This window comes from Bombina bombina, chromosome 7 (assembly GCF_027579735.1).
Source record: "Bombina bombina isolate aBomBom1 chromosome 7, aBomBom1.pri, whole genome shotgun sequence".
In the NCBI taxonomy this organism is placed as follows: domain Eukaryota; kingdom Metazoa; phylum Chordata; class Amphibia; order Anura; family Bombinatoridae; genus Bombina; species Bombina bombina.
The window spans coordinates 337522398-337594486 of NC_069505.1; the positions used below are offsets into that span (position 1 = coordinate 337522398).

The 72089-nt window shown below is 38.1% G+C and overlaps 1 protein-coding gene across 2 annotated transcripts; it reads left to right on the forward strand.

Annotated features, from left to right (window-relative positions):
* Nucleotides 1–7719: 7719 nt before the first annotated feature.
* C7H3orf49 (chromosome 7 C3orf49 homolog) lies at nucleotides 7720–46366 on the forward strand. Of its 2 annotated transcripts, none has more exons than XM_053720996.1 (5): nucleotides 7720–7989; nucleotides 10010–10320; nucleotides 32407–32507; nucleotides 36615–36725; nucleotides 46144–46366. In XM_053720996.1, exons 1-5 carry the CDS (start codon nucleotides 7934–7936, stop codon nucleotides 46336–46338), a joined length of 774 nt encoding a protein of 257 aa, XP_053576971.1. In that variant the 5' UTR covers nucleotides 7720–7933; the 3' UTR covers nucleotides 46339–46366. The 2 variants fall into 2 exon arrangements, with proteins under 2 accessions (XP_053576971.1, XP_053576970.1); XM_053720995.1 differs by having other exon boundaries at nucleotides 7723–7989; nucleotides 32377–32507.
* Nucleotides 46367–72089: the final 25723 nt, after the last annotated feature.

Below are 72089 nucleotides of genomic sequence, written 5' to 3' on the forward strand. Positions count from 1 at the left end.
AATGTGCTTATCACATATCTGTACTTCTGATGCTTGTTTGCTATGTACCTAAATAAAAATTATATAAAAAGGTAAAATCAATTTAAATAGATGAATATTACATATTGTATATACCACTGATGGGTTCTTTTTTTATTATTACAACAATAATATCACTTTAACCCCTTAATGACTGAGGACGTGCAGGGTACGTCCTCAGAAAAAAGGCAGTTAATGCCTGAGAACGTACCCTGCACGTCCTCAGTGTGGAAAGCAGCTGGAAGCGATCCTGCTCGCTTCCAGATGCTTTCCGGTTATTGCAGTGATGCCTCGATATGGAGGCATCCTGCAATAACCTTTTCAAGCCATCCGGTGCAGAGAGAGCCACTCTGTGGCCCTCTCTGCACCGGAGATCGGTGGCTTGCTGCGTTGGTGGGTGGGAGCCGGACCGGGAGGCGGGTGGCGGCCATCGATGGCCCTGGTTATGCGAAGGGGGGTGGGATCGTGGGCGGGGGTGGCTGGGGGCGCGCACTGGCGCTCGCGCGTGCACGGGAGGGTAAGGGCGGGCGCGTGCACGGGGAGGGAGCGGGTGGGAACCGCTACACTACAGAAAATGCTGAAAATATAAAATGTGAAACATGTCAAATAAAAAATACGATCAGCAAGGTGGTGGGGGTTTGTCTGTGGGGGGGGGGGGGGGGGGAGGGGGGTTGGGGAAGCTACACTACAGAAAAAAAAAGTTAGAGGGGAGGGTTAGAGAGCGGTTTTGGGGGGGATCAGGGAGGTTGGGGGCTAAGGGGGGGATCCTACACAGTAGCATATGTAAGTATGCTAAAAAATTATTATTATTTTTTTTAAAAACCCTTTTATTTTAGTACTGGCAGACTTTCTGCCAGTACTTAAGATGGCGGGGACAATTGTGGGGTGGGGGAGGGAAGGGAGCTGTTTGGGAGGGATCAGGGGGTGGGATGTGTCAGATGGGAGGCTGATCTCTACACTAAAGCTAAAATTAACCCTGCAAGCTCCCTACAAACTCCCTAATTAACCCCTTCACTGCTAGCCATAATACACGTGTGAGGCGCAGCAGGATTTAGCGGCCTTCTAATTACCAGAAAGCAACACCAAAGTCATATATGTCTGCTATTTCTGAACAAAGGGGATCCCAGACAAGCATTTACAACCATTTGTGCCATAACTGCACAAGCTGTTTGTAAATGATTTCAGTGAGAAACCTATAATTGTGAAAAATTTTACGTTTTTTTTAATTTGATCGCATTTGGCGGTGAAATGGTGGCATGAAATATACCAAAATGTGCCTAGATCAATACTTGGGGTTGTCTACTACACTACACTAAAGCTAAAATTAACCCTACAAGCTCCCTAAAAGCTCCCTAATTAACCCCTTAACTGCTGGGCATAATACACTTGTGGTGCGCAGTGGCATTTAGCGGCCTTCTAATTACCAAAAAGCAACGCCAAAGCCATATATGTCTGCTATTTCTGAACAAAGGGGATCCCAGAGAAGAATTTACAACCATTTATGCCATAATTGCACAAGTTGTTTGTAAATAATTTCAGTGAGAAACCGAAAGTTTGTGAAAAAATTTGTGAAAAAGTGAACGATTTTTTGTATTTGATCGCATTTGGCGGTGAAATGGTGGTATGAAATATACCAAAATTGGCCTAGATCAATACTTTGGGATGTCTACTAAAAAAAAATATATACATGTCAAGGGATATTCAGGGATTCCTGAAAGATATTAGTGTTCTAATGTAACTAGCGCTAATTTTGGAAGACAAATGGTTTGGAAATAGCAAAGTGCTACTTGTATTTATGGCCCTATAACTTGCAAAAAAAGCAAAGAACATGTAAACATTGGGTATTTCTAAACTCAGGACAAAATTTAGAAACTATTTAGCATGGGTGTTTTTTGGTGGTTTTAGATGTGTAACAGATTTTGGGGGTCAAAGTTAGAAAAAGTGTGTTTTTTTCCATTTTTCCTCATATTTTATCATTTTTTTTATAGTAAATTATATGATATGATGAAAATAATGGTATCTTTAGAAAGTCCATTTAATGGCGAGAAAAACGGTATATAATGTGTGTGGGTACAGTAAATGAGTAAGAAGAAAATTACAGCTAAACACAAACGCCGCAAAAATGTAAAAATAGCCTTGGTCCCAAACGGACAGACAATGGAAAAGTGCTGTGGTCATTAAGGGGTTAAAAACAATTTAGCTGAGTGCTTATTGACTAAGATTTGATATGGTTGATGGTTCATTTATAACGTCTATTATTTATTTATTTGTAAGTTTATTTATCTTTCTATTAAGAGATGTTTGTGATTTTAAATGTATTGCACAATGTTTCGGTTCACAGACCTGGCGACCTACCAAGACATTCTACAGAGAAAAATATTATGTGCTCTGTGTTTACTGTATTATTTTTAAATAGTTACAAAGCACTTGAGGTTGGAAGGAAGGCCACAAGCCCATCGTCTTCAAACACTTTAGGTTTCCTGGCATCTGTGTTTTGTGTGTATGTTGATTCAGAAGAAGGCAAACAAAACATTGTAACATCAAGATATTTGTCCGTTAATATCTTTGTTAAAAAAAAATAAACTACTTCCTCATTCCAAAAATATATGTATATCGGACCTAGCAATATAGAAAAGTTAAATTAAAGTGACATTAAACACACGGGGGTTGTTCATTATATATTATTTGATCATTAGTGGCATGTTGAAGGCTGCAGATTTAGCCACCAATCAGAACAAAAAATGGGCTGGCACCTAAGCTTGCATTCTTAAAGGGACATGAAACCCAAAAATTCTCTTTTGTGATTCAGACAGAACATACTGTTTTAAAACATGTTCTGCTTTACTTCTATTATCAAATTTGCTTTGTTCCTTGTTATTCTTTGTTGGAGAGATATCTAGGTACACTACATGACAGGAAATAGTGCTGCAATCTAGTGCTCTTGCAAATGGATAACACTATTGCAAAACTGCTGCCATATAGTGCACACTACTTAGTTTACCTCCCTGCTCTTCAACAAAGGACACCAAGAGAATGAAGGACATTTAATCAAAGAAGTCAATTAGAACGTTTTTTTTAAATTGCATGCTGTGTATGAATCCTAAAAATGGGTTTCATGCCCTTTTAACATGTGTCAGTCCTGTTTTACTGATCACGATCCAAATTCTAGATACTTAAAGGGACATGATACCCTATTGTTGAATCAGTTGAAAGTGATGCAGCAAATCTAAAAAAAATATGACTAGAAAAACATAGTCACCTGATAAATTAATTTATTTCTTGGTGGCGAGAGTCCACAAGTTGTTACGTATGAAATATACATTCCTACCAGGAGGAGACAAAGTTTCCCAAACCTTAAAGTCTATAAATATCCCATCCACCTCACTCATATCTCAGTTTATTGTATAGCCAAGAAGTGAAATGTTTAAAAGGAGTAAAAAAGCCAAAAAAGAGGTACAGGAAAAAAGATGTGCAATTTAAACAAATATTAATCCGTAAAAGGGTGGGGCCTCGTGGACTCTCGCCACCATGAAAGAAATAACTTTATTGGGTAAGTTCTTACATAAATTATGTTTTCTTTCATATAGGTGGCGAGAGTCCACGAGTTGTTATGTATGGGATATAATACTCAAGATGTGGAAGTCCACGAGTAAAAATATAAAGGGATAAAATAAAAACAGGGTTTTTTTCACTGAGATAAGACCGTTGCTCCTTAACCTCTCTGCCACCTATCCGATTGGGATGATTGACAGCTCCTCTAGCAGCCGATTGGTCGCAGTGAGCAGGGGGCTGGATTGCACAAGCATTTCACAGTGTATGCTGTCGGCATTTAGCGATGTCAAGCGGACATGATCAGCTCAGTGTGCCGAACGCTTGAAACAAATAAAGGAGCTTTCAGCATGAAGTATTTTATACTTCATGAATGAAAGCCCCCTTTATTTGTTCCAATGGTCAATCCTAGCCTTTCACAAATGCTAGGATTGACTTTTACTTTAATGTTGACGCATTAGAGTGTCTACAGCTATAACTAATCTACTCCATTTTGAAGAAAAGCTAGGTTACAGGATGTGCTTTTTGCTTCTCTAGGGAGCAAAGTTTTTACACAAAAGCAAGTTATTTTACAGCAGGAAGCAAAATAAATAAAGTATATTGCAAAGGGTTTTTTTTACAACAAATAATTGAACAATTTATATTAACAATCTCACAGTATAACATGCCCCTTTAAAGGACCAATAATTACAGTTCATTTGCATAATAAAAAAATGCATGATAAAAAGACAATTCAATAGCACTTAGGCTTTGATTGCCTGTCGGAAGCTTAAAAAGGGGCGTGTCCGAGTGATGCTGGCGAGTGGCGATGTTGCTCCCATTAGAAGTCAATGGGAGTGTGACGTCACCGCCTACATCACCGATATTGGCTCTCGCCTGCATTTTTACTGACGAGGGGGTCCCTGTTTAAAGTGTGCCTACAGTGAACTCACTGAAACTAAAATTAGTTTCAGTATAAGCACACTTCAAATATTGCTGATAGCTGACGAAAAAAACATGGCCGCTACCCTCCTCGCGACCTGCACTTTGCTGCTTTGAACATATCGATCTTATGTTAATGTGTCCAAAGCAAAGTGCAGGCTACTCCCACTAGTACACCTCACTAACTCCCCTGGGCGCCTATACTCTAACCTACACTCCCCCTGCTCTGCCTCGCTACCTCCCACCGACCACCTACACCTATGTCACAGCTAACCTACACTCCTGCTGCACCGCTCACCTAACCCCAGCTAACCGGCTACACCTACATCACGCCTAACCTACACACCCCTGGAACTCCCAGCTAATTCCCTAATACCGCCTACACTGAGGTAATGGGTCACCTTTTTTAATGGTATTAATTTAAACTTAACTGGAGCTTTTTGTAAGTATATTAGATTTGTATATGTTGAACTCGATGGACTTGTTACTTACTGTGTTATGTATCATAAAGCTTTTTTTTGTAAATTAATCTTTTTATATATTATGAAAAAGATAAAACCATCATGTTTGAACAAATATTTCACTGTAAAAAATAAAATATAAAATGAAATGTATCAGTACTCATATATGTTTTGATTACTTCTCATAAGAGATTATTGTATTACTTTGCATAGGACATGTTTTTATTTATTAAACACCCATTTTTGGAATAAACTTGATTTACAATACAGGTACAAATTCCTTTATTCAAAGGATTGGATTGTGGAAAGGTTTTCAGAATATGTGTATATATTTCCATCTGTAAAATGGGACAGCTTGAAGAGGAGATGAGACCAAGTGTAATATATAGTGATGTCGCGAACATAAAATTTTCTGTTCGCGAATGGCGAACGCGAACTTCCGCAAAAGTTCGCGAACGGGCGAACCGCCATAGACTTCAATAGGCAGGCGAATTTTAAAACCCACAGGGACTCTTTCTGGCCACAATAGTGATGGAAAAGTTGTTTCAAGGGGACTAACACCTGAACTGTGGCATGCCGGAGGGGGATCCATGGCAAAACTCCCATAAAGGGCATAAACCACCTACCATTTATAAATTGTTTGGAATAACGTGCTTTAAAACATCAGGTATGATGTTGTATCGATCAGGTAGTGTAAGGGTTATGCCCGCTTCACAGTGACAGACCAAACTCCCCGTTTAACGCACCGCAAACAGTCCATTTGCACAACCGCAAACTCCCCATTTGCACAAGGTTGGATACCAAGCTAGCCATGTCCTGTTCCTTGTCCTCACTGATGTCATTGAAGGTCTCTTCCTCCACCCAGCCACGTACAACACCAAGGGTCCCCGAAAGGTGACAACAAGCCCCCTGGGACGCCTGCTGTGTTTGGTCTTCCACCTACTCAAAGCCACCTTCCTCCTCTGACTCCTCTTCTTCAGACTCCTCTCTCTGCGTTGCCTCTCTCTGCATTATTATAAGGTGTGTTAAGTAGTACTATTCCTATCAGTTTAATCCCTGTTACGTCCCCTATCAGGGGACGTGTATATGGCATCGATTTTAGGAACCGGGAGATGGAAAAAGATGTTTGGTCGGTCCTCCTACTTCAAATTTGGGGCACTGCGCGTGCAATCTAATGTGCCACCAGATAGGAGTGGTGTGTTAAGTAGTACTATTTTTTTAAATGTACACTACTGTTACACCAGATATGAGTGGTGGCACTGGGCAAGTGGGCACAGTATACGCTGTGAGCCTGACACACACGCTGGCAGGCAGGCAGGCAACTGCAATTAGATTACACAGGAAAAAAAAAAAAGCAGACTGATGTTCTAGCCCTAAAAAGGGCTTTTTGGGGTGCTGTCCTTACAGCAGAGATCAGATGAGTCCTTCAGGACTGTAGTGGACACTGAATACACTAGCCTAGCTATCGATTTCCCTATTAAATCAGCAGCAGCTACACTGTCCCTCCTCTCCCTAAGAATGCAGCTTCCGAATGAATCTAAAATGGATGCTGTCCAGGAGGTGGGAGGGTCTGGGAGGGAGGGTCTGCTGCTGATTGGCTGGAATGTGTCTGCTGACTGAGGTACAGGGTCAAAGTTTACTCAATGATGACAAATAGGGGGCGGATCGAACATCGCATATGTTCGTCCGCCGCGGCGAACGCAAACAAGCTATGTTCACCGGGAACTATTCGCTGGCGAACTATTCGGGGCATCACTAGTAATAAACAATATCTTATGTCATTTAGAAAATATTTACATGTCATAATATAGCTTATACATGCAAACTAAAGGAAGTTGTATATGATGTTTAATACTTTTGTGTACATAGTGCAATCAGAAAGATAGTATAGTACTGTAATCATTAAAGGGACATTAAACACTTTGAGATGGGAATATAAAATGATAAACTGTGTATATAAAACAAACTGCAATATACTTTATTCATTTTGTCCCCTTTTCCTGTAATTCCATTCTGAAATTGTGAGCTTTTCAGTTACTGTTAGAAGTGGAAGTGCAGAACTCTGTTATATCCCTTACAGCCATTGGCTGCACACTCTAGTGACCTATTTATAACTACCCCTAATTGGCCACAGCAGAGAAAGTAACCTAAGTTACAAACATGGCAGCTCCCATTGTTTTACAGACACTAAAATGTTACACTTATTTTGTCACTATTTAAACAGCTAATGAAACTTTATAAATACATCTACTTGTTATTCTCAGACTAATCTTTTCTTTCAGTGTATCATATCTTGCATTTATTTAGTGTTTAAGGTCCCTTTAAGATAAATCACATGTGAAAGGTTTCAGTACATGGAGGTACATCATTTGTGTTATACTTTTTACTGTACATGTATCAGGTTTTACAAAAGCATTGACCATGGTTACAGGTAAATAAAATACATTTTAAGCTCCATATTGTTTAATATCAGAAGGGTGGCCAATTTTATATGAAGGAAGAGCACTTTGATGTATAAATCCTTAATAACACATCTTCATTTAGTAAGAAAGCCATGAGGGTAAAAAGCTTGGGTGACCAATGTTTGATTTACTGGGTTTATATATTCAGTATAGTTAGATGTACTCAATGGAATTTCTCATAGTGCTGATGAATTTATCACTTGAAATAAACAGCATACCTCACTAGAGAACATTTTAACCCATTCATGGACTGTGGGTAATAAATCTCGGCAGCGTTTCACCATCTTCCCAAGAGCCTTTCAGTAGCAATATGGGTTAAAAATCACTCTACAGTTATCCCATCTAGACATTGGAAATTTCCTTCCGGCTTCCATAGTTCACATTATACTAACTTAGCATATCTTGTCAGTTGCTTTGCTTCTTACCAGGTATTAGTACTAATATCACGAAAACTGTACAAAATCAAATCTTTCTATCTGGACCTTTAAATATAAAGCCTACAATACAAAAAATACATATGGAATGTCAGAACAGCAGAAGTTTCAAACTGGACGGCCGAAAGGAAAAGGAATTGTCAGGTAAGACAATTACATTACAATTACAGTAGTATAGACTTAAATAAAATATATTTGTTTAATCAATAATCCTATCATATGTTACATATATTCAGTAAAAAAAATAAACATATTTTTTTACAAAACAGAATATTTATTTGGAATTTCGATATTTCTTATACATTTTTAAAATGTAAATTAAAACTCCAAAACTCTGTTGGACAATGTGATTATCTGCAACTAGCAGATTATATAATTATATAATTAAAATAAATTAAATAAATTGACTGACTAAATAATAATCATATATGTTAAATCTTTTTTGTAAAAAAATGTTTTTTTTTACTGAATATAATATTTATTTGGAATTTCTATATTTCTTATACATTTTTAAAATGTATCTGAAAACTCAAAAAACGCCATTGGACAATGTAATTACCTGAAATTAGCATATTATATAATTATATTATTAAAAATAAATTAAATAATTGACTAATTTAATCATTATCATATCTCACTTATATTCAGTAAAACAGAATTATTTTTTTTACAAAACAATATCTGGAATTTCTATATTTCTTATCAATTTAAAAAAAAAATCCATTAGACAATATAATTACCTGCAACTAGCATATTATATAATTATATTATTAAAATAAATTAAATAATTGTCTATTGAAATAATTATTTTATTTATTTAGAAAGAGTTAAATTCATTTTTTTATAGTAAAATAGATTGAAACAAATGTATAATGAAACATATTGGTGAATGTTAAAAAAGAAAAAAAAAACATTTTCTGGTAGGCACATAAAGGAGCATATGTTAAATACCTAAACATTTGTTTTACTAATGACAAAATGTAATGTGACATCTTGATTAAAATCATTGTTATCACTGTGCTCTGGACATATTCCTATTGGTTGTAAAAGCACACACGTTCTGGAACAGTAATGCACTACTGGGATCTAGGTGGCTACACACATATGCCTCTTGTTATTGGTTTATCAGATTTGTTCAGCTAGTTCCCAGTAGTCCAATGCCGCTTTGTAGCTGACTGTAAATAAATGTTTTACCCTTTTGCATGAGTAATAAAAAAATAAAATGCTCTAAAACATTGGAGCATTTTCTTTTTGCATTTGAGTGTCTCGGTTTTGCACTTGCAACTGAAATGCCTGCATCAATATCCAACAATTTAGTGGAAATTCTAAAGGTGTATATGTGATAATTCTCTTAAGGTAGTGGGGCAATAAAGTATCCACTATAATTGATTTATTTATTCTTTAATTTTTTTTGTATCTTAAAGGGACTTTCAAGTCAAAATGAAACTTACATGATTCAGATAGAACATACAATTTAAAACAACTTTCCAATTTACTTCCCTTAAAGGGACACTCAGGTTAAATTAAATTTTTATGATTCAGATACAGCATCTAATTTTAAACAACTTTCCATTTTACTTCCATTAAAAAAAATGTGCACAGTCTGTTATATTTACATTTTTTGAGTCACCAGATCCTACTGAGCATGTGCAAGAATTCACAGACTATACGTATATGCATTTGTGATTGGCTGATTGCTATCACATGGTACAAGGGGAGTGGAAATATACATAACTTTGAAATTTGTTATAAAAAAAATCTACTCATTTGAAGTTCAGACTAAGTGCTATTGCATTGTCTTGTTATCTTGCATTTGTTGATTATGCAAATCTAATGTGTCTAATGAGCACAGTTTTTTCATATTTACACTTTTTTCAGTTACAAGCTCCTACTGAGCATGTGCAAGAATTTACAGAATATACATATATGCATTTGTGATTGGCTGATTACTGTCACATAATACAGGAGGAGTAGAAATAGACAGAACTTTGAAAATTGTCAGTATAAACTTTAAATGAGTAGTAGATTTGTTTTCTAAGTGCTATTGCATTGTCTTTTTGTGTTATGCATGTGTTGATTATGCAAATCTGCTGTATGTATTGGTCCTTTAAATAATATTAGCTCTATAATAATCCTTAGACCAATAACTGAATTCTCTTTAAAGGTGGCATGGAGCAGTGTCTACAAATTTGGCAAACCAGCATGTCCTCATTCCCAAAGAAGAGTCAAGCAGCGAAAGTGACTCTGAATCTTTTATTGTCTCCGAGAAAAAGAGGAAAGGATTCACACACAAAGTACGAGCTGCATTCGGAAAAGTGCTTCCTCCAAGACAACGTGAAGACAATGGAATCAAACTACTAGGGAATTTGAGGAATGATTTTCCTGAAAGACAGACCCGGATACCTAAAATAATTCAACATTTATCACTTCCAAGAGAAATTTTAAAGAAGCCAGAAAGCAGGCGTTCCCAAGCTGGTAAGTCTTAGTGTCCCTTGATTGACACTGACAGCTGTATTAGAACCATGGCAGCTTTCATAGATGTTATTTATTTTTGTTTTAATTACTAATATCTCACAAAATCTAGATCAGTTCTTCTTAACCCATTGACTGCCGTAAAGGGTTACTACACTTTGCTATGCAACACATTCAGCACTTTGTGGCAGCTATGATACAACAGCGTCTAAACATTAAAGGGACACTGAACCCAATTTTTTCCTTTCGTGATTCAGAGAGCATAACATTTTAAACAACTTTCTAATTTACTCCTATTATCAATTTTTCTTTGTTCTCTTGCTTTCTTTATTTGAAAAAGAAGGCATCTAAGCTATTTTTGTGGTTCAGAACCATGGAAAGCACTTGTTTATTGGTAGGTGAATTTACCCACCAATCAGCAAGAACAACACAGTGTGTTCACCAAAAATGGGCCGGCATGTAAACTTACATTCTTGCATTTCAAATAAAGATACCAAGAGAGTGGAAAGAATTTGATAATAGGAGTAAATTAGAAAGTTGCTTAAAATTGCATGCTCTATCTGAATCATGATAGAAAAAAAATTGGGTTCAGTGTCCCTTTAAGGATTTAATTTTTTTGCATGGAAATAATGTAAAGTGAAAGCTGTTTGTATAGAGCTGTATCAGTTGTAAAGTTTTTATTAAAGGGACGTAAAAGTGATATTAAACACTAAATAAATGCTAGTTAGAATTGTGCATTCAAATTAAAGCTTAGTCTGAGAATAACATGTAGATATTTTTTTTTTAAAGTTTCATTAGTTGTTTAAATATTGACAAAATAAATGTTAAGATTAAAACAATGGGAGCTGCCATGTTGTAACTTAGGTTACCTTCTCTGCTGTGGCCAATTAGAGACAGTAATAAATAAGTCACTAGAGTGTGCAGCCTATGGTTGTGTGGATTATATCAGTGTTCTGCACTTCCATTTCTAACAGGAACGGAAAAGCTCTCAATTTCAGAATGGAATTACAGGAAAAGGGGACAAAATAAATAAAGTATATTGCAGAGTTTTATATATATATATATATATATATATATATATATATATATATATATATATATATATATATATATATATAAATAAATAAATTTATAATTTTATATTACCATCTCAAAATGTTTAATGTCCCTTTAAACTGCTGGGCACAACTACCCTAGAATGGATACTACTCGCTACATTATTGCATTTCATCCTGTCCCGGCAGCTCTTTACAAATCTGTTCTGTTTTAACCCCTTAAGGACCAATGACAGAATTATTCCGTCATGGTTGTCCGTGCCATAAGGACCCATGACTGAATAATTCCGTCATGCGCTAAAATTAGCCCCAGATCGCTGTGGTACCGGCGATTGCGGAATTAATGCTCTTGTTAGCTGCCTCAGCATCTGAGGCAGACTAGCAACAGCAAATCACGATATCCCAGCCCACGTAATCGCTGTGACAGCCAATCACAGCGGTCGCAATGTTGCTGGGACATCAGATCCGCCTCCCTCCCCCTCTGTTCGGTTTGTGGAGCGAGACGGATCTTTGTTACTTTGAATGCTGTAAAAAAAAAATCCAGCGTATTAATAAAAGTTAATATATCCCCTTCACCAAGTCCTTCAATTTATTTTAAATTTATTTTCTTAAGCTGCACTAAGTATGTACACATTATTATCACCAAAACTGTGAAAAAAAAGTTGTGTTTTTTTATTTATTCTTTTTATTTTTTGTTTATAATAAATTAGAACTTATATACAGTATGTATATGTCATATCAAATTAAAGCCCCTTTTTTCCTTTAAAAAACGGTATATAATATGTGTGGGTGCAATAAATGAGAAAGATGGACATTTCAGTTGAACACACATAGCAAAAATGCAAAAATTGCTTTGGTCCTTAACTGAAAGACAAGCATCTGAAGCTTCGTCCTTAAAGGGACACTGAACCCAAATTTAGAAAAACAGAGTATGCAATTTTAAGCAACTTTCTAATTTACTCCTATTATCAATTTTTCTTCGTTCTCTTGCTATCTTTATTTGAAAAAGAAGGCATCTAAGCTTTTTTCTTGGTTCAGGCCTCTGTACAGCACTTTTTTATTGGTGGAGGAATTTATCCACCAATCAGCAAGTACAACCCAGGTTGTTCACCAAAAATAGGCTGGCATCTAAACTTACATTCTTGCATTTCAAATAAAGATACCAAGAGAATAAAGAAAATTTGATAATAGGAGTAAATTAGATAGTTGCTTAAAATTGCATGCTCTATCTGAATCACAAAAGAAAAATGTTTGGGTTCAGTGTCCCTTTAAGGGGTTAATAGCTTAAAGGAGCCAGATACTGAAGCTCTGCCTCTTTGTACTGGGGGCTGCCATCTTGGAGCTCAGGTATTCTCACAGATCAGTAATATGGCCTATTTTGTTGTACAATTAGCTTCAGGTTGGGGTGCAGGAGCTTTAAATTTTTGCTGTGGCTGCATTGCACTATATTATTGTTGAGTGCTTTTTAAAATAAATTTGTGTAACTGTAAAACTGTATAAAAAATTTAAATCTCACATGATGTATCGTTTACACTGACCTGAGTACAGCTGAAAAAAAAAAAGTGGACAACATTACTGAGCTGTCAGTGTGCATAGCCTCTGTCACAGGTTGTAAGAATATCTGAGCTCCAAGATGGCAGTCCCCAGTACAGAGAGGCGGGGCTTCAGTATCTGGCACCTTTAGACTAATAAAACAGGAGAACTGATTTGCAAACAGCTGCAGGAACAGGATAGAATGCAGTAACATAGTGAGTAATTACTAATTTTTTGTAGTTGTGTACAGCAGTTTAGTGTCCCTATAATGCTCCTTGGCTGATTTGTAGTTCATGCAAATTCTCATTGGCTAATAGGTTCTTACAGCTAATGCTCATTGGCTAATATATACTGTCTGTTGATGCTCATTGGTACTTCCTGCTAGTATTTATCAAACATTCCAAGGAAGTGAGCATTCGTGAGGCATGCACAACTGATACCAGATAAATAGTGTTTGCATTGTTTTAATCAATACAAATGTTATCTTTACATGCTGATTTTTTAGTGCAATAGCAGCAATATCCCTTCAACATTATTAACAGTTACTCAATTATTTCCCCCAGAATGCTTAATTCAATTTTGTATATGATTTATACTAAAATAAAATATTCTGAAGTTCTTCCTTTGTCCATTCCATGTACCAAAGGGATTGTGATAGTATATTCTGTGGTAGAAAATAGGTTAAATTAATTTAAATGATGTATGTAATGTCAAGAGAAATACTGAATCCCAAAACAAAAGAGAATTGGAACTGAAGAAAGGGACAGAACACAAAATAATACAATTTTAGTTGAAATAATTTTTATTGTCATGGATCACATCAAATACAACATAATAAAACAGTGTGCTGGGTTACAATGTCCTAGTATTCTTAAAACAATTAAAGTTTTCAGCACCCTGTTTATATCATTTTCATCAATTTTTCTCCCCCCTTCCCTAACTCCCTCTCCACCCCCTCCCCTCTTATCCCATTTCCCTTAACCTAAACTTCATAACTGTATACAAAGAAAAACCTTTAACTTTAAACTTTTCCCGTCGAGCAGTGACAATGTTGTAGATTTCTTTAGAACGCTATATCTATATTTAAGAAAGTTCCTATTCTCTCCAATTTAATTGCCCTAAAAAAGCCTTATTGGTTACTTAGTGTTGATCTGTATGTACCTACATATTTCTGTTTATTTAAAATCCAGTGTATCCACATGTTTTGGAATCTCTCAGATGTCCCTTGTATCCATGCAGCTGATTTTAGCATATTATAAACATCTTCAATTTTGATCATTACCTCACCCCATTCTGGAGCCCCCACTTTCCATTTTCTAGCTATACATATTCTGGTTGCTGTACATATAATATTAACCCATCTATTAGTAATTGAGTTCATTGACTCCTGGGGGATATGTAGTAAGGCCTGTGAGGCTGATAATGTAAAGGAGTCGTCTAGAATCACCTTAAATAGTTGAGAAAGCTTGTCCCATGTAGGTTGTATCTTTGGACACTCCCACCACATGTGAAAATAGGTCCCTATCCCATTACATCCCCGATAACATAATCTACTACCCTGTGTGGTGTAATGTGAGGATTTCAGTGGTGTAAGGTACCATCTATATGAGGTTTTTATTGAGTTTTCGATAAGGTCTGCCCCAATTAAACTTCTCCTCATTGAGGAGAAAATCTGGCTCCAATCTTCTCTATCATAGGTTATAGCTAAATCTTGTTCCCATTTGTCATAAATTACCAATTTTGCTGAACTATTTGCTTCTTGAATGGCTAAGTATAAGCGTGTAATCATTTTTTTATTTCTACCGGGTGTCATTATCATTTGTTCCAGAGCAGTTTTTGGGCAGGCTGGGATGCTGCCTAGTCTATATGTATTTATAGCATGGGAAATTTGGAGATATAAAAACCAGTGCAATGTATTTGGGTGTATTTTATCTCTTAATTGTGTAAATGTCAACAACTTCCCATTGTCTAGGAAATCAGCTACCCTATAGAGGCCTTTATTTCCCCACTTATCTATTTGTTTTTTAAATTCTTTTGGGAGTAGTGTACTTAGAGGTATTATAATAGTGTGTGGTGAGAGTAATTTCAATGTATGTGTTAGTGACCTCCACATAAGCTTAGAATCTTCTGTAGTTTTTAGTTTAATTATCCTCTGGTCTTTTGGATCTGAGGGTTTCCATAATATATCTCCCGGAGTGCTTAGTCTTCCAATATCTGCTTCAATACCTGGCCATGTCATCCCCTGGCAATCTTTACATAAAAGAGCATTTTGTGCCAGTCTGGCAGCATGATAATAATCTCTAAGATTAGGGACTCCTACACCTCCCAATAGCTTGTGTTGTTTTAAAATATGAGCAGCTATTCTAGCTGTTTTATGTCCTCTTATAAATTTAATAATTTCAGATTGTAGTTCTTCAAGCTCTTTTATTGGGATTTTAATAGGTAAAGCTCTAAATAGATATAACAGTCTTGGTAGGACATTCATTTTAATGGCCGATAATCTGCCATACCAAGAAAAGTTCCCTTTCTTCCATTTCAATATATCTCTTCTTATAGTTTTGTAAATTGGGATGTAGTTTGCTTTATACAATGTTTCTATGGTGTTTGTGATTTGTATGCCTAGATATTTTAGGGAATGATTAACCCATTTAAAATCAAAGTTCGCTTCTATCAACTTTTGTGTGTGTGTTGGTAATGATAGAGGGAGTGCTTCGCATTTATCCGAATTTATTTTGAAACCCGAAACATTGGAAAAATCTTCTAATAATTGGTACAAATTAGGGAGGGAAAGCATTGGTTTTGTAATTGTAAGCAAGATATCGTCTGCAAATAAAGTTAGTGTTTGTTCCCCTTTATTTAATTTAACCCCATGGATATCCTTAGAGTTGCGAATACAAGACGCCAAAGGTTCTATGCACAACGCAAATAAAAGTGGAGATAACGGACATCCTTGACGAGTTCCATTCAATATATTGATAGGTCGAGACTGATATCCCGCTGCCCTAATTGTTGCTACTGGATTTGTGTATATATTTTTGATTGCCCCCCTAAATTTACTACCGAATCCCATATATTCGAGAACTGCCATCATATATTGCCAATCTACTCTGTCAAATGCCTTCTCTGCATCCAGAGAAAGGAGCAGAGAAGGCGTTTCTGTTCCCTTCAGATATTCTATCAGCGTCACTATGCGTCTTACATTATCAGGGGCCTCCCTATCTTTAATAAACCCTACCTGATCAGGATGGATCAATGAAGGTAAGTATTGTTTAAGCCTGTTTGCTAGGATTTTGGTGAGAATCTTGAGATCTTGGTTAATTAAGGAAATTGGCCTATAATTTTGTACTATTTTGGGGTTTTTCCCTGGCTTAGGGATTACTACTATCTTGGCCTGTAAAAGTTCAGAGGGAACCGGCGTGCCCGACATGACATCTTTACAAAATTTATGTAGGTGGGAAGTCAAATTGGTTCTAAATAGCTTGTAGTAGTCTCCTGAAAATCCATCGGGACCTGCTGCCTTTCCTATTTTAAGATCTTTAATAGCTGCAGACACCTCAGTAGCAGAGATCTCTGCATCCAGTGCCTCTGCGTCCGCTTTGTCTAATTTTGGCAGATTCGCTAACATTAGTAGTTTATTTCTTAGGGTCTCTATCTGGGGGGATTGACCCACCTTCTTCCCATCATACAGAGATTCATAATATTTGGCAAAACATTCTGTAATTTCTTGCGGATGAGATGTCATAGTACCATCTGGTTTTTGAATTTGTGCTATTGTGAAAGATTTTGTTCTTTCTCTTAGCTTATGGGCCAGATATCTATCTGGCTTGTTTGCATATAGGAAATAGTATGTTTTTAATTTATTAATGGACCTCACTGAATTATCAGATAAAATTTTAGCCAGTTCTTTTCTTTTCTTTGTCAATGTGTCTAGTGATAGTTGGGATAGTGTATTTTGATGTGCCTTTTCCAAGAGTTCAATCTCTTGTTGCAAGGTAGCTACCGCAAACCTACTCTGTTTTATATATAAAGCTTTTTCCTTTATAAGTAACCCTCTAATATATGGCTTATGTGCAGCCCATATGATTACTGGGTTGATTGCAGGGTCTACGTTTAATTTCCAGTACTCTTCCAGACTCTTTAATATTTTAGTTTGTATACCTGGTTGCTTTAGTATTGTAGGGTCGTATGTCCAGGATCTTTGTCTTTCTACATTAATAAGACCTTTTAGTTGTATCTGTATTATGGAATGGTCTGACCATACTGAGGCGTGAATGGATGAAGAGATTAGGTTTGGTAATAGAATTTGGCTAATAAATATATAGTCGAGTTTGGTATATGTTTTATGTGCAGGTGAGTAGTATGTGTGGTCATTTGTTTGTCCATATAATGTCGTCCAAGTGTCATATATATTATGATTCTCTAAAGATCCCCTAATGGATTTGGTAATAGAGTTAAGTCTTAATTGTTTATTTGTAAGTTTAGATGTATTAGTATCCCTTAAAATCTTTAAGTTTACATTAAAATCCCCAGCCAATATTATCAAGGTTTGAGACCATTGGGTCAGTAAATGCGAAAGATTATCAAAAAATTTGTGTTGTTGCTCATTAGGTGCATATATGTTGCAGAGTGTGACTTGTTTGTCTTGCACAGTCCCCCTCACTATAAGATATCTGCCTTCCTTATCCCTTATCACCTCTTCTTTTATAAATTGAATGGAATTATGAATAAGTATTGATACTCCTCTTTTCTTTTTATCGGTTGTGGAGTGAAAGTGTTGCGTGTATTGTTTGTCCCAATATTTAGGGATTTGATGGTGTGTAAAATGTGTCTCCTGTAGGAAAATGATTTTAGCCTTCATATTGTTATATTGGGTAAGTGCAGTTTTCCTTTTAATATTGGTATTCAAACCTCTTACATTATGGGAGATTATCTTCCATCTAGAATCCATAATTGAGCATTTTCCCTCTCCCCTCCTCATACCTGAACATCAATGCCTCCCTTTTCTGACTAACAACTGCTCTCTTAGTGTCCATCCTGTTATGGAGAAACTTTCCTGACCACTGCTCGACAGTACTTGAAACAAAAAAACAACAAAAACATAAAAAACATAGCTCAACATTAAACAACAACAAACTATTAAACAATCTGTAATCCTTCAAGTTATTCTTGTTTGTCTGCAACATCAAATCTATCTAAGTGGGTGTGCAGCTAAATATTACATAGTGTATCTTATATAATAATGAATTGAAAAAGTGGATCTTTTATTCCTAGAGGGAACATAAAATAATAACTAATGTCATGTATAGTGTAATTTAGTCATATCTTATCAATCTCCAGTTCTTTATAATTTACTTAATGTTCTTTTTACTGACATAAATAAATATACTTTATGCTCGTGTCATTATTTACTACTAGGAGATTGATATTCAAGTCTTTTACCACAATATGAGCCGTGACAATAACTCCTCCACACGGAGTAAGGCAAAGAAAGATTATACTTGTTAAAGAACATCAGTCAGTTCTCTCAGTCTCTTTAATCCTTCAGGGCCTTTGTTTCCTTTTAGAGACCTTTGTCCAACGTTCACTTTTAGCTGTTCCTCTTAATGGCAGTGTGGGTCTTATGGTATTGTCTTGAGAGTTATCTGGAATCTCTGGACAATCCAGCTTAAGCAGTTGGCAGAGACCTGGTATGTCTTGTTTCTCTTTGATAGTGATTGTTCTGCCCTCATGGTGTATGTGAAGTGCGAAAGGGAATCCCCATCTGTATAATATCTGATTTTTTCGCAGTAGTTGTGTCAGCGGACGGAGAGCAGAACGCTTCTGCAGTGTTTTGATACAAAGGTCCTGGTAAAATTGTATGACTGAGCCCTGAAATTTAAAGGTTGGATTTTTTCTAGCTGCAGTCATGATTTCTTCTTTTTCTTGGAAGCGTAAAAGTTTAATTATGACGTCCCTTGGTGGTTCTGTGTCCTTTGGTTTTGCTCTTAGAGCTCTATGTGCCCTTTCCATTTGGAATTTTCCATCCTCAGCAGAGCTTGTGATAGCCTGGAATAGTTGTAGAAGATAATTGCTTAATTCTGTTGTAACTATAGTTTCAGGGATACCCTTTAGACGTATATTACACCTCCTGCTCCTATTTTCCAGGTCTTCCAGCTTGTCATTAATGTCTGCCAATTCCTGTTGTTGATCAGCCATTTGTTGAGTTATGGTTGTAATGTCTTCTTCCAGTGATTCTTCTTTTTCTTCCAAGGATTCTAACCTGGATCCCAGTTCCGAAATATCCTGTTTGATTTCAGTGAGACTGTTTGTAACAGTGTTCTGGAGGGTGTCCAGCTTTTCCCACATTTTGTCAAATATTGTGGATATGTCTTGTTTGGAGACAAGGTTCCTTATGTCACTTCTGGTAATGGGTATATTATTACCCGCTGGCGAAGTTGGTTCTAGAACTTCTTCCATTTCTTCCTCAGTTACAACAATTTCTTTATCATGAGCCTTTTCTCCTTTCTGAGGTTTAAAAAATATATTGGCTGCTGCAGGTTTATTTGTAGCATTTAGTTTACTTTGTCTTCTGACTGACATGATATAGCTCATATAATAAAATGGAGGAACACTTGAAATGATCTAGCTGTTGAACAAAGTATAGCAAGACCTCTGCTTATGTCCTGAAGTGGGAGAAAGTCTGCTGCAGCACTAGTGTTTTAACAGCACTTTGGAGTCACATGCAAAGCCGGAGTGGTTTACAGGAGAAAAATAAATTGCAGGGAGTGATTTATATAGGGTGAATGTTCTGTGTCAAAGTTATTTTCCTTCCATCCAAAGTTTCTGAGTAGTTTTGGTGATATGCTGTGTACTATAGATAGGTACAATCTGTGCTATATCACCATACAATGCTATTTCTTTTTATGTGTTATTTTGTGATCCAGCTTTCACATTTTAATGCTTTATTTACTTATCCTTCCTCTGCAGCCTGATTCATTAACATCATGTAGGGTTAAAAGTCTTTATTAAATAGTAGGCATGTTGCTGCTCAAGTCTCTCTGGCTGTTTATAATCACTTTATTAACATGCTGCCTCCCACGTGGCTGATTCCCTGCTATGGCGTCTTAAAATTGTCTTTCTTCCTCAATCACCCTGTAGATTTATTGCTTGCCATATTCCCCTCTGAACTCCTTACCCTGTGATGTGGCAGCTTCCTTGCAGTTTTATCCTCTGTTTTCTCTCCAGCTTATCTGATTCTTAAGAGACCGGCATTTTGGTTCTTGTTCTCCTCAGCTTGCAAGACGTCAAAGACTGCATGTCAGCTTTTACACTGAGCAAACTGAGTGGTCATAAAACACAGAGGATTGATGTATAAACACTCCGGTGGTGTTTTAGTGACCCTCTGGGAGCTTATGATAACCTTTTCTCCACTTTTCTTATTCACTGCACCTGGAGCTCACATATCACACGTCCTCCATTATGCCTGCCTTGGCTCCACCCCAAAATAATACAATTTTAAAGGGACACTGAACCCAATTTTTTCTTTTGTGATTCATATAGAGCATGCAATTTTAAGCAACTTTTTAATTGACTCCTATTATTAATAGTTTTCTTGCTATCTTTATTTGAAGAAGGCGTCTAAGCTAAGGAGCCAGCCAATATTTGGTTCAGCACCATGGACAGCACTTGTTTATTGGTGCTGTCCAATCAGCAAGGACAACCCATGTTGTTCACCAAAAATCAGCCAGCATCTAAACTTAGATTCTTGCTTTTCAAATAAAAATACCAAGAGAATGAAGAACATTTGATAATAGGAGTAAATTAGAAAGTTGCTTGCTCTATCTGAATCACAAAAGAAAAAATTTGGGTTCAGTGTCCCTTTAATGAACATTAAATTCAAAAGTGAATTCCTCATAAAAGGTTTAATGACACATAGTGAAAACAACTTTAATTACTTATATTGCTTTATTTTCCTGTAATTTGAATCTGAAAATGATAGTTTTGAACACCCCTCTAGAGCAACTGAGGTGCATTTTGTGGTATTCAGAACCCTAAACTGTGCTACATGCTGCACAGTGATTGGTGGATATGTGTAGCAACTTATTTATTTAATTTCCTAACTGACCACAGCAATAAATAAATGATAAACAAAACTCAAAAAGCTTTTAAGGGATGCGTCCCTAGACTGCAAAACAGTCCAAATTATGTTAAAGGGACAGTCTAGTCAAAAATAAACTTTCAAGATTCCGATAGGGCATGTAATTTTAAACAACATTCCAATTTACTTTTATCAAGAAATGTTCTTTGTTCTCTTGGTATTATTAGTTGAAAGATAAACCTAGGTAGGCTCATATGATAGTTTCTAAATACTTGAAGGCTGCCTCTTATCACATGCTTTTTATTAGCTTTTCACAACAGGGGAGTGCTAGTTCATGTGAGCCTTATAGATAACATTGTGACCACGCCCATAGCTTGTGGCAGATACTGCACTAATTGGCTAAAATGCAGACCAATCCTATTATATAAAAGGCCAAGTGTGTTTGTCCGAAGCTGTCATGCGCAGTAGAGACAGCACGATGACAAACACACTTGGCCTTACCTGACATGCTGTTGCTGGCAAATTGGGCGTCGGGGGAAGATAGAGAGCAATAGAGAGGGGGAAGAGAGAGAAAAAGAGAGGGGGGGAGAGAGAAAAAGAGAGGGGGGAGAGAGAGCAATAGAGAGGGGGAGAGAGAGAGCAAAAGAGAGGGGGAGAGAGAGTGTGCAAAAGAGGGGGGGAGACAGAGAGCACAAAAGAGAGAACGCAAAAGAGAGGGGGGAGAGAATGAGCGTAAAAGAGGGGGGAGAGAGAGAGAGCGCAAAAGAGAGGGGGAGAGAGAGCGCAAAAGAGAGGGGAGAGAGAAAGCAAAAGAGAGGGGTAGAGAGGGGAGAGAGAGAGCGCAAAAGAGAGGTGGAGCGAGAGAGAGAGCGCAAAAGAGGGGGAGAGAGGGCAAAAGAGAGGGGAAGAGAGAGAGAGCAAAAGGGAGGTGGAGCGAGAGAGAGCACAAAAGAGAGGGGAGAGAGCGCAAAAGAGAAGGGGAGAGAGCACAAAACAGAGGGAGAGAGAGAGCGAGCAAGGGGTGGGACCGCTGTACTGCAAAAAATGGCCCGTGTAAACGGGCTGTAAGACTAGTAGATAATAAATAAAATGTTATGTGATCAGGGGGCTGTCAATTTACTGTCCCATTAATGGTACTTAGACAGTAGGATAGATTATTGGATGCTCAGTAGGATATAGAGAGGCCTCTTTCAGACAAGATCATGTTCAGAATAAATTAAAGGGACATGAAACCCAAAATTTTTCTCTCATGATTTGGAAAGAACATACAATTTAAAAAAAAACTTTCCAGTTTACTTCTATTATAAAAAACAAGATAAGGAAGGAAAATAAAATTATAGAAGTAAATTGGAAAGTTGTTTAATATTGTTTGCTCTAACTAAATCATGAATGTCTCATTTTGACTTTACTGTCCCCTTAAAGGGACATGAAACACAAATTTTTTTCTTTCATGATTCAGATAGCGAATACAATTTTGAACAACTTTCCAATTTACATCTATTATTTAATTTGCTTCCTTCTCTTGTTATCCTTTACTGAAAACTTTATCTAGAAAAGCTCAGGGGCAGCAGAGAACCTAGGTTCTAGCTGCTGATTGGTGGCTGAATATATTTACTGATTGTCATTGGCTCATCTATGTGTTCAGTTAGAAACTATTAGTGCATTGCTGCTCCTTCAACAAATGATGCCAAGAGAATGAAACAGATTAGATAAGAGAAGTGAATTAGAAAGTTGTTTAAAATTGTATTCTCTATCTGAATCATGAAAGAACATTTTTGGGCTTTATGTACCTTTAAGTGTCATTACACCTATCTAGAGAGTGGGCAATGTTTTGAAACATTTGAAAAATGTAACTCATTTTAACACATTAGTTTGTTTCGAATTCCGAATATTTGCACAACATTCTAATGTCTGTTTAATGTAATAGTATTTATAATGCTCCTTTTAAATGTAATATTCAATTCAAATTTTTCTAATTGGAATATTGCATAATTTGAATCGAATTATGCAATATTCGAAATAGAAAAATTTGTATGGATAGATTTGTATCTGTTATGTATTAATTTACTAAATTCCCTCCCACATGAATTATTGAACTTCTGGATAGCATTTGTTAAAGTGTCAGTAAACCTTAAAAATAATGTTATATAATTCTGCACATAGTGCAGAATTATATAACATTATATTAGCCAAACCTTATAAAACCTAATGTACCCTTTTAATTTTTTTTAAAAAACGCTGTTTTACAGACCCGCTCTCTGTACTCTGCTGAGCGGGTCTGTTATATTGACACAGCGCATCGGGCCAGCTGTATAGTCACAGCCCGGCCCAACCGCGCCATAAGACTAAGTGCAGCTCGCTCCTGCTCTGTCTGACAGCAGGAGCGAGCTGCACTTAGTCACTACCCGGCCCAACCGCGCCATAAGACTAAGTATATAAATTGTGAATGACAATTTAAAAATGGTGTCCTTTAATTACTCTAGTTTGTAAAAAAGATACAGTATGTGATGCATACAATGTGCTTAACTACTTGCCTACAATGTATTGCAGGCAAAATATCATGATTACTTGAACCAAGAACTTTCTAAATATATACACTAGATACATTAGTGGATTGTTAGTCCATTAAAGACCCAGGTTAAATATATTTAAAAATCAAATTGTCTGCACAACTCATATTCACAGCACATATAATTTTCTGTAAACCATTAATAAAAATGAACTCTGAATATCTTTGAAAGTTTAGGACATTTCAGTATGAACTCTGTTACATAAATAAAATTAAATACAGGTATACCCCGCTCATACAGCGGGTTAGAGACCGGAGCCCCGCTGTAAAGTGAAAACCGCCTTAAAGTGAAACAAGGCAGTTTTAGCTTTCTTTTCAGTGTTTAAAATCTTAAAAACATGTTTGAACTAACATATATTAGGGGTGTAATAGCACTACGTTTAGTTTAACACTAGCACAGCAAGTATTCAATTAGTATTCAATAAATACTGTACCTGTAAAATAGTGACAATTACTGTAGTAAAATTTGCCAGACTATAGCACTGAGACACAGATTGCACTACAATGCAGTTAACAGAGTGAACTAAGCATAGCAAAATGGTGCTAGTCAGTTTTCCCGCAATCTCACAATGATTTACAGCACTGTTTCAAAATCCTTGGAGGTTGAACTTCAGCTCCACAAAGTGATGTATTAGCGAATCGCTGTAAAGTGAAGCGCTGTAAAGTGAGGTATACCTGTAATGGCATTTCCATATTATAATGGCATCACATATAGAAGTTGAGTTTTATTCCATCATAGATCATAGACACAGATGAAACATGTTATTAAACTATGGGGGAGATTCTAATCTTTTCAATTCTGTTTATCAATGTGTTTTTTATTTCTGAGCTCACAATCCAAGTGATAACACCATTTCCATTTTGGGAAAAGTTTGGATCGTGAAAATAAGTAAGATTAGTTTTCTCTGTGGGTTTGTCTTTGTGTAAATAACTCATCTAAATATTAAACCATTTTTTTTTTAAACACACGGTTTGTAGTTACAACCAGTTAGATGAAAACTGACAAATATGTTGAGTTTTTCTCCCACCCTGTATGCTCTGTCCCCACCCTCTATGGAAAAGTAGTAACAGTCCAGCACAACAGGCCACTGCACGCCAACCTAGGTCACCACAGAGACCTACAAATATCCAAATATTTTCCAAAAAAGGAAGGCAGCTAAAAGGTGGTATTCAGTTCTTTATTGAGCACACAAAAAGCAACGTTTTCGGGAGTACACCTCCCTTAATCATGCATGATTAAGGGAGGTGTACTCCCGAAACCTTGTTTTTTGTGTGCTCAATAAATAACTGAATACTACTTTGTTCCCACCCTCTATGGCCCACCCCTTTCCCAATATTCAGTGAGTCCTATATAAAGAATAACATTATATATTACACCTCCTGATACCATAAACACTTCTTCATAAAATAAATACAGAATGTACTTGCACCATCTCATACCCTCACCCCTGATGACAGTGCGGGGGCCCCCAAAACATGGAGCCTGGGGTGGGTACACCTCTCGCCCTGCCCAAAGAGCTGATCTGCTAGTACCCATCCCAATTAACCTACTCCTAATAGGTAGAATATACAAGCCAAGAATAATTACATAATCATGACCATACCTGAATAATAATAGACACCCATAGTCCACAAAATCTTTGTGTACCATCATAATAGTTTGGGACACTGTAATATCTTATATTTAGATGTAGGTGTGTTCTGAACAGTGCCAAGTACTGCAAACAATGCATACAACAGTTTATTCTGCAGCTAGGCAGTGCAAAGCCACCCAAAGACTGTCACAGAGATTGCAAAATAGTAACATTATATATACTCGAAAGTGCCACTGCCTCTCTTTGCTTCTTGGTCCTTACTTTATGTTTCTGAGAGCAGCTGCTGCTGGCCTATAAAATAAACATAAAGCATGCTGTGCGCACTTTGAGGTTTGACAAGAGAGAACACTGTGTTGCTTGGTCAATCGCCATAACAAGGTATGGCACACAAAACAGCTGTGCAACGTTCTAGCTAGGGAATTATGCTGCACATTTATTGGGAACTACTGTTCTAGAACACAACCTTGGCTATCCCCACTTACTGTACATACCCTAATCTAGCCACACGAGTTCCTGTATCTTATACAGCAGCACTATTTTCAGTTCCAGCCCAGGAAACTTAGAGAAAAGTTTATCACTAAATAAATAAAATCTGGTATCGGTTAGTAGCACAATATGGCAGTGAAGAGTAAAGGGACCCCTAGAGGTAAGGGCTTTGGGGCATATATTTATGATTGTGTGAGCGGACAAGATTCGAAATAGCGGATCATGTCCGCTGCACATCGATAAATGCTGACAGCACACGCTCTCTGCATTTATCATTGCACCAGCAGTTCTTGTGAACTGCTGGTGCAATGCCACCCCCTGCAGATTTGAGCCCAATTGGCCGCTAGCAGGGAGTGTCAATCAGCCCGATCGTATTCGTTCGGGTTGATTTCGGGCGATTTCTGTCTGTGGCCTCAGAGCAGGTGGACAGGTTATGGAGCAGCGGTACGGAGCTTGATAAATATGCCCCTTGGTCTCACCTGAGACCTCTGAGATCCCTATAGATACTCCCCTGCTTTTGATAAATATTAAAGGGACATTAAACCCAATTTCTTCTGTTAAGTGTGATCAGTCCACGGGTCATCATTACTTGTGGGATATTAACTGCTCCCCTACAGGAAGTGCAAGAGGATTCACCCAGCAGAGTTGCTATATAGCTCCTCCCCTCTACGTCACCCCCAGTCATTCTCTTGCACCCAACGACTAGATAGGATGTGTGAGAGGACTATGGTGATATATTTAGTTTTTATATCTTCAATCAAAAGTTTGTTATTTTATAATAGCACCGGAGTGTGTTATTCCTTCTCTGGTAGAATTTGAAGAAGAATCTACCTGAGTTTTTCTATGATTTTAGCCGGAGTAGTTAAGATCATATTGCTGTTTCTCGGCCATCTGAGGAGAGGTAAACTTCAGATCAGGGGACAGCAGGCAGATTAATCTGCAAAGAGGTATGTAGCAGTTTATTATTTTCTGACATGGAATTGATGAGAAAATCCTGCCATACCGTTATAATGTAAACTCAGCCTTGAATGCAGTAGATGTAGCTGATATCAGGCTGTCATGTATGTATATTTTACACTTCAGTTTTCTGGGAAATGGTACTTTGGCTTTTAAACTGTATACATAGACTTAACCTATTTTGCAGGGACTTGCAATAGGTTTTAAATGACAATTAATTATTGAGGTAAAACGTTTTTTTGCTGGCATGTAAAAACGTTTTTTTCTCTGAGGTACTGGGTGAAAAAATGTTTTGGGCACTTTTTTTCCACTTGGCAATAGTTTTGATTTAAATTAGAGCAGTTCACTGATCCCTCTCACTGTTATGTGTGTGGGGGAGGGGCCATTTTGGTGCTTTCACTATGCATCAGAAAAACTCAGTCAGAGGTTCATTTTCTTCCTGCATGATCCGGTTCATCTCTACAGAGTTCAGGGATCTCAAGAGTCTTTTTTGAGGGAAGTAATCATTCACAGCAGAGCTGTGCTGATTGTATTGACTGTGATATAAAAAACGTTTATTTGTGTATTTTTTTCTGCTGCCTGGGTTAGTTATCATTTGCTGAGGGGAACAATCCTTTGCTAAAACTGTATATTCTGACAAAGATTGATGCTATAACTTAATTATTTTATCTGTTATAATATTTTCTGTGCTTCTTAAAGGCACAGTTCGTTTTCATATTATTTGTAAATTACTTTGAAAAGTATTTCCAAGTTGCTGTTTATTTGCTAGTGTGTTAAACATGTCTGATTCAGAGGAATATCTCTGTGCTATATATGTTAATGCCAAAGTGGAGCCCAATAGAAATTTATGTACTAAATGTATTGATGCTACTTTAAAAAATAGTCAATCTGTACAAATTGAACATATTTCACCAAACAACGAGGGGAGAGTTATGCCGACTAACTCGCCTCACGTGTCAGTACCTGCATCTCCCGCTCAGGAGGTGCGTGATATTGTAGCGCCGAGTGCATCTGGGCGGCCATTACAAATCACATTACAAGATATGGCTACTGTTATGACTGAAGTTTTGGCTAAACTACCAGAACTAAGAGGTAAACGTGATCACTCTGGGATGAGAACAGAGTGCGCTGATAATGCAAGGGCCATGTCTGATACTGCGTCACAGTTTGCAGAACGTGAAGACGGAGAGCTTCATTCTGTGGGTGACGGTTCTGATCCAAATAAACTGGACTCAGACATTTCAAATTTTAAATTTAAGCTTGAGAACCTCCGTGTGTTACTAGGGGAGGTATTAGCGGCTCTGAATGATTGTAACACAGTTGCAATCCCAGAAAAAATGTGTAGGTTGGATAAATATTTTGCGGTACCGACGAGTACTGACGTTTTTCCTATACCTAAGAGACTTACTGACATTGTTACTAAGGAGTGGGATAGACCCGGTGTGCCTTTCTCACCCCCTCCTATATTCAGAAAAATGTTTCCAATAGACGCCGCCACACGGGACTTATGGCAAATGGTCCCTAAGGTGGAGGGAGCAGTTTCTACTTTAGCTAAGCGTACCACTATCCCAGTGGAGGATAGCTGTGCTTTTTCAGATCCAATGGATAAAAAATTAGAGGGTTACCTTAAGAAAATGTTTGTTCAACAAGGGTTTATATTGCAACCTCTTGCATGTATTGCGCCTGTCACGGCTGCAGCAGCATTTTGGTTTGAGTCTCTGGAAGAGACACTTCAATCATCCACACTAGATGACATCACACACAAACTTAAATTCCTTAAGTTAGCTAATTCATTTATTTCAGATGCCGTAGTACATTTAACTAAACTTGCGGCTAAAAATTCAGGATTCGCCATTCAGGCACGCAGAGCTCTGTGGCTAAAATCCTGGTCAGCTGATGTTACGTCTAAATCTAAATTGCTTAATATTCCTTTCAAAGGGCAGACCTTATTCGGGCCCGGCTTGAAAGAGATTATTGATGACATTACAGGAGGTAAAGGTCATGCCCTGCCTCAGGACAAGGCCAAAGCCAAGGCTAGACAGTCCAATTTTCGTTCCTTTCGTAATTTCAAAGCAGGAGCAGCATCAACTTCCTCTGCACCAAAACAGGAAGGAGCTGTTGCTCGCTACAGACAAGGCTGGAAACCTAACCAGTCCTGGAACAGGGGCAAACAGGCCAGAAAACCTGCTGCTGCCCCTAAGACAGCATGAATTGAGGGCCCCCGATCCGGGACCGGATCTAGTGGGGGGCAGACTTTCCCTCTTCGCCCAGGCTTGGGCAAGAGATGTTCAGGATCCCTGGGCGTTAGAGATCATATCTCAGGGATACCTTCTGGACTTCAAATCCTCTCCCCCAAGAGGGAGATTTCATCTGTCAAGGTTGTCAACAAACCTAACAAAGAAGGAAGCGTTTCTACGCTGCGTACAAGATCTTTTATTAATGGGAGTGATCCATCCAGTTCCGCGGTTGGAACAAGGACAAGGGTTTTACTCAAATCTGTTTGTAGTTCCCAAAAAGAGGGAACCTTCAGGCCAATCTTGGATTTAAAGATCCTAAACAAATTCCTAAGAGTTCCATCGTTCAAGATGGAAACTATTCGAACAATTTTGCCCATGATCCAAGAGGGTCAGTACTTGACCACAGTGGATTTAAAGGATGCTTACCTTCACATACCGATTCACAGAAGTCATTACCGGTATCTAAGGTTTGCCTTTTTAGACAGGCATTACCAGTTTGTAGCTCTTCCATTCGGACTGGCTACGGCTCCAAGAATCTTCACAAAGGTTCTGGGCACTCTTCTGGCGGTACTAAGACCGCGAGGAATTTCAGTAGCTCCGTACTTAGACGACATACTGATACAAGCTTCAAGCTTTCAAACTGCCAAATCTCATACAGAGATAGTACTGGCATTTCTAAGGTCGCATGGATGGAAAGTGAACGAAGAGAAAAGTTCTCTCTTTCCACTCACAAGAGTTCCCTTCCTGGGGACTCTGATAGATTCTGTAGAAATGAAGATTTACCTGACAGAGGACAGGTTAACAAAACTTCAAAATGCATGCCGTGTCCTTCATTCCATTCAAGAGACCAGAAATTCTCTTCTATGGTGGCTTTATCGGCCACATCTGTCCAGGGGAATGCCATTCAGCAGGCCAGACTGGTCAATTGTAACAACAGACGCCAGCCTACTAGGTTGGGGCGCTGTCTGGAATTCTCTGAAGGCTCAGGGACTATGGAATCAGGAGGAGAGTCTTCTTCCAATAAACATTCTGGAATTGAGAGCAGTCCTCAATGCTCTTCTGGCTTGGCCCCAGTTAGCAACTCGGGGGTTCATCAGGTTCCAGTCGGACAACATCACGACTGTAGCTTATATCAACCATCAGGGAGGGACAAGAAGCTCCCTAGCAATGATGGAAGTATCGAAGATAATTCGCTGGGCAGAGTCTCACTCTTGCCACCTGTCTGCAATCCACATCCCGGGAGTGGAGAACTGGGAGGTGGATTTCTTAAGTCGTCAGACTTTTCATCCGGGGGAGTGGGAACTTCATCCAGAGGTCTTTGCCCAAATACTTCCACGTTGGGGCAAACCAGAGATAGATCTCATGGCGTCTCGACAGAACGCCAAGCTTCCGCGCTACGGGTCCAGATCCAGGGATCCGGGAGCGGTCCTGATAGATGCCTTGACAGCACCATGGACCTTCAGGATGGCTTATGTGTTTCCACCTTTCCCGATGCTTCCTCGATTGATTGCCAGAATCAAACAGGAGAAAGCATCAGTGATTCTAATAGCGCCTGCATGGCCACGCAGGACTTGGTATACAGATCTTATGGACATGTCATTCTGTCCACCTTGGTCGTTACCTCTGAAACAGGACCTTCTGATTCAGGGTCCTTTCAAACATCAAAATCTAACTTCTCTGAAGCTGACTGCTTGGAAATTGAACGCTTGATCTTATCAAAGCGTGGTTTTTCTGAGTCAGTTATTGATACCTTAATACAGGCTAGGAAGCCTGTCACCAGAAAGATTTACCATAAAATATGGCGTAAATACCTATATTGGTGCGAATCCAAAGGTTACTCTTGGAGTAAGGTTAGGATTCCTAGGATATTGTCTTTTCTACAAGAAGGTTTAGAAAAGGGGTTATCCGCTAGTTCCTTAAAGGGACAGATCTCAGCTCTGTCCATTCTGTTACACAAGCGTCTGTCAGAAGTTCCAGACGTTCAGGCTTTTTGTCAGGCTTTGGCCAGGATTAAACCTGTGTTTAAAGCTGTGGCTCCACCATGGAGTTTAAACCTTGTTCTTAACGTTTTACAGGGTGTTCCGTTTGAACCCCTTCATTCCATTGATATAAAGTTGTTATCTTGGAAAGTTCTATTTTTAATGGCTATTTCCTCGGCTCAAAGAGTCTCTGAGTTATCAGCCTTACATTGTGATTCTCCTTATTTGATTTTTCACTCGGATAAGGTAGTTCTGCGTACTAAGCCTGGGTTCTTACCTAAGGTAGTCACTAACAGGAATATCAATCAGGAGATTGTTGTTCCATCCTTGTGCCCAAATCCTTCTTCGAGGAAGGAACGTCTTTTGCACAATCTGGATGTAGTTCGTGCCCTTAAATTTTATTTACAGGCAACTAAAGATTTTCGACAAACGTCTTCCCTGTTTGTCGTTTACTCTGGTCAGAGGAGAGGTCAAAAAGCTTCTGCTACCTCTCTCTCTTTTTGGCTTCGTAGCATAATTCGTTTAGCTTATGAGACTGCTGGACAGCAGCCTCCTGAAAGAATTACAGCTCATTCCACTAGAGCTGTGGCTTCCACTTGGGCCTTTAAGAATGAGGCCTCTGTTGAACAGATTTGCAAGGCTGCAACTTGGTCTTCGCTTCATACTTTTTCCAAATTTTACAAATTTGACACTTTTGCTTCCTCGGAGGCTATTTTTGGGAGAAAGGTTCTTCAGGCAGTGGTTCCTTCTGTATAAAGAGCCTGCCTATCCCTCCCGTCATCCGTGTACTTTTGCTTTGGTATTGGTATCCCACAAGTAATGATGACCCGTGGACTGATCACACTTAACAGAAGAAAACATAATTTATGCTTACCTGATAAATTCCTTTCTTCTGTATTGTGATCAGTCCACGGCCCGCCCTGTTTTTTAAGGCAGGTAAATATTTTTTAAATTATACTCCAGTCACCACTACACCCTTGGCTTCTCCTTTCTCGTTGGTCCTTGGTCGAATGACTGGAGGTGACGTAGAGGGGAGGAGCTATATAGCAACTCTGCTGGGTGAATCCTCTTGCACTTCCTGTAGGGGAGCAGTTAATATCCCACAAGTAATGATGACCCGTGGACTGATCACACTACAGAAGAAAGGAATTTATCAGGTAAGCATAAATTATGTTTTTTTTTCTCATGATTTAGATAGAGAATACCATTTTAAACAATTTTTAAAATTACTTCTGTTATCTAATTTGCTTCATTCTCTTGATATTCCTTCCTGGAAAGCATATCTAGATAGGCTCAGTAGCTTCTGATTGGTGGCTGCACATATTTTCCTCATGTGATTGGCTCACCCATGTGCATTGCTATTTCTTTAAGAAAGGATATCTAATGAATGAAGCAAAATAGATAATAGAAGTAAATTGGAATGTTGTTTAAAATTGTATTCTCTGTCTGAATCATGAAAGAAAATGTTTGGGTTTAATGTCCCTTTAATAATTCCTTCTTGATAATTTAATTCATTTGAAACATTAGTAGCATTTTACATTATTACTTATAAGATTGTTTTTCTTTAAAAGCAACTCTACATCTGGATGTTAATGTTGTAGAAGCTGAAACTGAACGGATCACTGCGAACAATGTGTTAGTGCGGTCCAAGAAGCTGACAAGACGTGTGTCCGTTACCTCCGTACCAAGTGGACTTCAGAAGGTAAAACTGATAGTTGTCTAAGGTTAATTGTCCTAGTAGTTTTAAAAGAAAATGCATAATGATATACCGGTATTAATCAAGTCCTCATATAAGTTCTTATACATCAATCACTTGATAATATACAAATATAAAAACACTAATTCAGTAAATTATTTGTTGTATTACTGACTTGAGTTTAGTTTGGGCTAGATTCATGGTCGGTTGTTAGGCTGTTTCTTTGTTAAAGAGACATTCCAAAAAAAATTGGAATGCATGTGGGTGCAGTACAGTTTTTAGCATAAGCTTTTTTTGCTATATAAAAGTATTAGCAAAAATGCTTCTAGTAAATGTTATAACTATTTCAAGAGTGTATTTAAAGGGACAGTCTACACTAGAATTGTTATCGTTTAAAAAGATAAAGAACACCTTTACTGCCCATTCCCCAGCTTTACACAACCAACATTGATATATTAATATTCTTTATAACATTTAAACCTTTAAATTTCTGCCTGTTTCTAAGCCACTACAGACAGCCTCTTATCACATGCTTTTGTATTGGCTTTTCACAACAGGAGACTGCTAGTTCATTTGGGCCATATAGATAACATTGTCCTCACACCTGTAGAGTTGTGGATGACAATGCACTAATTGGCTAAAATGCAAGTCAATAGATAATAAATAAAAAGTCATGTGATCAGGGGGCTATCAAAAGAGGCTTAGATACAAGGTAATCAGAGGTAAAAAGTATATTAATATAATCATGTTTATTGTGCAAAACTGTGAAATGGGTAATCAAGGGATTATCTATACAGGTGGCCCTTGGTTTACAACGGTTCAATTTGCACCGTTTCAGAATAACAACCTTTTTTTTCAGTCATGTGACTGCTATTGAAAAGCATTGAGAAGCAGTGCATTGATTAATATAGCCAGTAGGTGGAGCTGTCCCCTTGTGTTGCAAAGATATGCAAGTCAAGCAAGCTGAAATTATATAAGTTTAACCAGACCTGAGCTATCGAGCATTTTGCAAAGGAACAAGATCTTCCTGTCTATAAATCAGTCCAGATTGGAAAGCATAAAAAGAACCGTTTGCAGAAAAATGCAAGTAAAGTCTGTGTTGTGTGATTATTTTATTAGGCTTATAATGCTGTTTAGCAAATGTTTTTGTTCATTTAACTTAGTTTAAATATATATTCTGTGTTGTGTTATTAATTTATTAGGTTCATAATGCTGTTTAGCATTTAAAGTCCTCATTTCAAAGCTTTAAAAATAATGTATTAGGTGTTACTTATGCCAATTTTTAGAGGGGCCTGGAACCTAACTCCCTCACTTCCCATTGACTTACATTATAAGCTGGGTTTCAATTTACAACGGTTTCGATTTACAACCATTCCTTCTGGAACCTAACCCTGGCGTAAACTGAGGGCTACCTGTATTTTTAAGTTGACTGTCCCTTTAAATATGCTCTATGCTCCAGCATTTTAAACATGTCACCTATATAGAGAGTCTAAGGTGCCTGTATCATCTGGTATTGACTCAATTGGCATTATTACTGACATTATGAAATCCCCCACTGGCTCTGTAGTATTTAAAATGCTGGTGCACTGAGAATATCTAGCAATGCTTCACATGCGCATGCAGACAAAAACAGCGATAACTTGCTAGAAGCATTTTTGACAATATATTTATATTGCAAAGATGTTTCTATTCAATGATGTAATTCATTTGTGTGCATTTAAATTCTGACCAGAATGTCCCTTTAAAGGGACACTGAACCCACATTTTTTTTTCATGATTCAGATAGAGCATGAAATTTTAATCAACTTTCTAATTTACTCCTATTATCAATATTTATTTGTTCTCTTGCTATCTTTATTTTAAAAGCAGGAATGCAAAACTTAGCAGCCAGCCCATTTAAGGTTCAGCACCATGGATAGTGCTTGCTTATTGGAGGATTACATTTACCCACCAATAAGCAAGCATAACCCAGGTTCTCAACCAAAAATGGGCCGGCTCCTATGCATCACATTCCTGCTTTTTAAATAAAGATAGCAAGAGAACGAAGAAAAATTGATAATAGGAGTAAATTAGAAAGTTGTTTAAAATTGCTGCTCTATCTGAATTATGAAAGAAAAATTTGGGTTTAGTGTCCCTTTAAGGTGAGATAATGTTTGAAAATGAATTGTGGCTTTGCCTATGATTTCTAGCATTTCATTAGTAGGTGTTGTGTTACCTGCACCAATAAATGTTATCTGCACATTAAGCATAACGTTGTAGCAACACTGAAAAACACTCATTACAAACAATTTAATTAGTCTTGCTGGATAGAAATACAACCATCTCAAAAACCTCATAAATATGATATTCCACAGTGTTCTAGAGGAGTGATCATGACTTTTCACCTAAACATCATGGAATTCATAAATACTTTATTGCCCCCTTGTGGTCATGTTTTGTCAATGTGTTTTTTCTTTTATTTTGCCAGCTGTTTTTAATTTTTATTTTGTGCATATATTAGACTGCTTCATAGAGGGTGTTTTTTGTTTTGTTTAATAAAGTTTTTGTGATGCCAGCATATTTCACTGTGGAACTGTGTGGTCAAAAGCTAACAATATAGATGCATAGATTATAATGACATTGTTCTCACAGCACCTCTGGGAACTAGCTGAACACATCTGGTAAACCAATGACAAGAGAAATGTGTGTTGCCACCAATCTTCAACTAGCTCCCAGTAGTGCATTGCAGCCCCTGAGTCCACCTAGATATGCTTTTCAACAAAGGATACCAAGATCACAAAGTAAATGTAAAACTGCATGCTCTGTATAAACCATTAACGTTTAATTTTTAATTTTATTACCCTTTATAGGGACATAAAACACAATTTTTTTTATTTTATCATTCAGCTAGAGCATAACATTTTAAACCACTTTCCAGTTTACTTATATTATCATTTTTTCTTTGTGTTCTTGTTATCCTTTGTTGAAAAGCAGGAAGGTTTAGGAGTATGAACGTGTTTGCAATACTAAATGGCAGTAGTTTTTCAACAATGTTACACATTAGAAAGTCCACTAGATGGAAGCACTATTTTCTGTCATGTAGTGTTCCAGACAAGTGCACGCGACCTATATAGATATCTCTTCAACAAAGAATAACAATAGAACAAAGTAAATTAATAATAAAAGTAAATTGGAAACTTTGTTAAAATTGTATTCTCTATCTGAATCATGATTGAAAAACTTTGTGTTTCATATCCCTTTAAATATCTCACCTTCAAATAGAATTACTTGCAAATACATTGTAAGGTTAATGGGTATGAGTTAATGTTAAGTATACATGTTTAATGTTAGAGTTATGTTTATTGTCAAGATTTAGGGTTGGAAATAATGGTTCTTGGTGAAGTTTGGATTAAGAGTTATGGTAAGTGGTTAGCAGTTAAATGTTAATGGTTAAAAACAACAGAATAACATAATCAATAAATGCATAATATAAGGACAATGCAATAACATTTACTCTGAATTTCAAATAGGCAGTAGATTATAAAATGTTCTTCAGTTTCCAGCCTCTTGTACCATGTGACAGCCATCAGCCAATCACTCATATATGTATACAAGCGCTGGTGCATCAGAAAGCGTGCATACAAAGATAATGTGCATCATTTGATAATAGAAGTAATCTAGAATTGTTTTAATGACTTGCTCTATCTGAAAAAGGAAAGTTTTAATTTAGTCTTTAGTGCCTCTAAAGACATAGGGCCTGATTCGCTAAAGTGCTTATTATCAAAATGATCAATTAGTGCTATGAGATCTTTCACATTATTCTCTAAATTTTAAGCTGTTTATCTAGTTAAAGGGACACTAAATACTAGAGATGTACATGGATATTAAAATGAAATGATTATCCGAATGAATGCACCAACGATATTTAAAGGGACAGTCTATTCTGACCGAACAGTACAAGACAATATTCTTACAAAGGAAAAGCTAAATGCTTATCCAGCAAGCTGATGGATACCGGATACACAAATTGATTTACATTTCTATAGATCTCCTGGCACTGTTAGATACATCTGTTAGAGGTCACAACTAATTGTTCACTTTTTCATATTTTCTTTATGTCTCTCTTTATAACAGGGGCCATACTCAGCTAAAAAGAGACACTTTGCCTTCAACAAAAAGAAGAAAAAAACTGGCGACAAAGTGAGGTTCCAGTCAGGATACACAGTGGAAAATCTACAGATGCAGGTATAGTATTAATGTATGTCCAAAGCACAGCCCTTTCTATTCAAATACTTGTTATATACATTATACCTTTTAACTCTTACAACTTCTTATTTTTAATATTTATTTGAATAATTATTATTAAATAGTGTGTATATGAGTGTAACATTTTATTTTAATGTATTTATATTGTGTTTGGTGCAACTTTTTATTTAGCCCTAACCCTTTACGCAAGGACTTAAGTCACGCTTACCCACTCGTGTGGTCACGTTTACTTTCAACTTGTAATATGTTAAAGTGGGCGCGATATCTTAACATTAGTGTGCCACTTTATATATATATATTGTCATTTTATTATTGACACTCATAAATGTGTTTTCGGGATGTTGCAGTGTCATATTTATGCATATTTAACCATTTGTTTGTTCATGTCTGTAAATGCTAACAGTTCCTTGCCAGTTTTACATAATTCAAGACTTTCTGTTTCTGATTTTTACAGAGTGTTATCTGACTTTATTTGCAGTGTAAATGTTTTTAATACATACAGTATATTTACAACCGACTTATTTCAGGGGGAAGTTATCAAATCATTTATGCCTTTTGAATTAGTATTCAGCTTTCAAATACTAGAAGAGTACAGCCTGTTTTGGTCCACTTGTGCTTTTCACAGAAGACAAGTTTCTAGCAATATATCAGTCTAACGCTATCAATAAAGACAGTCCAGCCCCAAAATACTATGCAGTTCTCTTCTGAACAAAGAATTTGTACGGCGAAGCCCAGAAGTGTGTGTAGAAGTGCAGCGATATCAATCTAAGGCAAAGCTCTTTGCACGCGTATTACAGTTTGAAAGTAAATGCATCACTCAAGCGAAATTGAATTTAACGTGCATCGGGATAACACAACCTCAGAGCTCTGGTCAACTTTTACGCTCGACTAAAAAGTTGCACAAAACACATAAAAAATACATTTAAAAGTACAGTTACACTCATAATAACACTATCTAATATACATTTTTAAAACAAAATTGCATAAAAAAAAAGTTATAAGGGATCAAAAATATGAGGTATACAGTATATATATATATATATATGTGTGTGTGTGTGTACATATGTATTTATATGTTTATATGTATTTACAGACATATATACACACATATAAACACATAAATACATATGTACTCATATATAGACATATATATATATATATATATACATACAGTAAGTGCATTGGAGCTCTTTCAGTCAAGTAGCTGAAAACATGTAAATGCCTATTTTTTCCACTTTTCAAGCTCTTTTGACTTCTATGGGGGAATATGTTAACGTGGTTGCGATATTCCAGGTTAGTGCACAAGCTAAAACTTTTTTTACTTTCAACTTGTAATTTGCGCGCTATCCAACACATGCAAAAAGCCGACCTCTAGTGGAGTACAAAGGACTTGTACATTTAACCTTAGACTTACGTTTTTGTCTGTATGGGCCTCATCAGTGGAGGTGCATCTAAATTTAACTAAGGCACAGCTTGGTTGTTCCCATCGTCCTTAGTATTAAACTTTATCAAAGCTTAGTTGAATGCTTTTATAGAAAAAAGGGCTGTGTTGTCATGGATGGGACCAAGAATGCTATAAGCAGGGCAAAATAAGGTATGGAAGTCTCCTGGACTGAGCTGGGGTACCCCCTAAAACCAGGTAATTTTCCCTGGCCCCAGACTCTGTGGACAGGTAAGTAGGCAGCCTCCCTAACCTGTAACAATCCTGCAGGACCCGGGATGATCTGAAATACTAAAATTATGTTTTAAATAATAGTAAAAATGTACATAGATGTTTTTGTGGGTTGCACAAATTTTGTATCCATCTCAGGCCATAGAAAACTCTGTAAAGTACCATAAATTTTTTTTAATATGGCATATCCAATTTGAATTAAAAACAACGTGTGGTCAAAGCTTTATGAGTACAAGAAAGTAGCGAGAAATTCTTAACGAATACCATGCCACCATTTTTGCCTTTAAGGGACACACTTAAGTCAAAATAAACTTTTATGATTCAGTGCAATATTTTGCTAGACAAACTAGTTTATTGCCTTATATTAAAGTTTTGTGGCTGAGTATTGGACAACAGAAATATTGAGAATTAATGTTGTACTAAACAAAGCGTTGATGTTGCTTTAAATTTGTAACTGTTTGTTACAAATCTAAAGCATTGACTAAAAATATCTAAGTATAATCTTAATTGGAGTTCAGTTGGAATGGCAGCAAAGTTTAACTCCTAGATTATATTTAAATAGACAGGTATTGTTCATACAAAAACCGAGCAGAAAAAATAAAAAAGGTACCCTTAGAAAAAGCAAATACAAACTCAAAATACTTGCAAAATCGAAATTGAATCAAAAATAAGGAAATCCTTCAAGTATATGTTAAGAATATTAATATGGTTAAAGGAATTTGTGTACACACTTAAAGTCTTACCGGTACCGGTTCCTGGAGCAGTTAGTCTGTGAGTGATTCCAGGGAGAGCTAACAGTTGTTTTATACCGAATTGAGTTCCAGGAGTAGCAGGCAGAATCTGGCTAGATGTGTGAGGAGGAGTAGCAAGACACCTGTGAATGTTGCACTTGAGCAGAGTTCAGGTAAGTGGAAATAACTTGAATTTAGAGTTCATATGAGTGACAAATATCAGAGAATAAGATAGGTTCTTCATACAGGCTTGATAGGAGGAAATCTTACCCTTAGGCAATGAGCAAATAATCAAGCAAGGAATCAGTGCAAATGGTTATGTTAAATAGGGTAAAACATGAGAGGTGGAGTCTAAAACAACCAAGATGGTTACCCCAAAGGAGAAGCCAGATACTTAACAGAGTCCCCTCATTACGAATGCTCTCCGAGTATTCAACGTGCAGGTTTCGAAGGATAATGGATAACGGGTGTAAAAAGCCCTCTTCAACTGAGGAGCATGTAGATCAGTTGCAGGAATCCAGGAATCAGCAGGACCATAGCCCTTCCAACGTATGAGATACTTAATTCCACCATATTTCCTGCGAGAATCTAAGATCTGTTCTACCTCAAATTCCTCGTGCCCATCCACATCGATTGGAGGTCCTGGGGGTTGCTTTCTATTAGGGTCTTGATCTATTATATAAGGTTTTAACAGAGAAACATGAAAAGTCGGATGTACAGCATAATGAGCAGGTAACTTGAGAGTCACAGTCGTGGGATTCACAATTCGGGAATTGGGAAGCAAGTTTCGTAGATGGAACCTTTAGTCGTAAATGTTTTGTCAAAAACTAAACTAGATCCGAATTTTTTTTTTATGGCGGTTGACGATGTTTTTTTTATCATAATAGAATTTTTGTTTGGGTTTGGTTTCAGTTAAGTGATCCTTAAGTTGAGCTAAATTCATGCGTATAGCTTCAGTGTAGTTGTGTACTGCCGGACAATTCGTTTGTAAGAAGGAGTTTGGGATACTTCAGGGTGGAATCCATAAGAAGCAAAAAAAGGACTCATCTTAGTAGAAGTATTTAAAGAATTATTATATGAGAATTCAGCTAATGGTAACAAATCAAGCCAATCATCCTGCAAATGGGTTATATAACATCTGATATACTGTTCCAAAATCTGAGGCCATTTGTTTGCAGGTGGTATGCTGTTGATAATCTTGAGTCAATCTTTAATGACTTGCATAGTTGCCTCCAAAATTTTGAGGTGAACTGAGTGCCTCTGTCGCTGATCATTGTGATGGGTAATCCATGTAATTTCATAATGTGATTAATATTTCTGTAGTCTGTGATGCAGTAGGTAAACCCTTTAAGAGGTATAAAATGTGCCATTTTTGTTAGATGGTCGACTACGACCATTATTGTGTTATGAGAATGGGATATAGGTAATTTGACAATAAAATTGAGAGCCACAGTTGACCAAGGTTTGTCAGGTATCGGCAGTGGTTTTAGTAATCCTGCTGGCTTAAGACGTTCTGTTTTTGTTCTAGCACATGATTCTCAGGAGCGTACATATTTGTAAATGGTTGCTTTATACTTGGGCCACCAATATGATCTTGCAATAAATTCAATTGTTTTTTGGATACCAAGATGTCCCGATGTTTGCGCATCATGGGTTTGTCCTAGAATGGACATTCGTAGAGATGGGGGTATATATAATTTACCATTGTGGAAATACAATTCTGATGGTTCTTGAATTACTTCCGAATGTGGTATAGTATGATCGTCTTGTAATGCCTTTAAAAATTGTCCCTCAGGAGTAGTGGTCAGAGCGATTATCTTTTCAGCAGGTATTATTGGTCTAAAGTTAGATTCTTCAGATCGTGAGTCAGAGAGGGGTGACAAGGAATCCGCTTTAATGTTTCTGTGGGCTGGCCTGTATGTGATTACGAAATCATTCAAAAAAAAAGTGACCATCTAAATTGTCTTGCAGACAAAGTCTTATTTTTCCGAAGGTATTCAAGGTTTTTATGGTCGGTGTATATGGTAAAAGGTAGTTTTGTTCCTTCTAGGAGATGGCGCCAGGTGTCGAAAGCAGATTTTATGGCCAACAATTCCTTGTCCCCTACGGTATAATTAACTTCAGCAGGTGTCAATGTCCTGGAGTAGAAGGCTACGGGGTGTAAAACCGACTTGGGGTTCTCTTGTTGAGACAGAATTGCACCCAAACCTGTATCGGAGGCGTCTACCTCAAGTACAAATTGTTTAGAATGATCTGGAAGTTGTAATATCAGTGCTGATACAAATCTGGACTTCAACAATGAAAATGCTGCCTCAGCATCTGGTATCCAGTGAAATTTTTATGACTTCCTGTGAGAATGGTTAGAGGTTTTACCAAACTTGAATAATTGTATATAAACCTTCTGTAAAAATTAGCGAATCCTAAGAATCTCTGGAGAGCCCTTTGAGTGGTGGGTCGAGGCCAGTTAGTAATGGATGTGACCTTTCAGGATCCATCATTATTCCTTCAGGTGTTAAAATATATCCTAAGAATTTAATGGATATCTTGTGGAACTGATATTTTTCTAATTTAGCAACTAGACAGTGATCCCTAAATCTAGATAGGTCCCATCTTACATGTTTTATATGTGTTTGAATGTTAGGGGAATATATTAGACTGTCATAATAAATATACTATTACACATATATCCATAAGATCATGAAAAATGTAATTTACAAATGCCTGAAATGTAGTTGGGGCATTACACAAGCCAAGCCAAAAGGCATAACCAGATATTCAAATAATCTGTATCTGGTTCTAAAGGCAGTTTTCCATTCTTCACCTTCACGGATTCTTATCAGGTTATATGCCCCCTTCAGATCAAGTTTAGTAAAAATTTTAGCATTAGTTAGTCTCTCTAATAATTCAGTTATTAATGGCAATGGGTACCTATTTTTGACAGTGATGCTATTTAAGGCTCTATAATCGATAATCAGCCGTAAAGATTTATCCTTATTTCTGACAAAAAAAACATGCCTGCGGCACCTGGAGAGGTTAATAGTCTTATAAAACCTTTTTTAAGGTTGTCATCCAGATATTCCTGCAGGTGTTGCAATTCGCTTTGAGATAAAGGATACATTTTGCCATATGGAATTGGTGCCCCAGGTATGGTTTCAATCGGGCAATCATAAATTCTATGAGGAGGGAGGTTTTCAGCCTCCTTTAAGTCAAAAACTTCCGATAAGTCTCTATAAACTGAGGGATAAGTTTCAGCACTAGAAATAGAAGTATGTGAAAACATGTGGATAAACAGTAGTTAGATGGATTTGTTTTTTGGTTTAATGTCCAATCAATGTGAGGGTTATGTAGTATTAGCCAAGGATAACCTAGAATAATAGTGTGAATACATGAGGGAATGATATCAAAGGTTATGTATTCCTTATGTCCTGAGTGTGAGGATATAAGTAATGGAACTGTGTTTTGTGTAATAGGACCTGTGTGAATAAAAGAGCCATCAATAACTCTAATTGGCATAGGAGTCTGCTTTAACACACATGGTATTTTATTTACAATAGCAAAATTTTCATCCATGAAATACCCAAATGCCCCAGAATCAATCATTGCTTCTGTTTTGATATGTTGCTGATCCCACTGTAAGAAAATATTAGAAGAAAAATAAGTTTTAGTGCAATTTGAGATACATGCATGAGGAAAAGAAACTTCCTTACCCTTCTTTTGTCCTGCTAACAGGGGGCATGAGGATACTACGTGATTTGGGTTTGCACAATACAAACATAATTTTAATGTGCGTCTTCTCATTTTCTCTTCAGCTGATAATGGGCCTTTTATTTTTCTAATCTCCATAGTTATGTCAATATTAGGACTTTTTGTATAATTTGGGGGGAGTGTCTTTCTAGGATTATATTCTGAGGTGGTTATATCAACTCTCCTCTCACGGAATCTTCTATCAAGTGATATGCTGATTTTGATTAGGGCTTCTAGCGTTTCTGGGATCTCTATTCGGGATAGTTCATCTTTTAGATATTCTGATAAACCTATACGAAATTGATATTTTAGACTCAATGCGTTCCAGCCAGAATCTATAGCCCAAGTTTGGAATTCGGAGATGTACTCCTCCACTTTCTTTTTCCCTTGTCTAAGGGTTCTGAGATTTGTTTCTGCAGTTAGTTGTTTATCTACATCATCATACAATGTAGCCATTGATGTGAAGAAGTCGTCTACAGAGTTTAAGATTGCATGGTTAGTTTCATAATACCTGTTGGCCCATACTCTGGGCTCACTTTTAAAAAAAGGAGATAATTGTGCAAACTTTTAATCTATCATTTGTGTAAGTTTGGGGCTTCATGGCAAAATACATCATATGCAAGAGATTCTAAATTCCCTAAAATCGGATCTATTTCCTAAAACAAAAATCATTGGAGGATTTACTAGAGGTTCAGGTGTCACTGAATTTCGTGCTGAAACAAAGTCATTTAATAATCCCTTTAATATGCCATTTTCTTTCTGAAGCTCATTTAATCCTTGGCCCAGGATATCTACCTTTTGGTTCAATGTAGTAATATGGTTTGAAACCTCAATAGGGTTCATGCTGTGCAAGTGAGTTTTGATTTAATTTATTATATATATATATATATATATATATATATATATATATACACACACACACACACAGATACTTGATTATACTGCAATATTTTGCTAGACAGACTAATTCATTGCCTTATATTAAAGGACCAGTCAACACAGTAGATTTGCATAATCAACAAATGCAAGATAACAAGACAATGCAATAGCACTTAGTCTGAACTTCAAATGAGTAGTAGATTTTTTTTCTGACAATCAAATCTGACCATCAGCCATTCACAAATGCATACACGTACCATGTGACAGCCATCAGCCATTCACAAATGCATACACACTTATTCTTGCACATGCTCAGTAGGAGCTGGTGACTCAAAAAATTTAAATATAAAAAGACTGTGCACATTTTGTCAATGGAAGTAAATTGGAAAGTTGTTTAAATGGCATGCTCTATCTGAATCATGAAAGTTTAATTTTGATTGAGTGTCCCTTTAAAGTTTTGTGGCTGAGTATTATACAACAGAAATATTGAGAATTAATGTTGTACTAAACAAAGCGTTGATGTTGCTTTAAATTTGTAACTGTTTGTTATAAATCTAAAGCATTGACTAAAAATATCTAAGTGTAATCTTAATTGGAGTTCAGTTGGAATGGCAGCAAAGTTTAACTCCTAGATTATATTTAAATAGACAGGTATTGTTCATACAAAAACTGAGCAGAAAAAATAAAAGGTACCTTTAGAAAAAGCAAATTCAAACTCAAGACAAAATACTTGCAAAATGGAAATTGAATAAAAAAATAAGGAAATCCTTCAAGTATATGTTAAGAATATTAAAGGATTACTTTCTGTTATAATTTTTAAGCTAAACAACTAACATATTAAAGTTAATAAACATTAATTAAAACCTACTGACCTATATTTTCTCTAAAACGAAGTTTCATAACGTTCTAAAAGTTATATCTTTTATTCACCGATGATGTCACGTTATCCTGCCCACTATTTTCAGCACTGAGTGTTCAAAATACTTAAACCAATAACTTTGTGTTTAAAGCGCCATTTTGAAACCTAGGTATTGTAAACGGATTGGTACAGGGCAAAGGATACCCACTGAGTGGGTTTGGAAAACAATTAAATTTGCAGACAAGATTTCTGATATACGGTAGAGATATGTTAATGAAATGCTATTGATAAAAAGCGTATTTGGGGTAGTTAGTTAGTAACAAGCATAGAAAATATTTACTTACAGTGGCCCTTTAATATGGTTAAAGGAATTTGTGTACACAATTAAAGTCTTACCGGTACCGGTTCCTGGAGCAGTTAGTCTGTGAGTGATTCCAGGGAGAGCTAACAGTTGTTTGATACCGAATTGAGTTCCAAGAGTAGCAGGCACAATCTGGCTAGATGTCTGAGAAGGAGTAGCAAGACACCTGTGAATGTTGCACTTGAGCAGAGTTCAGGTAAGTGGAAATAACTTGAATTTAGAGTTCATATGAGTGACAAATATCAGAAAATAAGATAGGTTCTTCATACAGGCTTGATAGGAGGAATTCTTACCCTTAGGCAATGAGTAAGTAATTAAGCAAGGAATCAGTGCAAATGGTTATGTTAAATAGAGTAAAACATAAGAGAGGTGGAGTCTAAAACAACCAAGATGGTTACCTTAAAGGAAAGGAGAAGCCAGATACTTAAGATTCAGATAGAGCAATTTGCTTCCATTAACGAATTTTGCACAATCTTGTTATATTCACACTTTTTGGGAATAAGATCCTACTGAGCATGTGCACAAGCTCACAGGGTATACGTATACTAGTCTGTGATTGGCTGATGTCTGTCACATGATACAGTGGGCCGGAAAATGGGAGAAAAAATCAATTTGTCTGAAAAAGAATCTACAGCTTATTTGTAATTCATAGTTACTATTAAATCATTGTCTTTTTATTATGTACTTGTTAATTATGTACGTATTCTGCATTGAGTGGTCCTTTAAAGGGACATAAAACCACACATTTTTCTTTCATACTTCAGATAGAGTATACTATTTTAAACAACTTCTATTATAAAATTTGGTTCATTTTCTTGATATCATTTGTTGAAGAAGCAATGCACTACTGAAAATTAGATGAACACATCTAGTGAGCCAATGGCATAAGGCATTTATGTCCAGCCACCAATCAGCAGCTAGCTTCCAGTAGTGTGTTGCTGCTTCTGAGCCTATTTAGGTATATTTCAACAAAGGATAACAAGACAGTAAAGCAATTTAGATAATAGAAGTAAATTGGAAAGTTAATTAAAACTGCATGCTCTGTCTGGATCACAAAAGTTTAACTTTGATGTTACTGTCCCTTTAAGGCCACACTTTCATGTAAATTTTAAGGTCTTGTAATATATTTTTTGATTTATTCATTTGACCAGGTTGATGATCTTATTGAAACAATTGCTGATAAATCAACAAAACTGTTGGCACAGAGACACGCAGAGCTCCAGCAATGTGAGTCCTTGGGAGACGAAATCCTCCAATCATCAAAGCAATTTCAAAGGGTCTCCAAAAAGAACACAAGGAAATATCAATTTAAAAATGTGTGTTTTCCTTGTCTTTGCTGCTATTAGATGTCAATAAAAAAACTGGCCCATTATAGTCTGCTGTGAACTGCCATGTTTATGTTACTGTAAGCCCATTCTAACGCAATTTTTTTTTAAAGTAAAGCTGGTTGCACAACTATTATCTTTGCCTTTTAAATGCTTTTAATCATTAACAGAGAGGGACATAGAAGACAAATGAGATGTTTTGTTTCTGCAAATAACTGTTTTCTTTTGTTGTCCACCCTATACAAAGGTAATATTGGAATAGGCTAGAGGAAAGGACATTTTTTCTTCAGCAAAATAATAAAATAATATAGAATATATAGGTGGCACAGCACTCACAGTAGTTAGATATATACAATTTTGCCCTAGGTGCACTTTAAAAAAATACACAGTCCAGAAAGAAAGGCACTCATCGGGTCTTGAAATACAAAGATAACTTCTTTATTAAAGGGACATTAAACCCACATTTTTTCTTTCATGATTCAGATAGAGAATACCATTTTAAACAACTTTCTAATTTACTTCTATTATCTAATTTGCTTAATTCTCTTGATATTCTTTCCTGAAAAGCATATCTAGATATGTTCAGTAGCTTCTGATTGGTGGCTGCACATAGATGCCTCATGTGATTGGCTCACCCATGTGCATTGCTATTTCTTTAATAAAGGACATCTAAAGAATGAAGCAAATTAGATAACAGAAGAAAATTGGAATTTTGTTTAAAATTGTATTCTCTGTCTGAATCATGAGAGAATTTTTTGGGGTTTAATGTCCCTTTAATGTGACGTTTTGAGGTCTCCCTCATCCTCAAACCAATAAGCAAATAACTGTTTTCTTTTGCTGTCCACCCTATAAAAAGGTAATTTTGGAATAGGCTAGAGGAAAGGCCTTTTTATCTTCAGCAAAATAATAAAATAATATTATATATATATATATAAATATATATATATATATATATATATATATATATATATATATATATATATATATATATATATATAGCCCTCAGTTTACGCTGGGGTTAGGTTCCAGAATGAATGGTTGTAAATCTAAACCGTTGTAAATTGAAACCCAGTTTATAATGTAAGTCAATGGGAAGTGAGGGAGTTAGGTTCCAGGCCCCTTTCAAAATTGTCATAAGTAACATCTAATACATTATTTTTAAAGCTTTGAAATGAAGACTTTAAATGCTAAACAGCATTATAAACCTAATAATATAGATTGTATCATCATCATCAAACTAAGTTTAATGAATAAAAACATTTGCTAATCATCACCTAATAAAATAATTACACAACAGATTGTATCATCATCAAACCAAGTTTAATGAACAAAAACGTTTTTTTACTTGCATTTTTCTGCAAACAGTTCTCTGCATTGTTAGCATGTTAGATACTATTGGGTCTGTACCTATTCTATGCATTTCAATCTGCAGTGATTAATAGGCAGATAGGCACCCTCACCTCAAGCAGCTGGACAGGAAGATAATAGGGAAGTGGCTGCTAAATCTTGTTGCTCGATAAGTCTGGTCTGCTTTGTGTACACAGATCAATTTCATTCTGCTAAGCTTGCATTACTTTGCTGCAACTCAAGCGGACAGCTCCACCTACTGGCTATTTTAATTAGTGCACTGCTTTCCAATGCTTTTTAATAGCAGTCACATGACTGAAAAAAAGGTTGTTATTCTGACCCGTCTGCCACCTCTGAGGCGGCAGACAGCAATCATCCCGATCAGATATGATCGGGATGATTGACACCCCCTGCTAGCGGCCAATTGGCTGCGAATGTGCAGGGGCGGCATTGCACAAGCATTTCACTAGAAATGCTTGTGCAATGATAAATGCCGACGGCGTTTATTTTTTTTACTCAAAAATATTTTTTTATAATAATTTAAATAGCTGGTAACTAAAATACATTTTCTGAGGAAGACTGTGGATGAAGCATTGCATTAAGGTGAGTAAGACCTATATGGATGTGGACAAACCTGTGGACTTATTAGTGGTCATATCTCTAAATGGGCAATGCACTAAGAAATAAAAATCTGTCATGAGTTTGAAAGAGCAGCATTTAACGTGATATAAAACCCAATTTTTTTCTTTCACGATTCAAATAGAACATACCATTTTAAATAACTTTCAAATATACTTCAATTATCAAATTTTCTTTGTCTTCTCTAATCCTTTGTTGAAAAGCAGGAAGTTAAGCTCAGGAGTGTGCATGTGTCTGCAGCTCTAAACGGCAGCTCAGCTTGTACTGCAAAAGGTTTGGATTTTGGAATATTTGCATAGTTGTATCTGTAAAATGGGACATTTTGAAGAGGGGATAGGGCCAAGTGTAAATAGCAATATCTTATGTCACTTAGGCATTTTTTTCATGTCATAATATAGCTTATACATGTAACTTAAATATAGCATTATATAATTTGTAATACTTTTGTATACATAGTACCATCCGAAAGATAGCACGGTACCGTAATCAGAAAGGTAATAGTTGTAAATAACAATAGACCAGCATCTCAGGCAGAAAAGATTGTGACTTACAGACGGGGAAAATGAAAAAAAATATTACTGAAAAAGTCTGGATTTTGGAATAATTCTGGATTTTGGATGGGGATATATGTACCTGTACTGTATTTTTTTACCCTTAACCCCTTGAGTGCTAATGACGACTCTGAGCCATCACAGAGTTTCCCACTCTGGTGCTAACGACGACTCAGAGCCGTCGCTAGCACTCTCCCAACTTGAGGGAGATCTGGGGGCTCCCACCCGCTCCTACCCCAGCGATCGGGCCTGCATAGTGACAGGCATTGCCGGGGCTTCACGTTTTGCGCTGTGACGTCACGCGCAATGACGTGATGATGTCACCGCGCAACTTTTTTTAAAAATTTACAATACAAAGTGTTATGAGATGCAGGACACAACATAGAAGGTACAACGCTATTTTATTGCAGAGCATAGAAGTAAACAGCTTGTACAACATATCTAACTTGGTAACTGCGACATAGACAATAACGGCCCTAAACCATGCCCCCATCCGGTGACGTCACTTCCCACTCTCATCACATCTTCCCCCTTTTCAAAGGACAAAGCATACTTTTTTTTTTCTTTGAATACATCAAATAACAAGGTATACAAGAAGCATACAGAAATAGTTTTGTTTAGTATACAACAAATAAGAAGTTAAAGAGAATATATATAAACAACATGAAATACAATCCTGACTTGAACATCGGGGTAGACTACCCTAGTCCACAGTGCCCATGGGATTATTCTGCCCATACTTCTGGTCACTGCTCTAACTAGTGCTAATCCCGATATCGGGCTGGAAGTTTCACCACCCTTCCACTTGATGTCATTTTACATGAACTGTCCTCTGATACAGAAGAAGGTGATTGAGAGTCTGCTGAAAGCAAAAAAACATAATTTATGTAAGAACTTACCTGATAAATTCATTTCTTTCATATTAGCAAGAGTCCATGAGCTAGTGACGTATGGGATATACATTCCTACCAGGAGGGGCAAAGTTTCCCAAACCTCAAAATGCCTATAAATACACCCCTCACCACACCCACAATTCAGTTTAACGAATAGCCAAGAAGTGGGGTGATAAGAAAAAAGTGCGAAAGCATATAAAATAAGGAATTGGAATAATTGTGCTTTATACAAAAATCATAACCACCACAAAAAAGGGCGGGCCTCATGGACTCTTGCTAATATGAAAGAAATGAATTTATCAGGTAAGTTCTTACATAAATTATGTTTTCTTTCATGTAATTAGCAAGAGTCCATGAGCTAGTGACGTATGGGATAATGATTACCCAAGATGTGGATCTTTCCACACAAGAGTCACTAGAGAGGGAGGGATAAAATAAAGACAGCCAATTCCTGCTGAAAATAATCCACACCCAAAATAAAGTTTAATGAAAAACATAAGCAGAAGATTCAAACTGAAACCGCTGCCTGAAGTACTTTTCTACCAAAAACTGCTTCAGAAGAAGAAAATACATCAAAATGGTAGAATTTAGTAAAAGTATGCAAAGAGGACCAAGTTGCTGCTTTGCAAATCTGATCAATCGAAGCTTCATTCCTAAACGCCCAGGAAGTAGAAACTGACCTAGTAGAATGAGCTGTAATCCTCTGAGGCGGAGTTTTACCCGACTCAACATAGGCAAGATGAATTAAAGATTTCAACCAAGATGCCAAAGAAATGGCAGAAGCTTTCTGGCCTTTTCTAGAACCGGAAAAGATAACAAATAGACTAGAAGTCTTACGGAAAGACTTAGTAGCTTCAACATAATATTTCAAAGCTCTAACAACATCCAAAGAATGCAACGATTTCTCCTTAGAATTCTTAGGATTAGGACATAATGAAGGAACCACAATTTCTCTACTAATGTTGTTGGAATTCACAACTTTAGGTAAAAAATCAAAAGAAGTTCGCAACACCGCCTTATCCTGATGAAAAATCAGAAAAGGAGACTCACAAGAAAGAGCAGATAATTCAGAAACTCTTCTGGCAGAAGAGATTGCCAAAAGGAACAAAACTTTCCAAGAAAGTAATTTAATGTCCAATGAATGCATAGGTTCAAACGGAGGAGCTTGAAGAGCCCCCAGAACCAAATTCAAACTCCAAGGAGGAGAAATTGACTTAATGACAGGTTTTATACGAACCAAAGCTTGTACAAAACAATGAATATCAGGAAGAATAGCAATCTTTCTGTGAAAAAGAACAGAAAGAGCAGAAATTTGACCTTTCAAGGAACTTGCGGACAAACCCTTATCTAAACCATCCTGAAGAAACTGTAAAATTCTCGGTATTCTAAAAGAATGCCAAGAAAAATGATGAGAAAGACACCAAGAAATATAAGTCTTCCAGACTCTATAATATATCTCTCTAGATACAGATTTACGCGCCTGTAACATAGTATTAATCACAGAGTCAGAGAAACCTCTTTGACCAAGAATCAAGCGTTCAATCTCCATACCTTTAAATTTAAGGATTTCAGATCCTGATGGAAAAAAGGACCTTGCGACAGAAGGTCTGGTCTTAACGGAAGAGTCCACGGTTGGCAAGAGGCCATCCGGACCAGATCCGCATACCAAAACCTGTGAGGCCATGCCGGAGCTACCAGCAGAACAAACGAGCATTCCTTCAGAATCTTGGAGATTACTCTTGGAAGAAGAACTAGAGGCGGAAAGATATAGGCAGGATGATACTTCCAAGGAAGTGATAATGCATCCACTGCCTCCGCCTGAGGATCCCGGGATCTGGACAGATACCTGGGAAGTTTCTTGTTTAGATGAGACGCCATCAGATCTATTTCTGGAAGTTCCCACATTTGAACAATCTGAAGAAATACCTCTGGGTGAAGAGACCATTCGCCCGGATGCAACGTTTGGCGACTGAGATAATCCGCTTCCCAATTGTCTATACCTGGGATATGAACCGCAGAGATTAGACAGGAGCTGGATTCCGCCCAAACCAGAATTCGAGATACTTCTTTCATAGCCAGAGGACTGTGAGTCCCTCCTTGATGATTGATGTATGCCACAGTTGTGACATTGTCTGTCTGAAAACAAATGAACGATTCTCTCTTCAGAAGAGGCCAAAACTGAAGAGCTCTGAAAATTGCACGGAGTTCCAAAATATTGATTGGTAATCTCACCTCCTGAGATTCCCAAACTCCTTGTGCCGTCAGAGATCCCCACACAGCTCCCCAACCCGTGAGACTTGCATCTGTTGAAATTACAGTCCAGGTCGGAAGCACAAAAGAAGCCCCCTGAATTAAACGATGGTGATCTGTCCACCACGTTAGAGAGTGTCGTACAATCGGTTTTAAAGATATTATTTGAGATATCTTTGTGTAATCCTTGCACCATTGAATCAGCATACAGAGCTGAAGAGGTCGCATGTGAAAACGAGCAAAGGGGATCGCGTCCGATGCAGCAGTCATAAGACCTAGAATTTCCATGCATAAGGCTACCGAAGGGAATGATTGTGACTGAAGGTTTCGACAAGCTGAAATCAATTTTAGACGTCTCTTGTCTGTTAAAGACAGAGTCATGGACACTGAATCTATCTGGAAACCCAGAAAGGTCACCCTTGTCTGAGGAATCAATGAACTTTTTGGTAAATTGATCCTCCAACCATGATCTTGAAGAAACAACACAAGTCGATTCGTATGAGATTCTGCTAAATGTAAAGACTGAGCAAGTACCAAGATATCGTCCAAATAAGGAAATACCACAATACCCTGTTCTCTGATTACAGACAGAAGGGCACCGAGAACCTTTGTAAAAATTCTTGGAGCTGTAGCTAGGCCAAACGGCAGAGCCACAAACTGGTAATGCTTGTCCAGAAAAGAGAATCTCAGGAACTGATAATGATCTGGATGAATCGGAATATGCAGATATGCATCCTGTAAATCTATTGTGGACATATAATGCCCTTGCTGAACAAAAGGCAAGATAGTCCTTACAGTTACCATTTTGAATGTTGGTATCCTTACATAACGATTCAATATTTTTAGATCCAGAACTGGTCTGAAGGAATTCTCCTTCTTTGGTACAATGAAGAGATTTGAATAAAACCCCATCCCCTGTTCCGGAACTGGAACTGGCATAATTACTCCAGTCAACTCTAGATCTGAAACACAATTAAGAAATGCTTGAGCTTTCACTGGATTTACTGGGACACGGGAAAGAAAAAATCTCTTTGCAGGAGGTCTCATCTTGAAACCAATTCTGTACCCTTCTGAAACAATGTTCTGAATCCAAAGATTGTGAACAGAATTGAACCAAATTTCTTTGAAAAAACGTAACCTGCCCCCTACCAGCTGAGCTGGAATGAGGGCCGCACCTTCATGTGGACTTAGAAGCAGGCTTTGCCTTTCTAGCAGGCTTGGATTTATTCCAGACTGGAGATGGTTTCCAAACTGAAACTGCTCCTGAGGATGAAGGATCAGGCTTTTGTTCTTTGTTGAAACGAAAGGAACGAAAACGATTATTAGCCCTGTTTTTACCCTTAGATTTTTTATCCTGTGGTAAAAAAGTTCCTTTCCCACCAGTAACAGTTGAGATAATAGAATCCAACTGAGAACCAAATAATTTGTTACCCTGGAAAGAAATGGAAAGTAGAGTTGATTTAGAAGCCATATCAGCATTCCAAGTCTTAAGCCATAAAGCTCTTCTAGCTAAAATAGCTAGAGACATAAACCTGACATCAACTCTAATAATATAAAAAATGGCATCACAGATAAAATTATTAGCATGCTGAAGAAGAATAATAATATTATGAGAATCATGATCTGTTACTTGTTGCGCTAAAGTTTCCAACCAAAAAGTTTAAGCTGCAGCAACATCAGCCAATGATATAGCAGGTCTAAGAAGATTACCTGAACACAGATAAGCTTTTCTTAGAAAGGATTCAATTTTCCTATCTAAAGGATCCTTAAACGAAGTACCATCTGACGTAGGAATAGTAGTACGTTTAGCAAGGGTAGAAATAGCCCCATCAACTCTAGGGATTTTGTCCCAAAATTCTAATCTGTCAGACGGCACAGGATATAATTGCTTAAAACGTTTAGAAGGAGTAAATGAATTACCCAATTTATCCCATTCTTTGGAAATTACTTCAGAAATAGCATTAGGAACAGGAAAAACTTCTGGAATAACCACAGGAGATTTAAATACCTTATCTAAACGTTTAGAATTAGTATCAAGAGGACCAGAATCCTCTATTTCTAAAGCAATTAGTACTTCTTTAAGTAAAGAACGAATAAATTCCATTTTAAATAAATATGAAGATTTATCAGCATCAATCTCTGAGACAGAATCCTCTGAACCAGAAGAATCATCAGAATCAGAATGATGATGTTCATTAAAAAATTCATCTGTAGGGAGAGAAGTTTTAAAAGATTTTTTATGTTTACTAGAAGGAGAAATAACAGACATAGCCTTCTTGATGGATTCAGAAACAAAATCTCTTATGTTATCAGGAACATTCTGCACCTTAGATGTTGAAGGAACTGCAACAGGCAATGGTACTTTACTAAAGGAAATATTATCTGCATTAACAAGTTTGTCATGACAATTAATACAAACAACAGCCGGAGGAATAGCTACCAAAAGTTTACAGCAGATACACTTAGCTTTGGTAGGTCCAGCACTAGACAGCGATTTTCCTGAAGTATCTTCTGACTCAGATGCAACGTGAGACATCTTGCAATATGTAAGAGAAAAAACAACATATAAAGCAAAATTGATCAAATTCCTTAAATGACAGTTTCAGGAATGGGAAAAAATGCCAAAGAACAAGCTTCTAGCAACCAGAAGCAATGAAAAATGAGACTTAAATAATGTGGAGACAAAAGCGACGCCCATATTTTTTTAGCGCCAAATAAGACGCCCACATTATTTGGCGCCTAAATGCTTTTTTTTTTTTTTTTTTTTAATATATTTTTTATTAAGGTTCATCAAACATTACAAAGAGAATGGAACATCCATCAATACACAACAATGACACAGAGTTTCCAATGACAGTGATGAGTACATAATCAATGATGCAAGATTAGGGTGATCGGTAAACTAACTATACATAATGAAAGCTAATCTTAAAACCCTTATACTCTCCAGTCATTTAGGAAGGTTATAGAGAATGAATGGTCCCTTATCGGGCATCTTTTCAAAGATAGAACCCGATTTTCCATTTTTTTTTTCCCTTTCAAAACAAATGTAAAACATTTTTTATGCTGATAGGTATACGTGCCAGAAGGTTCTGGCGGAAAAAAGGGAGGAAGAAGAAGAAGAAAGAAAGGGAGAGAGGGGAGGGAAAAAAAAAAAAAAAAAACAGCCAAAGGCACTATATGGTTTTGTTCCAGTATGCTATTATAAGTTCATAAGTTTCTAATTTATGACTTTTCAGGTAGTGATATCTCTCGAGTAGTAACAGGTCTTCCACCTGATTTCGCCATTCTTGTTCAGAGGGGGTCCGACAGCTGTTCATTTTGGTTTCAAGGCGCCTAAATGCTTTTGGCGCCAAAAATGACGCCACTTCCGGAACGCCGACATTTTTGGCGCAAAATAACGTCAAAAAATTACGCAACTTCCGGCGACACGTATGACGCCGGAAACGGAAAAGATTTTTTGCGCCAAAAAAGTCCGCGCCAAGAATGACGCAATAAAATGACGCATTTTCAGCCCCCGCGAGCCTAACAGCCCACAGGGAAAAAAGAGTCAAATTTTTGAAGGTAAGAAAAAATGATTAATTCAAATGCATTATCCCAAATATGAAACTGACTGTCTGAAAATAAGGAATGTTGAACATTCTGAGTCAAGGCAAATAAATGTTTGAATACATATATTTAGAACTTTATAAACAAAGTGCCCAACCATAGCTTAGAGTGTCACAGAAAATAAGATTTACTTACCCCAGGACACTCATCTACATGTTTGTAGAAAGCCAAACCAGTACTGAAACGAGAATCAGCAGAGGTAATGGTATATAAATAAGAGTATATCGTCGATCTGAAAAGGGAGGTAAGAGATGAATCTCTACGACCGATAACAGAGAACCTATGAAATAGACCCCGTAGAAGGAGATCACTGCATTCAAATAGGCAATACTCTCCTCACATCCCTCTGACATTCACTGCACGCTGAGAGGAAAACCGGTCTCCAACTTGCTGCGGAGTGCATATCAATGTAGAATCTAGCACAAACTTACTTCACCACCTCCATAGGAGGCAAAGTTTGTAAAACTGAATTGTGGGTGTGGTGAGGGGTGTATTTATAGGCATTTTGAGGTTTGGGAAACTTTGCCCCTCCTGGTAGGAATGTATATCCCATACGTCACTAGCTCATGGACTCTTGCTAATTACATGAAAGAAAGTATCCCCGCTGTGATCTTGCTGAGGGGAAGGCACCCCTCTTAAAACAGGGGATCCCACCGGCAGAGGTACTGAGGCATTCAGTCCCAAACTCTCAGGTACTGGCTGAAGATGTTTTCGATTTCGACGTGTGACTGTCCCTCCATCAGTAAGGACTACATAAGACCTTGGTACAGGAGAGCGTACAATTACCGTAGCAGATGTCTTCCATTTCTTCTCATCATCCAGTTTAACTCTGACACTTTGCCCCACATTCAGCTCCTGCAAGGGCCTCACAGACGCCTAGATTACGAGTTCTGCGTTAGCCTTAAAAAGCAGCGTTAAGGGGTCCTAACGCTGCTTTTTAACACGACTTTTCCATACCGCAAATCCCCTTACGTCAATTGCATATCCTATCTTTTTTTTTTTTTTAATTTTTTTTTTTATTGAGGTTTCATTTTGCAAATAACAGGCAAAAATAAACATGTTAAGTCAGAATAGCATCTACAGTACAATGAAAAATACAAAAAAAAAATACAGTCTAAGAGATACATATATATGAAATACCTGCATAGAAAGATATACAATCATATTAGAAGCCTCAGATTTACATATAACTATATATATAGGGATTCCTGTTAAATAACCAGAGCCACTCGTGGGCTCTCATTTGCACCACTAGTTATCAAAGGGGAATCCATTTAGCCTAAGAACTAGTTTTAAATAATAGAAGTGAACAATTTGATGAAAATTATAGAACAAGTTTGTTAGCAACAAATAGGATATGTCTAATGGTGTTAAAAGTACAAGATACAGCCTACATTACATCGCTTTAGATCTCATTATAGATTCTGTTACATCCACATCAATATCTGCATGAAGCTTAAATATTGTTATACGAATTGCATACTATCACACAGACAATCTGATAATTGGTAGAGAGCTTGTCAATATAGTAGAGCACATAGGTGTAAGTTACCAAAGTGTGACCTGAACTCCATATGATTTCTCAGACGGGATGATGCAGGACATGAAAAAAGCAAACTGTAGATATAGCAATAAATGTCGGGTGGGTTATACATCCGACTACAACAAAAAATATATATAAAACAAGAATGGGAAATAAAACTGCTAGGCCCGCTACTTTACATAAGGGGGGTTTCACTTTTTTGGGCCCTAATAGATAGATTGAAACTATTCTGTACTCAAACAAAAACTATGGAACTGAGGTATAATTTTACATATAGAGTAGAATATGTGTCCCAAAAGTGACCAAGTCCGTGTGTTATGACCATTTACCAGCTTTGGTGAAGCATATATTATTAAACAATAAATTACCCCACTCCAGATCTGGGAATCAAGCATGGTATGAAGAGATAGTAGCAGGTTATTTTACATATAGATTAGAATATGTGTCCCAGAAATGACCAAGTCCGTATGTTATGTCCATTTATCAGCTTTGGTGAGGCATATATTATTAAACAATAAATTATCTGGGAATCAAGTATAGTGTGAAGAGATAGTAGCAGGCTGGGGGAGCTGAATCCCTCTTACACCTCCTGGAGGAATGCGGGCTGGAAAGTCCGGTTCGTGCCAGGCCAAATAGCTGCATTCCGTACGCAGCAGGGAGGCACCGATCCGTTGGCCCAAATATGCCCCTTGGCTGAACAGGGCCACGTGGCTGTGCGAAATGGCCAAACAGAAGCCAGGGTATGCGGCGTAACTTAACAGTGTTCACCCGGTCTAGCCTTTCCACTTGTTGGCTAATTACCTCCCGCAGCGGGACCTCCGATCCCGAAGCAAGCTCTCTACCATAAACATTCTTAGCTGCACCTTCATAGCGAGTCTCAGTGTGGATCGCTATGCCTCTGTTAGATGAGACGGATGGCGTTTTATATAGTACCCTCTGTTCCATATCTCGTTTAGGAAGGGACCCATCTAAATCTTGCACGTTAGCATTTGGCTTCAGGTCACTTTCCATAACAGGCAGTGAAGTATGGGCTGAGTCCGGAAGGACCATCTCAAGCATATGTTCTTCCAGCTTGTTAAGTCGCATAATAAGAAGGCTCTCAATGTTTTTTAACACGTTAGGTACCATAAGAGACATATTTTGAAGTTGTTCTTCTCTATTAATATAGGCAAAGTACTCAGAGTCCAAGTCGACCATGGATAAAGTCATTAAGTTGCTAATTGAGCAGCACTTTACACTGCCAATGATCTTGCAATCATAACGGGGAATGCGTGCCCTACCAACTTGAGAGAGCAAGCTCACAATGCAGGTCTCCCTGCCACGCGGCCAGTCTCCAAGTCAGTGAGCTGAAGAACATAGAAAGGTCCACCTTCATGAGACTTCTCACAAACCTCCCTGGGGTTTCACAAGACACCTCAGCAGATATCTTTAGGGAATTGATGTAATTTCGTACAGGAATAATCCTTATTCGCCCAGTAGAAGTCAGGAGCTCCGCACAAACATGTCCTCTCGCAACAGCTATAGGCTCCGCCCCCCATATCCTATCTTTTTAATGGGATTTGCCTAATGCTGGTATTACGAGTCTTGGAAGAAGTGAGCGGTACAGCCTCTACCTCCAAGACTCCTACCGCATAAAAAAGTCAGTAGTTAAGAGTTTTATGGGCTAACGCCGGAACATAAAGCTCTTATCTACAGTGCTACAAAGTACACTAACACCCCCCTAAGTTAAATATAATTTAAATACATCTAAATAAATTTACTATAATTAAATTAATTATTCCTATTTAAAAATAAATACTTACCTATAAAATAAACCCTAAAATAGCTACAATATAATTAATAATTACATTGTAGCTATTTTAGGATTTATTTTTATTTTACAGGCAACTTTGTATTTATTGTAACTAGGTACAATAGCTATTAAATAGTTAATAACTATTTAATAGCTACCTAGTTAAAATAATTACAAAATTATCTGTAAAATAAATCCTAACCTACGTTACAAATACACCTAACACTACACTATCAATAAATTAAGTAAATACATTACCTACAATCTAAACTAAAATACAATTAAATAAACTAAACTATATTACAAAAAAACCCACTAAATTACAAAAAATAAAAAAATATTACAAGAATTTTAATCTAATTACACCTAATCTAAGCCCCCTAATAAAATAAAAAAGCCCCCCAAAATAATAAAATTCCCTACCCTACACTAAATTACAAAAGTAATCAGCTCTTTTACCAGCCCTTAAAAGAGCTTTTTGCGGGGCATTGCCCCAAAGTAATCATCTCTTTTACCTGTAAAAGAAAATACAAGACACCCCCAACATTACAACCCACCACCCACACACCCCTTCTTTAAAACCCACCCAATCCCCCCTTAAAAAAACCTAACACTACCCCATTGAAGATCACCCTACCTTGAGCCGTGTTCACCCAGCCAGGCACCGATGGGCCAGAAGAGGACATCCGGACTTCAATCCGATTGGCTGATTGGATCAGCCAATAGAATTGACGTCGTATTCTATTGGCTGATCCAATCAGCCAATCGTATTTAACTTCAATCCGATTGGCTGATTAAATCAACCAATCTGATTTTTCCTACCTTAATTCCGATTGGCTGATAGAATCCTATCAGCCAATCGGAATTCGAGGGACGTCATCTTGGATGACGTCATTTAAAGGAACCTTCATTCGACGTTAGTCGTCAGGAAGAAGAGGATGCTCCGCCTCGGATGTCTTGAAGATGGACCCGCTCCGCGCCGGATGGATGAAGATAGAAGATGCCGCTTGGATGAAGACTTCTCCTGGATGGAGGACCTCTTCTGCCCCGATCGGATGAAGACTTCTGCCGGTCCGGATGTCCTCTTCTGGCCCATCGGTGCCCAGCTGGGTGAACACGGCTCAAGGTAGGGTGATCTTCAATGGGATAGTGTTAGTTTTTTTTTAAGGGGGGATCGGGTGGGTTTTAGAGTAGGGGTGTGTGGGTAGTGGGTTGTAATGTTGGGGGGTCTTGTATTTTCTTTTACAGGTAAAAGAGCTGATTACTTTGGGGCAATGCCCTGCAAAAGGCCCTTTTAAGGGCTGGTAAAAGAGCTGATTACTTTTGTAATTTAGTATAGGGTAGGGAATTTTATTATTTTGGGGGGCGTTTTTATTTTATTAGGGGGCTTAGATTAGGTGTAATTAGATTAAAATTCTTGTAATTTTTTTATTTTTTGTAATTTTTTTGTAATATAGTTTAGTTTATTTAATTGTATTTTAGTTTAGATCATTGTAGGTAATTTATTTACTTAATTTATTGATAGTGTAGTGTTAGGTGTATTTGTAACTTAGGTTAGGATTTATTTTACAGATAATTTTGTAATTATTTTAACTAGGTAGCTATTAAATAGTTATTAACTATTTAATAGCTATTGTACCTAGTTACAATAAATACAAAGTTGCCTGTAAAATAAATATAAATCCTAAAATAGCTACAATGCAATTATTAATTATATTGTATCTATTTTATGGTTTATTTTATAGGTAAGTATTTTTTTTTTAAATAGGAATAATTTATTTAATTATAGTAAATTTATTTAGATTTCTTTAAATTATATTTAACTTAGGGGGGTTAGGGTTAGACTTAGGTTTAGGGGTTAATAACTTTATTATAGTAGCTGCGACGTTGGGGGCGGCAGATTAGGGGTTAATAATTGTAGGTAGGTGGCGGCGATGTTAGGGAGGGCAGATTAGGGGTTAATACAATTTATTATAGTGTTTGCGAGGCGGTAGTGCGGCGGTTTAGGGGTTAATACAATTATTATAGTGGCAGCGATGTCCGGTCGGTAGATTAGTGGTTAATAAATGTAGGTAGGTGGCGGCGACATTGGGGGGGCAGATTAGGGGATAATAAATATAATATAGGTGTCGGCAATGTTGGGGGCAGCAGATTAGGGGTTCATAGTTATAATGTAGGTTGCGGCGGTGTCCGGAGCGGCAGATTAGGGGTTAATAATATAATGTAGATGTCGACGATGTCGGGGACGGCAGATTAGAGGTTAATAAGTGTAAGGTTAGGGGTGTTTAGACTCGGGGTTCATGTTAGGGTGTTAGGTGTAGACTTAGAAAGTGTTTCCCCATAGGAAACAATGGGGCTGCGTTAGGAGCTGAACGCTGCTTTTTTGCAGGTGTTAGGTTTTTTTTCAGCCAGCTCAGCCCCATTGCTTCCTATGGGGAAATCGTGCACGAGCACGTTTTTCCAGCTAACCGCTACCGTAAGCAACGCTGGTATTGAGGTGAGAAGTGGAGCTAAATTTTGCTCAACGCTCACTTTTCTGAGGCTAACGCAGCCATTCAGAAAACTCGTAATACCAGCGTTGTTTAAAGGGAGCGCTGGAAAAAAAAGGAGCGTTAGCTCCGCAAGTTTTTACCGAGAAAACTCGTAATCTAGGCAAGAGTGTTTCCTGTCGTAGAATAAACGATAGCCCCTTGTAGCTTCTTCATCCCTCCTAAGGACCTCATCCCGAAGAACAGAGCTAGTTGGCTGGAAGACACCCACAGAGGGTAAAGTGGTGTGAATCTGACGTCTTAGCATCAGCTGTGGCGGACCAAAAACCCGTGGCTTGAATGGGAGTCGCCCTATAGGCCAAGAGGGCTAGGTACAGCTCGGATTGCTTCAAAATGAACTTTGTTGTTTGAACTGCCCTTTCAGCCATTCCACGGTTAATGTGGACTCGACGTAGAATGGACAAAATCATATTCACTGCTGAAAGAACTGAACTCCGTAGAAGCAAACTTCATTCTGTTATCACTCACTAACTCCATTGGTATGCCCCACCGGGCGAACAAGCTCTTGAGACGAGTGATAACAGCTTGACTTGTGATCTCCATCAAGGGTGCAATCTCCAAATACCTGGAATAGTAGTCAATCACGACTAGGTACTTTTTCCCGTGCAATTCGCACAAATCAGCAGCTATTTTCTGCCACAGGCCTGCAGGCAGCGGAGTATAAATCAAGGGCTTCCTTCTCTGAGTAGGCCGGCGTTCCTGGCAAAAGACACATTTTGACACATGGCTTGCAATATCGGAACTGATCCCAGGCCACCATACTGCCGTAGCTGCCCTTTCTCTGCACTTTGTAATGCCCAAGTGGCCATCATGAATCCTGCTTAACATCTCCTGCCGCATGCTAACAGGAATAACAATGCGGTCCTGGAACAGCACCAACCCATCCAGTTCCGTGAGCTGCAACCTTTTTGACTAGTAAGAACTTAAAGACATCCAGGCTGCCCGGCTCTCGGGCCAACCTTCTTTTATGTGCTTAATAACTTCTTGAAGGTCAGTATCTAAATATGTCTCCTTTCTTACTTGCTCTAGCTTCCCTGATGAAATGGATTTGGATGCCAGAACTGAATCTACATACACTTTCACATCTGATTCTGTTGAAGATTCTTCAGCAGCAGCCAGCGGGAGCCTGGAAAGTGTATCTGCCACTACCAGTTGTTTCACCGGCACATGCACTGCCTGAACGTTGAACCTGAGCAGCCCCATCAGAAGTCTCTGGCATCTTAGGGGTGTTTTTTCAATATCATAGGAGTTGATTAGAGGGACTAGAGGTTTATGGTCAGTCTCCAGACTAAATTTCTCTAAACCCACTAGGTAACGCTGGAAACACTCACAGGCCCAAACTGCAGCCAGGCACTCTTTCTCAATTTGGGTGTATTTCGACTCAGGAGCCGTCAGTGTACGGGAACAGTAGGTGATGGGCTGTAGTTTGTTCTCATTCAACTGCAGGAGGGCGGCCCCTAACCCATAACTGCTCGCATCAGCACTAACCACAGTCTTTTTAGAAGGGTCATAGAACCCCAACACGTGGGCAGACCCCAGCAAGGACTTGACCTGCACAAAAGATTCTTCCTGTGAAGGTCCCCAGACCCAGGCAACATCTTTCTTTAGCAACTCTGTGATAGGGTGTAGTATTGTGGATAAATCTGGAAGGAACCTGCCCACATAATTTACAAGGCCCAATATTTGTCTCAGCTCATGTACATCAGAAGGACTTTTCATCTGTTCAATAGCAAGGATTTTATCAGGGCCCGGCTTGATGCCATCCCCATTGATAATATGCCCAAAGTAACATAACTCAGCCTTCCTAAAATGGCATTTCTCCTTATTTAATTTCAGCCCAGACTCTCTAGTGGTCTGCAGCACACAGCTCAATCGCTGATCATGTTCTTCCAATGTAGACCCATACACCAAAATGTCGTCCATGACGACTGCCGTGCCCTTGTGGTTCCTTTGGAGAGAACTCATCTCTCTTTGAAAGATTTCAGGAGCAGAGAATATCCTGAAGGGAAGTCTGCAGAAGCAAAACCGACCTACCGGTGTAATGAAGGTAGTCCGTTTGCGGCACTTTGGATCTAGAGGTATCTGCCAGAAGCCGCTGGAAGCATCCAGTGTAGAGAAGAACTTCGCCCCAGCCAATTTTGGAGCTATGTTGGCAGCACATATCTCACTCTCTTTACCGCCTCATTCAGCCTTTTCAAGTCTACGCAGATGCGTACTTTCCCGTTTTTCTTCGCAACAGGCACAATGGGGGCACACCAGTCAGTTGTTTCGACAACCTCTTCGATAACTCCCATATTATTCATACGGAGAAGTTCCTTCTCCACTTGAGGCATGAGCAGGAACGGAATTCTACGAGGAGTGGTAATGCTGTATGGGACTGCGTCACCTTTAAGTGATATTCGAACTGGGTTGCAATTCAGTAGGCCCAATTCACCAAACATGTCTTCTGAAATCTCATTCACTCTGGCGACCAGGCCCAAACCACATCTGCTCAATAGGTTGTTAACACACTGACCTCTAATCACATGTACCCACATGGTGAATTTCCTCTGCTTGTACTCGCAGCTGGCAAGAAATTTTCCCGCACAATCGATGCGGCCACCAGGACTATGAACTTTTGTTGTAACTTTTGCCAGTTGAGGCTGTCGAGGCAGTTTTATGAATGCTGCAAGGGACATAACAGTGATATCTGCTCCTGTGTCAATCTTAAAGGCAACTTTGGCTCCCATTACAGTAAGAGTAACTTGCCAATCTTCATCTGAACCAGACCGTTCAACAATGGACCCTACAAAGGACACTTCTTGACCCTCCTGGTCACTATCCACCTGCATCTCTTTAATGTATTCAGTTTTACACGCCACTTCAAAATGGCCCATTCAGTTACATTTTCTACATCTTTTGTCTTTAGCAGGGCATATGACACTCTGATCATGGGTACGGTTACACCGCGTGCAGCGAGCATGCTGCGCCCATCCGCTTCTGGGCCTATCTGTTGCCCTTGATCTACCGTTCACATGGTGCCTTTCACTGGCAGCTTTCCTGAACTGCTGCACTTCATCCACAATAATCTCAGACCTCAGATCAGCACTTTGCTTTTTCACCAGTTCACTCTGGCGGGCCATCCTAATAGCCCCATCCAATGTTAAATCAGCCTCCAACTGTAGCTTCAGAGAGACTTCAGCATCTGCAATTCCTATGACTATTCTGTCTCTGATTAGCTCCTCTTTAGCAACACCAAACTCACAGAATTTAGCTAGTTCATACATGCTGTGCACAAATGACTCCACAGATTCTCCCACACGCTGAGCATGTTTGTGAAAACAAGCTCTCTCATGAATCACATTTCTTTTGGGCACAAAGTGGGCACTGAGATTGTTCATAACTATTTCAAACTCAAATTCTTCCCCTTCTTGGAAAGTAAAGGCATTGATCACTGGCTCCACATCTTTCCCCATAGAGTATAAAATAGAATTAACTTGAACTTCACCACTCTCCTTGTCCAGCTTGGAAGCAATCCTGAAGCGCTGAAACCGCTGACGCCATGTGGGCCAAGCTGCAGGCTGAGAGAAATCAAAAGGCTCAGGTGGGGTAAACTTCAACATCGTCATTAATCAGGAAACAGAAGCGCAGGCAAGTACTTCTGACACCATGTCATGAGATGCAGGACACAGCATAGAAGGTACAACGCTATTTTATTGCAGAGCATGGAAGCAAACAGCTTGTACAACACCTCTAACTTGGTAACTGCGACATAGACAATAACGGCCCTAAAACACGCCCCCATTTGGTCACATCACTTCCCTCTCTCATCACACAAAGTAGAAGGAAAGGGGGCATGCTGCTTAGATGCCTGTATCTCAGTTGGAAAGGTAATCTCCTAACCTTTCCAACGATGTAAGTGTTAGGGATGTGGGAAAAAATACAAAAGTTAAAAATTTAAAATTAATAAAATTTAAATTAAAAAAAAAAAACTTAAATCACCTTAGCACCCAGGTGGGAAAGTGCTTAGCAATCAAAGGGGATGGTCAATTTTTTTTTATTGTTTCACTTCTTAATGACAAAGGACGTGCCTGGCACATTCTTTGTTGTTAAGGGGTGAAACAATAAAAAAATTTGAGATGACTGTCCCCGTTGATTGCTAAGCACTTTCCCACCTGGGTGCTAATGTGATTTAATTATTTTTTTTTAAATCTTTTTTCCCACATCCCCAAGACTTACACCGTTGGAAAGGTTAGGCGATTACCTTTCCAACTGTTGGTCTTGGAAGTCTGTAGATGCTTAGATGCCTGAGATACAGGGGTAGGAGTGGATAGGAGCCCCAGATCTCTTTCAAGGTGATAAACTCTGCGACTGCACGTCCTCAGGGGTTTCAAGCACTGGAAGCGATCGTGATCACTTCCAGCCACTTTCAGGGTATTGCAGTGATGCCTTTATAGTGAGGCATCTTGCAATACCCTCTGGTAAGTAACCGATGCAGAGAGGGCCGCAGAAGTGGCCTTTTCTGCATCGGCCAGCGATGGTGCCGATCGTTGGTAGTGTGGGAGGGACAGGTAGGGTTGCCACCTCAGCCATGTTTTCCTGGACACTTATGAGTTACACATGCTGCAGGGTGTGCAGGGAGGAACATGTATTGTGTTTCTGGACAGCACTATTCATGTTCCACCCTGCAGCATGTGTAACTTATAAGTGTTCTGTATTTTAAGGGACGGGTGGCAACCCTAAGAAGGGAGGCGGGTGGGCGGCCTATTACTGGATTGGGCAGGAGGAGGGTGTGAGGGGGCGTGAGAGGGGCGGGAGCGAGTGGGAGGGGGGCAGGAGCAGGTGGGACTGCTACACTACAGAAATTATGTGGGAAGTGAGTGATTGATGTGGGAAATGTGGGAAGTGAGGGAGGGAGAAGGTTTTAAAAGATTTGGGAAAGGAATCTGGGAGGGGGAGCGAGGTAGGTTATTGAGGGGGCAGATAAACTACGGAAAAAAACGGGTTGATTTAATTTAAAAAAAAAATTTGCCCAATTTTACTGTAAATTGGGTACTAGCAGACAGCTGCCAGTACCTAAGATGGCGCCTAACAATTAGCGGGGGGAGGGTTAGAGAGCTGTTTGGTGGGGGGGGTCAGGGAGGATGGGAGGTAAGGGGGATACTACCCTGCAGAAAATATATATAAAAATAATACAATTTAAAAAAATTAAATTAAAAAACATTTTATTTTTATACTGGCAGACTTTCTGCCAAAACTTAAGATGGAGGTGACCTTTGGGGGTGGAGGAGGGAAGAGTGCTGTTTGTGGGGGGTCAGGGAGGGATCAGGGTGTGGGATGTGTCAGGTGGGAGACTGATCTCTACACTAAAGCTAAAATTAGCCCTACAAGCTACCTAATTAACCCCTTTACTGCTGAGCATAATATAAGTGTAGTGCGCAGCAGCATTTAGCAGCCTTCTAATTAACAAAAAGCAATCCCAAAGCCATATATTTCTGAACAAAGGAGATCCCAGAGAAGCATTTACAACTATTTGTGCCATAATTGCACAAGCTGTTTGTGAATAATTTCAGTGAGAAACCTAAAATTGTGAAAAAGTTAATGATTTTATTTATTTGATCGCATTTGGCGGTGAAATGGTGGCATGAAATATACCAAAATGGGCCTAGATCAATACTTTGGGTTGTCTACTAAAAAAATATATATACATGTCAGTGGATATTCAGGCATTCCTGACAGATATCAGTGTTACAATGTAACTATCGCTAATTTTTAAAAAAAGTGGTTTGGAAATAGCAAAGTGCTACTTCTATTTATTGCCCTATAACTTGCAAAAAAAGCAAAGAACATGTAAACATTGGGTATTTCTAAACTCAGGACAAAATTTAGAAACTATTTAGCATGAGAGTTTTTTGGTGGTTGTAGAAGTGTAACAGATTTTGGGGGTCAAATTAAGAAAAAGTGTTTTTTTAAAATTTTCATCATATTTTATAAAAAAAATCATAGTAAATTATGATATGATTAAAATAATGATATCTTTAGAAAGTCCATTTAATGGTGAGAAACACAGTATATAAGAGGATAATTACAGCTAAACACAAACACCGCAGAAATTTAAATAGCCCTGGTCCTTAACGGTAAGAAAATTTAAAAATGGTCTGGTCACTAAGGGGTTAAAAAGGATAGATAATCCCTTTATTACCCACTAGTGGTAAAGCTATTGTACACGGGCCAAAATGTTTAATGAAAGAAATATACCTATTCTTCTATCCATCTATCCCTATCCCTCTGTCCCTATCCCTCTGTCCCTATTCCTCTATCCCTATCCCTCTATCCCTATCCCTCTGTCGCTATCCCTCTGTCCCTATTTTTCTGTCCCTATCCCTCTATCCCTATCCATCTGTCCCTATTCCTCTGTCGCTATCCCTCTATCCCTCTGTCCCTATTTTTCTGTCCCTATCCCTCTATCCCTATCCATCTGTCCCTATTCCTCTATCCCTATCCCTCTATCCCTATCCCTCTGTCCCTATCCATCTATCCCTATCCCTCTGTCCCTATCCCTCTGTCCCTATCCCTCTGTCCCTATCCCTCTGTCCCTATCCCTCTATCCCTATCCATCTGTCCCTATCCCTCTGTCCCTATTCCTCTATCCCTATCCCTCTGTCCCTATCCCTCTGTCCCTATTCCTCTGTCGCTATCCCTCTATCCCTCTGTCCCTATTTTTCTGTCCCTATCCCTCTATCCCTATCCATCTGTCCCTATTCCTCTGTCCCTAGCCCTCTATCCCTATCCCTCTATCCCTATGTCTCTATCCCTCTGTTCCTATGTCTCTATCCCTATCCCTCTGTCCCTAGCCCTCTGTCCCTATTCCTCTGTCCCTATCCCTCTGTCCCTATCCCTCTGTCCCTATCCCACTGTCTCTCTCCCTCTGCCCCTGTTCCTATCCCTCTCCCTCTGTCCCTATCCCTCTATCCATATTCCTCTGTCCCTATCCCTCTGTCTCTCTCCCTCTGCCCCTGTTCCTATCCCTCTATCCCTATCCCTCTATCCCGATTCCTCTGTCCCTATCCCTCTTTCTCTGTCCCTATCCCTATGCCGCTATCTCTCTATCCCTGTCCATCTGTCCCTAGTCCTCTGTGCCTCTATCCCTCTGTCCCTATTCCTCTGTCCCTAGTCCTCTGTCCCTCTATCCCTATCCTTCTGTCCCTGTCCCTATCCCTCTATCCCTGTCCATATCCCTCTGCCCTTGTTCCTCTCTCTCTGTCCCTATCCTTCTGTCCCTATCCTTCTGTCCCTGTCCCTCTGTCCTTGTTCCTCTGTCCCTATCCATCTGTCCCTCTCCCTATCATTCTGTTCCTATCCCTCTATCTCTGTCCCTGATCCCCCTCAAACAGCTCTCTAACCCCTTCTCTAACTATTGCCGCCATCTTAGATACTGGCAGCTGTCTGCCAGTACCTATAACCCCCTTTTTATTCTTTTTTTTTTGTAGTGTAGTGGTCCCACCACCTCCCCCCCCTCCAGCTATCACCATTTAGCCCCCCCCGCACCCCTTTTCTGTAGTGTAACTGCCCCATTCCTCCCTGTTCCTTTAATTTCTGTAGAGTAGGGCCCTCCCACTCCCTCCCCTTCCCTCCCCCCTCTGCTGCTGACCCGCCCACCTGCCTCCCACCCACACCACTAGCAGAAGATTGTTACAGACGGTGACACACACAGTGTCACCGTCTGTAACGATCAGGCATCTGCCCTCATATGGAGACGGAGCACCGATCGCGCTCCTGCTTTATATGCGGCTGATGCCTGAAGCTTCAGGAGCTCCAGCTCTTGGCTGTAACTTAATAGCGCTGGAGTTTCCTGAAGCTGCCTCGTGCTGCAGGGATTTGGCTGTGTGCGCATCCTATGACAGCGACAGACTTATAGTACATATTCCTCAGTTTTGCAAAGCCAACATGGTTATATTAATATACTTTTTACCTCTGTGATTACCTTGTATCTAAGCTTCTTTGGACAGCCCCCAGATCATATGGCTATTTATTTATTATCTATTGACTTGCATTTTAGCTGTGTTGTGCACAACCCACGGGCGTGAGCACAATGTTATCTATATGGCCCACATGAACTAGCAGTCTCCTGTTGTGAAAAGCAAATAAAAAAGCATGTGATAAGAGGCTGTCTTTAGTGGCTTAGAAACAGGCAGGAATTTAGAGGTTTAAATGTTATAAAGTATATTAATTTAACAATGTTGATTATGCAAAGCTGGGGAATGGGTAGTAAAGGCAATATCTATCTTTTTAAACAATAACAATTTTAGTGTTGACTGTTCTTTTAATGTGTTGTAAATGTCTTGTTATACCAACTGCTGTTTTACCATAGAATGACTGAAGCTACTGCACTACCTATCTCAGTATGCTCCAGTAGGGCTGGGCCTATGTGAAAAAGACAAAGGACCTGATATTCAAAGCCTTGCAGCTCACTTGAGTGATTCTGAGAAGTCTCGTCAATACGTTCCAAAACTGCAATACAATACATGGTTTTCTAACAATACGACAGAATTTAATGTTTATTTTGCTTGAAAACATATTGAAATGCAGTGAATAATTTCTAATGCAGTTTTGCTTAAACTGATAGTTGTATAAACATTTTCAACCCACACGATTTTATACTCTACTGTGGACACAGAGACAGGAGATCAGGAGGGGTCCCTGGTTAATGGTAGGGTAAGTATCAATTACTACCAAACAACTGCAATAAGGCAAAAAGGAGTGGGAGGCTTCTTTAGACCTCTACTTGTTTGGCTAAATGTCTTCAACTCTTTACACAACCTTTTTCATGGTTTGAGTAAGTGAGTGTGTTTATGTGTGTGTGTTTGAGTGAGTGTGTATGTATGAGTGCTTAAAGGGCCACTGTAAGTAAATATTTTCTATGCCTGTTACTAACTAACTACCCCAAATACGCTTTTTATCAATAGCATTTCATTAACATATCTCTACCGTATATCAGAAATCTTGTCTGCAAATTTAATTGTTTTCCAAACCCACTCCGTGGGTATCCTTTGCTCTGTACCAATCCGTTTACAATACCTAGGTTTCAAAATGGCGCTTTAAACACAAAGTTATTGGTTTAAGTATTTTGAACACTCAGTGCTGAAAATAGTGGGCAGGATAACGTGACATCATCGGCGAATAAAATATATAACTTTTAGAACGTTATGAAACTTCGTTTTGGAGAAAATATAGGTCAGTAGGTTTTAATTAATGTTTATTAACTTTAATATGTTAGTTGTTTAGCTTAAAAATTATAACAGAAAGTAATCCTTTAAGTGAGTGTATGTGTGCATGTTTGAGTATACACACTCACAACATCCACAAACACTTATACACACACTCACTTAATCAAACACACATACATATATACATACACTCAAACACACACACATATGCATTTATATATATATATATATATATACACACAAAACACTCACTCGCTTATACACATACACATTCACTCAAACACACACACTCACTCAAACACTCATACATACATACACTCAAACACACACTTATACACATACGTGTATGTGTGTGTTGTGTATATGTATAAATGTGAATGTGTATGTTTGAGTGTATGTATGCGTGTTTGAGTAAATGTGTGTGTATGTGTGCATGTTTGAGTGAGTGAGTGTGTGCTGTGTATGTGTATAAATGTGTATGTATGTGTGTTTGAGTGAGTGTGTATGTGTATAAGTGAGTGAGTGTGTATGTGTATAAGTGTGTGTGTGTGTATGTGTATAAGTGTGTGTGTTGTGTATATGTATAAATGTGTATGTGTGTGTTTGAGTGTATGTATAAGTGTTTGAGTAAATGTGTGTGTGTTTGAGTGAGTGTGTATGTGTATAAGTGAGGGAGTGTGTATGTGTATAAGTTTGTGTGTTGTGTATATGTATAAATGTGTATGTGTGTGTTTGAGTGTATGTATGTGTGTTTGACTGTATGTATGTATGTGTGTTTGATTAAGTGAGTGTATGTATGTATGTGTGTTTGATTAAGGGAGTGTGTGTATGTGTGTAAAAGTATGTGTATAAGTGTGTTTGTGTATGTTGTGAGTGTGCGTTGTTTAAAATATCATACTCTATCTAATCATAAGTTTAATTTTGACTTTACTGTATTTATTATACATGTTGTTACCAATGTCAAGTACACCACATAAAAAAAAGCTACCAGATAATCTTCTTTCATACTCTGTGTGTTCATGACTACAAATGAAATCAATAGATTTCCTAAATTCCTTTTCAAGAGAAGAATCACTATTTTTATGTGCTGAGTCTAGAAGCTTTTACATCACAGGAAACTGTAAACCATTAATCTACAACTTAACTTACAGTATGTTGAACAACTAGGGTCTGTTTCAGTGGGAATTATTTGAAAACCTCTCAGATTATGGCTTGCGTTAGATTTCCTTGAAGCGCCACTCTGATCTGGCACATAAAATATCATGTTTATACCAGTTAATAATTATTTATTGAAAAGCGCTTGCGGGACAGTGTAACTGAATTGTAAGCAGATATTAATTCCGTAGGAATAGGTTACATGTAAAGCAGTTTAGAGCAAATAAAGATGTGATAA

Bases quoted from the DNA above. Each gene is read 5' to 3' on its own strand.
- C7H3orf49 (XM_053720995.1), top strand. From the start codon at position 7,934: ATGTCAGAACAGCAGAAGTTTCAAACTGGACGGCCGAAAGGAAAAGGA. The intron at 7,990-10,009 runs GTAAGACAATTA...TTCTCTTTAAAG, and splicing joins AAAGGAAAAGGAATTGTCAG to GTGGCATGGAGCAGTGTCTA. The intron at 32,508-36,614 runs GTAAAACTGATA...TCTTTATAACAG, and splicing joins TACCAAGTGGACTTCAGAAG to GGGCCATACTCAGCTAAAAA.